At 32.1% G+C, this 71488-nt stretch overlaps 8 protein-coding genes across 8 annotated transcripts in view; 5 read left to right on the top strand and 3 right to left on the bottom strand.

Annotated features, from left to right (window-relative positions):
* The first annotated feature begins 5373 nt into the window (after positions 1–5373).
* LOC125849830 (uncharacterized) lies at positions 5374–8309 on the top strand. Its single transcript, XM_049529798.1, has 2 exons — positions 5374–5665; positions 7681–8309. Exons 1-2 carry the CDS (start codon positions 5426–5428, stop codon positions 8092–8094), a joined length of 654 nt encoding a protein of 217 aa, XP_049385755.1. The 5' UTR covers positions 5374–5425; the 3' UTR covers positions 8095–8309.
* Positions 8310–8473: 164 nt separating this feature from the next.
* LOC125849823 (WAT1-related protein At1g68170-like) lies at positions 8474–10488 on the bottom strand. The gene is made up of 7 exons (XM_049529791.1): positions 10285–10488; positions 9908–9970; positions 9667–9783; positions 9307–9559; positions 9062–9217; positions 8805–8956; positions 8474–8727 (listed from the first exon to the last, which is right to left on the bottom strand). Exons 1-7 carry the CDS (start codon positions 10455–10457, stop codon positions 8502–8504), a joined length of 1140 nt encoding a protein of 379 aa, XP_049385748.1. The 5' UTR covers positions 10458–10488; the 3' UTR covers positions 8474–8501.
* A 7105-nt stretch (positions 10489–17593) lies between these two features.
* On the top strand, positions 17594–25531 carry LOC125849829 (uncharacterized). Its single transcript, XM_049529797.1, has 7 exons — positions 17594–17925; positions 20759–20788; positions 20989–21084; positions 23131–23245; positions 23890–24202; positions 24280–24334; positions 25093–25531. Exons 1-7 carry the CDS (start codon positions 17767–17769, stop codon positions 25165–25167), a joined length of 843 nt encoding a protein of 280 aa, XP_049385754.1. The 5' UTR covers positions 17594–17766; the 3' UTR covers positions 25168–25531.
* A 3663-nt stretch (positions 25532–29194) lies between these two features.
* Positions 29195–29881, bottom strand: LOC125849821 (uncharacterized). Its single transcript, XM_049529790.1, has one exon. The coding sequence runs from the start codon at positions 29844–29846 to the stop codon at positions 29280–29282; it is 567 nt and encodes a 188-aa protein (XP_049385747.1). The 5' UTR covers positions 29847–29881; the 3' UTR covers positions 29195–29279.
* Positions 29882–35642: 5761 nt separating this feature from the next.
* On the bottom strand, positions 35643–37971 carry LOC125849817 (trihelix transcription factor DF1-like). The gene is made up of 2 exons (XM_049529786.1): positions 37525–37971; positions 35643–37347 (listed from the first exon to the last, which is right to left on the bottom strand). The coding sequence occupies exons 1-2, from the start codon at positions 37773–37775 to the stop codon at positions 36108–36110; spliced, it is 1491 nt and encodes a 496-aa protein (XP_049385743.1). The 5' UTR covers positions 37776–37971; the 3' UTR covers positions 35643–36107.
* A 6287-nt stretch (positions 37972–44258) lies between these two features.
* On the top strand, positions 44259–50335 carry LOC125849819 (sm-like protein LSM3A). The gene is made up of 3 exons (XM_049529788.1): positions 44259–44454; positions 46949–47044; positions 50030–50335. Exons 1-3 carry the CDS (start codon positions 44338–44340, stop codon positions 50108–50110), a joined length of 294 nt encoding a protein of 97 aa, XP_049385745.1. The 5' UTR covers positions 44259–44337; the 3' UTR covers positions 50111–50335.
* Positions 50336–51898: 1563 nt separating this feature from the next.
* On the top strand, positions 51899–60071 carry LOC125849828 (protein BOLA2). Its single transcript, XM_049529796.1, has 3 exons — positions 51899–52057; positions 59547–59569; positions 59646–60071. The coding sequence occupies exons 1-3, from the start codon at positions 51995–51997 to the stop codon at positions 59839–59841; spliced, it is 282 nt and encodes a 93-aa protein (XP_049385753.1). The 5' UTR covers positions 51899–51994; the 3' UTR covers positions 59842–60071.
* A 9808-nt stretch (positions 60072–69879) lies between these two features.
* The window catches only part of LOC125849808 (uncharacterized), a 13859-nt gene continuing 12250 nt past the window's right edge, over positions 69880–71488 (top strand). Inside the window, exons 1-3 of the mRNA XM_049529778.1 lie at positions 69880–70065; positions 70509–70730; positions 70924–71122. Of these exons, the coding sequence (XP_049385735.1) occupies positions 69880–70065; positions 70509–70730; positions 70924–71122 (607 nt within the window). The remainder of the gene's footprint in view (positions 70066–70508; positions 70731–70923; positions 71123–71488) is intronic.

The following is a 71488-nucleotide window of genomic DNA, read 5'->3' as shown; positions in this document are numbered from 1 at the left end:
CAGTTTCATTGGGCGAAATAACAAAAAAAAAAATTAAAAAAAATAATAAATATATATATATATATATATATGACCAACAAGCAAAACGAGTTTTTATTAACAAATAATTAAGTTGTATAATGTATAATTTTGAATATTCTTTTTTTGGTGATTTCAGCATTTTGCTTTTTGTGACGAAAATTATGTTTTTCTTTAGGCGGTATATTATTGAATTACGTTGAAAGTGTTTTCAGAATCTAAAAGTCTTAATAGTAATCTCCAAGTAGAAGCTTAATTTTCCAATTACTTCTAGAAAGTATGACTAATTAAATGGCTAATTAATTATCTAGGATCACTCTTACGTCGTGTATGGTACGTATTATAACAATAATTTCTATTATATTGACTTAGTATTTTCAATACTAAAATTTTTACCTACAAAAATACGAACTTTCATATTCTTGGACTGATTCTATTAATTGAAGTTATATTAATTAGTCCCTTAATCCATCCAATCCTTTGCTAATTGATTTTTACCTAAACTCGATTTCACTTTTCATAGTAACTAGATAACATGATATTTAATTTAATCGAAAGAAGAATCTATATGGTGCTCGATCGATTTGTAGAATATAATTATTAAAATTGATAAATGTTAGAAAATCAAGTAGTGCTTCGACGGTATGATTAGGTACGGAGTATTGCATATTGAAATATAGGTTAAAAACCTAAAAATTGAAATAAAATAACTTGAAAGGATATTCCCTTTTGGTGAAAATGATTTTTATTGAAAATCTTTTCTACAACCAAATAGTAGGAAGGGACTTATTATTCAATAAATATTTTATGTCGTACCCCTTTTTTTCGGAGAGAAGCAAATATTTCAGTACAAAATCTTAGTAGCTTAGCTGGTTGGTTCTAGTGGCGGAATCAAGATTTTTATGAAAGGAATTCAAAATATGAAGTAACATATGAACTAGTCGAAGGGGTGCATCTTCTATTATATATACATAAAAATAATTTTAACCATATATAATTAGTACAATTTTCCGCCGAAGAGAATAACCTCCTAGTTGACTACATGAATTTTCAGCCTGGTGGTAACGGTCTGATTTTCACTCTTAAAAAGTAAAACGTTACAAGTTAAAGAAAATAAAAAAATAATTAATTCTATTTTGATTTTATAATGACAATTAATAAATTAAAATAAATATTGTAGTAACCTTGACAACTAATATAAAACCAAAGATGTATAAAATAAAGTTATAAATAATTTATGAGTAGCTGGCTAGCTAAGAAAAAAAAAACTTTATGATGGACCTACTTTCACCTTAATTTTTTTTAGGAAGAGATTATTTAAGAAATAAAAAAAAAAACAAGAATAAATACAATATTTTCTTTATTTAGGAGGTTGGTGCCCTGATATAAAATGGTGTTTAAAACTTTTGGCAGGCATTTTAGATAGACAATTTCTACGCTACGATTCTAATTATTTTTTTAATGCACCACTTAATGCACTTTTATAAAATCATTGTAACTTTTTCAATATTTTTCTATTGATGCATATGTACTTTAATTATCATAAGGTCCACATCAATAAACCTATTGGTTTTAACTCAATTATGCTTATATAAAAAGAAGTTAAAAAAAAAAAAACATGAGAAATTGTTCCTTTCCTTTTTTCTTATCCCTCGGAGCTTCCACCTTTTCGCTCCATTGGTGACTTGAACTGATAACCTTCGAGTAGGAAGTGAGGGGTGCTTTCCGTCCGAGCAACTCCCTCTCGTCCATGAAAAATTGTTTAATTTTGAAAATGTTTTCTTAAGTCGCATCGTGGGAATAATATATAAAGTGATTAGTCGTACGTGAGTCGTAAAACTAGTACTCCCTCTGTCCGCTCAAAGTTAAATTAGACTACATTAATTTGATATTTTAAACAAAAAATTGATATATTCAAAAACTACACGAAAAGTACTATAAATTCCAATTTTTTGTATATCAATATGATGAAAAAATACAAAAATGTTAGTCAAAGTTATTATCGTTTGATTCTAAAAAAAGAAATTATGAAAATTAAAAGTGGACGGAGGTAGTAGTTTACTTGGGTTTTTTTAACAAACTTGGCATTTTTTGGTACTTTTTTTTAATCCTTGATATATAGGCATAGTTGAGTCAATTTTTTCCTACAAGATTTAATTAATTTTTATTTTCGACTTTGGTGTTAAAAATTACAAGTAGGAGATTATCAACTCTATATGAGTTTTAAAGAAGGGGTTGGTTGAGTTGGCACACATGAAATGTAGATGTAAATTAAAGTTGCATGGCTCACATTATTATTTGAAACCAATTAATATGTGCATAACATTTCAATCACTAAAAAAAAAATTAAAAAAATCCTAATCATGCATAATGATTTAATTAAAGAGAGCATATTATAAAGACGTGATCCCAATAAATATAAACGTGGCTAGCACATAATTACATGATCTTTGCTCATTTGATTTTATGGAAAACCATAAAATCTTATTGCAAATTCAGCCAATCAACAAAAAGATTGAAAGAAGAAATGATGATAGAATATGAAAGAATTTTTTTTTAAAAAAAAATGATGAATAGTTGTCGAGCACTTTATGTTTTCAATTTTTTTTAATAAATAATATCATCATGTGTAATAGCTCGCAAATTACACATAAAATGTGAATCGTACAAAATAAGTCTTATACAACAAACTCAACTGAGAAGGATATAGGTGCAAGAGAACCTTAGACATCTCTAAAAAACCCGATGCGAGAGAACCTCAGACATCCCTAAAAAACTCGGTGCGATACGATCCCAAATCTCCTTTATGCAATAGTCTCAATAACGTATGCAAAATTTTCCGCAAGCAATATCACATATATAAATAAATGAATACTCCCTCCGTCCCTTTTTAGTTGTCCACTTTAGAAATGACACACAGATTAAGACAACAATGATTAGCACAGTGAAGTTACAATTTTACCCTTATGACAACTTTCACTTCAAAATTACAACCACTTATTTGAATTAAAGTGAAATAAATTGGAGGGAAACAACATACACTTTTACAATTTTCAAGAAGTGTAAATAAGGGTATAACAGGAAAAAATTTGTTGTCCTTTCTTGATTTGTCAAAATGGACAACTAAATAGGGACAACTAAAAAAGAAAATATGGACAAGTAAATAGGGACGGAGGGAGTACGTAAGTGAATCAATGTAACAAGATTAGCATTTGCGTAATAAATAATAAAGGGGGAAAAAGAGAATAATATTAATTAGATGTAATTAAGGAATTAAATATTTTTATGTTATTTGGAAGAAAATTGGTCCCTTTTACTGACGGCCAAAATACGAATCTCCGCAATTTCAGGGAGATATTCTATGGCAATAATTGGTCTCTTTATTATTTTTCCTTTTTAGTCTCGTATTTATATATATCAACATAAAAATAAAAAGTAATTATATGAGAAATGTTATAATATTTTGGCCTATACTTTTCAAGAATTAATAAAAATTTAAATAAGTAATTCTTTTCGACTATTGGCTTAGGACAGTATGCTTCTTGGTACATTAATATAAAGTTAATTGTTTAGATTTTATTTTATTTTATTTCCTTTTTAACTCTTGGTAAGTTGAGCAGCCTCCTTTAATACTCTTTTGCTTATTTGACCACCGTGATTTGAAAAATATACAATTTGTACAAAATTGTTAATTACTATTTTCTCCAAATTATTTTTATAAAAATTAAGGAGTCGTAAAATATATGGAAAAGGAAAATATATTTTAAAATTTATGAAAACTCTAAAATATATGGTACGAGAGAAATATATGGTGAGAAGTATTAGGAAAATTAATAATAAAGGAGTAATAAAATATATAGTAAAAAGAAAATATATTTTAAACAAGATGCATCACAAAAGATAGAAAGCAAAATAAAAATTATGCTAGGAAAAATTAGAAATATTACCATCATAACTTGCCTAAAAATGGCATTAAAAGCCCCATATTTTATTTTATTTTTGGTATCAAATACTCAAATACATTTTTAGAAATTTTATGATGACAATATAATGTGGAAACAAAATAAAAGGATTTAAAATATTCAAAAAAAAAAGAGGTTTACATTTTTAAAATAACCTTCTAACATTCATATATGAAATTCTTATTATTTAAATAAATATAACATTTATATTAACGGCAATTATTATTTTTAAATTTTATCTTATTTTTCTTATATATAATTTCATTTAAAATATGAATAAAGTCTACATATATTTTACTCTCATACTTCCACTTGTGGAATTTAATAAGGTATACAAATGTCTGTTTGTTATTACTTTCTCTATTCCATATTAACTTATTTGTGAGATAATACACATTTATTAAGAAAAATATTTAAGGATATAATTAAGTTATATTTTCCACTATTGTGCTTTGTGAAATCATAAGTATAACTTTGCATGTAGTGCAATTTATATTCAAGAAAACATCAAACTTCATCAAAGGAAATGATAAATATGGAACACAAATTCAAACATACATCTTGTACTTTGAACATTTCAATTATTTTGAACAATAAAAAAAGTCTCAAACAATCAAATCAATTAATATGAAATAGAAAGAGTACAATTTTTGGTGTAACATTAGAGAACTATCCCTATGTTCATTTGTTTTAAATCATGTTTTACTTCAAAAAAATCAATTTGATTAATTTTTGAAGTTAAATTAAATTAATCTTTTAAATATAAAATTTAGACACTCAAAATTACATAAAAAAAATTATAGAGAGAAGTATCAAAGACACCTTTAAATTTGACACAAATTATTAGTTTCATCCCTGAACTATCGACAGCCTTAAAAACACCTCTTTACTTGATTAATTGAAGCTAAATACACCCCAATCTCGCAACATAAGTGAAATACAACCCTAAATTCTCATCAACTTTAGGGGTGTTTTCGACACTTTTCTTGTTTTTTATTAAGAACTTCATGCTGCTGCAAGAGTTTGAGATCACTTGTTATGTCATGTTGCATATCGGGAGTGTATCTAAGTTTCATTAGTCAAGTAGATGAGTTTTTTAAGGCAGTTAATAATTTATGGATTAAACTAATAATTCACTCCAATTTTAGATGTGATTTTGATACTTGTCTTTTTTTATAAATTATAATTTCTTTTATGTATATAATTAACAAAATACCTTATATAGTTTGACTCTGAAAAAAACGAATTAAAGTAATGAGAAAATAGTAGGGTATTATATTTGTTTCCTTTTGAAATAAAATGGTAATCAAATATAAAAAGGAAATAAAATCCCACTTTCCTTCCCGCCATCTATATAAAATCTCTCTCTTCCTATTCATTCCTCATTCTCTCTACTCTCTTCCTCTCCAAAAATAAAAAACCCTTGAAAAAAAAAAGGGGAAAAAATGGGAGCTTGTGCAACGAAGCCAAAGGATTTGAAAGGAGATGCACCGGAAACCGCACCGGAAAATGTTCCGGCGACGGAAATCGCCACCAAAGATGCGGCGGAAGTAGCCGTCGCCGCCAAGGATGTGGTGGTTGTGGCGGAGGAAGAAGTGAAGAAGGAAATAGAGGGCGATGCTGCTGCTGCTGCTGATGATGACGATGCTGAAAAACGCCGATCTCTATCTAACTTGTTCAAGGAGGTAAATTTATTTTTTCAAATTTTTTATTTTATATTTATTTTTCTGGACTAATATTATTTATTTGTAGTAGAAATTTTAATGTGTTTTTTTGTCTGTTCTCCCTATTTATTCTGTTAAAAAAATTATTTTGCTTTGAAGCTGTTGTATATTCTTACGATTAGCTTTACATTTTGGGATGAGAGATGGAGAGGATTACAAAACAGAGAATATTAAAGTCACCTACGAAGAAACGAGGAATAAAAAAAAAATTGAATTTGGTTCAAATACTCAATCAACTAACTATTCGCAGTTGAAACATAAAAATTTCCTTGAATAATATAGTTCATTCTCTTCCTATTTTTTATATAGGAAATAAACAATTTTTTTAAAAAAAAAAGAATCTTTATGATAGTTTACGAATTATGTCAAGGTAAAAGAAATTGAACATATTTTTTTCTTTAAAAAATGTATTTTTGCTTCTAAGTTTATCTTCTTTTTATGTGTACTACTTGATAATGTTATTTGATTGTTGATAATTCATCTTATTGACTATAAGAAAGCAATAAAAGTCAGATTAATATTTTTTATTATTGATTGTTGATAATAATGGATTATGTTATTGTGGAAGGTATATGTAATTAAGAAAGTCATAAACGTCACTTCTAAACCTAATGAATGTTATTAAATTATACCAACATGTAATTATTTTTGGGACATGAAGTTGTACTATCATCATAATTATATATGGTCCATCTCTTTATTGTTTAAATTACTATTTTTGTTGGTATCCTTTTATCTTTCCTTAAAGATACCCTTAATCCTGAAATCAAAACATCACTTTTTTTATGGTGGAGTGGTATGTATATCGTCATCGTTTATTAAAGGTCTTATCTTTGAATCACTTTAGTTGTGCAATTGCCTTTGTTAGGAAACACCTTACTCCTCAATGACTTCCTGATGCGAATTTGGATTTAATTGGACTTTAATATGGATATTGAACACCGAGTGAGAAAACAAAAAAAAATTGTTGTTAAATTTGTTTATTCTTTGATTTGCCTAGCTGGAACTGAGATAATGTAGTGGAAGTATAGACTAATTGCTATATTTGTGGTCTAAAAGAATCTTGGTAATGATGTTTTGTTTGGATTGTGAGTTGTTGACAACCAAACATGGTCTTGCTTTCTTGGTAATGAATGGACCACTAATTTGTTTTCTTCTCCTTTGTTTTATCTACTCATGTTCTTATAGTCTTGTCTGCCTTTTTGTTTCATTGGTTTTCATGTAGTACTAGGTTAACTCTTTTTTCCCTTTTCCCTTTTTTGCGACTCTTTAATTTCAGATTTTCCGCTTAACATGTTTAAGATCATAATATTCAAAAGTTTTCTTTATTTGTATAAATTTTGTGTCGAGTCAAAATCATACAAACAAATTAAAACAAGGGAGTACTAATATAGCTTCAAGAACTACAAAAAGGAAGAGAAAAGTTACTATAGATTCTCCTGCTCCTGTTTGTATTTTTTCCTTTTGAAGGGGAAAGAAAATAAAAGTGGGAAATCTTCATCTTGATAGAAAACAAAGAAAATATTTCATTTTCCCTCTGCATACTAGCGTTTGATCGTAGATTTTGAACATTTATCTTCAAAGGCGATGAAATTTGACTCAAAATTTGATCTTTTAATATTTTCGCTTGCTCAAACCAGTTTTTGGGACTTCCTCTCACAAAACTTCAAGCTTTTTATCCTAGTAAAATACATCTCCAAACATAACTTCAGGTTCCAAAAACCATAACTTTGAAAACTCAAATTTTTTAAGTTTCAAGTTTCAACTTCAAAATCTATGGCCAGAACGGGAGTTAAAGTAACTGCCAAATATGGTACCATGGCAACATGGAAAGAATGTAGTCATGTTTTTAGTTCACAATAGGTACCATTTTAAGTATGGTAGTTTTGCTACAAAGAACAACAAGGGTTGCATTGAATTGATATACCTTGTTAGTGTTTGAGTAGCTTATGATATGTTCCATCTATTTGTTGCAGAACGAAGAATGTAAGGGATTGGAGCAAGTAAACGAGGAGGCATCCCAGATCACACCATCAGAAGCTAAGCCAGAAGAAGTTGAGAAGGTTGTTGATGCTCCTGTTACATCGGAGATAGTAAAAGCACTAGAAGTGGCCTCAATTACTGCTGAGGCTCCCAAGGTGGAGCCTTCCGAGGAGAAGAAGATAGATGAAGTGAAATCAGAACCTAAGACTCCTGCTGAGAAGAATGTAGAGGAAGTAAAATCAGCAGCAGAGACTCCTGCTGTAGAGGAAGTAAAACCGGCAGTAGAGACTCCTGCAGAGAAGAAGATAGAAGAGGCTCCAGCTGCAACAGTTGCTCCAACTCACGTGGAGACGAAAGCAGAAGATGCTCCAAAGGTAACTGTAGTAGAAGAAAAGAAGTCGAGCTAGTCTTGGTAGTGATAATTTGAACCATAATGTGAAAGATTTTGAAGAACGAAACTATGCTTCCTTAGTAGTTGCTTGAAGATTGCATGGTGAAAAACGCGTGGAAATGATTTTTTTTGTTGATTGGGAAAGTTGTGATGAGAAAAGATTTAATCTTTTATTTGTTTATTGTCATATACTCGTCGTTGTTTTGAGTTCTATTACACTCATTATATTTTCATCTTGTTCATTATTGGCATGTTTAAACATACTATTATCATTAGCTTCTTGCAATACAAGTTAATATGGTTTCCACAACTTGTCTTGTTCTTTATTCACTGATTTACAAGTTCTTAAGTTCTATTTGAATTAAATCAGTAAAAGTGGAACTAAAATAAACATTTATCGATATATGAGTTGGTTTCTTCTGCTTATGGTTCTTGATGAGCTGCAGTCGATGTTGGACTAATTATATCATCAGTTTTGAATTCTGGGACTACTGCAGCAGTAGCCTGATTTATACCAGTATATGAGATGATCTCAATGACTCCATTGTCGTTACGTTTCAAGGCTTCAGCTGCAGCTACTGTCTTCTCTTTGGCTGTCCCCCATAACATAATGTATAAGCCAATAACGATGAATACTGATCCTATTAAGCTGTCATCATAAGAAGACATTGTTAGTTCTTGATCGAAATTTAACTGAAATTGAACAGTCATGAGGTAGATTCTAACCTTCCAAGGTGCAACTCCTCGGGAAGGACAATCGTACCAACTATGGCTACAAAGATAAGTGCTAACGGATAGAATGATGAGACATAGAGAGGCCCTTTTTGTTTTGTGCACCATGCTACTACGGTCACTCCTAATCCCGAAGAAACAATGCCCTGAAACAATGCTTATATAAGAATCAACTATAGTGGTAAGAGTTCAACACATGATGCTCGGATTTTGCATCCCCTAGCCTCTGGAAATTGGATAGAGGGACGTACAGAATAAGCAGGAGTGAAAAGTCTGATGTTCCAGCCAAGTTTCCAGGGAGATGAGTCCCTTTCTCTAATAAAAGCATATATCCCTGCTTGGATAGCCCCACAAAAACACATTAAGGCAGTGTTTGAGTACATAGGGTACCTCTGCCTCATCCTCCCCTGTTGTCAAGAATATAGTACATTGTTATCAACAAATTTCAGAGAAATAACTTCTCCGTCATACCACGCGCACACACACACACACCTACCTGAAAGATCAACCATGATGCATAAGAAGCACAACTCAAAAATGCAAGTATTGAGCCCCAAATATCATTGTAAGTTGCTTGTTGTGCTGTTGTTGCTGTGGCATTACTAGTATGAAGCAAATGGATATTCATAGATGGTAATGGGATCTTCATTCCTTTATAAAGATTCAGTATCAATGCTCCTCCAATGCCTAATAAAGTTCCAAACAACTTTGCTTGTCCTGCTAATCTATGTATGTCCAATCTTTCCATCCTGTCAATATCGTGTCCAAAAATAATTGTTTGATCACATCATCAAATCATATTTGACGTAACAGAAACTCGAACTCACAATCTTAGAATTAAAAGTAGATTACTGACCCTACAAGTACAGCCATAATCAATGTAACTGCAGGAGTGAGGTTAGACATAGCTGATGAAAATGTTGCTGTTGTGAAAATTAAACTCTCTGCATATAAGTTGCTTCCAAGTGCTGCCCTGTAAAATAAATATTGTGTTTTTTTTAGAAGTACTTGGAATTTATTTGCTTATATTTGAATATTTTTTTACTATATAGTAACATAATTGAAAATGATTTCATTATTTTAGCTGTGATTCTCACCCCAATAATCCATTAATGACACCTTGTAACAGTATTGTCCAAGTTAATCTTGGTCTTTTTTTTCTGCGTGCAAAAAAAAAAAATATAAACAAGCTAATATTGATTAAACTAATAATAAATTCCTACTTATATATAGGATTACTGTGAATTATGACATTATATATAGTCATGATATGTACTATGTATCAAACAACTTTATCTGATCAAGGGCCGAGGCACAAGGGTCCTGATACTATTCAGGTGCAAAGAACCTTAGAGAAGTAAACACTCGAACGTGAAAACAAGAGTTCTTGCACTTAACATTGTTACATGTCAAATGAGTCAAATGTAACAATTAACAAATTCTAAAAATTAACACAAAAAATTATAAAATTAACCTTTCCATAATGAAAGCAAGAGGAACCATGAAAGCAGTAGCAAAAACCAATCTGTAAAAGACCATAATTTGTACTTTCATTCCATCAGCAACAGCAACTTTGTAGAAAATATTAACACTTCCAGATGCAATTTGACTTAGCACCATTAAAATAATTGTTTTCATAATTGCCATAATATAATTTTATCTTCAATAAGAGAGAATGAAAGTATAATTAAAAAAACACAAACTTTTTTTGTGCTTATAATTCTTCCTTTCACTCTCTCTTTATTGGTTTAATTAAAATCAATTAACATGCTCATGTATTTATACTACATAATATTATATATATTCACCATACTTTTTATGTTGGTAGAAAAAAGGTAATCACATGTCCCACCTATATATAGTTCACTTATCTTGTTAAAATATCAAATGAACAAGGGGTCACTTTCATTAAGTTTGGCCCTAACCTTAATTTAGGTAACTCAACAAAGGTTAAATATTACTGCCCCATTTCTTTTTAGTTGTCATAGTTTCCTTTTTAAGACTAGTCAAACGATATGAATTTAACTAACATTTTTAAGATGTATTTTCTCATCTTATTGATATGAAAAAGGTTAGCAATTTATAGTACTTTCTGTATAGTTTTTGAATATCTAAAATTTTGTTTTAAAATATAAAATTAATGTAATCTAATTTAACTTTAAAAAATAGTCAAGTTGATTCTCAAAAAGTGCAACATAAGAAACGAAGGGATATAGTTTTGGACCAAACAAAGAGTTTTATGTCTCGAATCACTAATCAATTTAGTTCTTACAATTGCATGTGTTAAGTTATAACACATTTGTACGTGCATGATCTTTTGTCTTTATGCATCGGAGATCACTAGTCTAACTAATTCGAATTGGTAGAGTGTAAAGCTTATTAAAAGAAAAAGTGTTTGTTCTTATGGCTCGAATTCAAGATTTTTATTGATTAAAGATTGTTTAGTCTAATAATATTAGTTTAATTATAAGGTTGATCATTCAGGTTATTTAATTAGAATGAGATTGATCACATGCAACATAATTAATTTAAGACTATATATGTGAATATAACGAAAGTGACGTAATTATAAGAATAACAAGAGATTACATTATATAGTATATAATTGAGTAAATACACGAACTTTTAACGACTATAGTTAATATTGTGTCAATGTGCCATGCTATAAGGGCACAAAGAGTTTAATTACTTTAGTATTGCAAGCTTGAGGCAATAACTCACTTTTTAAGTTTTTATAGAAAGAAGATAACGAGATATGAGGAAAAGAACCAACTATATATGGTTACGATGAAGTTGTAAATATTCGTTTATTTTTAATTAGAGATTTCGGATTTGAGCTCTGTTGGATATGAGGACAAAAACCAACCAAGGTCATGATGAAGTCGTTAATATTTCTTCATTCTTAATTAGATATCTTTAATTTGGGCTTTGTTGGATATGAAGACAAGAACCAACCGATGTAAATATTCCTTCATGTTTAATTAGAGATTTTGAATTGATGAACCATGTTGTATATATGAGAACAAGAACTAAACAGGGTTATAATGAAGTCATAAATATTCCATTTATAATTAGAGATGTCGAATTTGACCTCTGTTGGATATGAAAACAAGAATCAACTAGGGTTACGATTGAGTCGTAAATAGTTATTCATTCTTAATTAATTAGAGATCTTGAATTCGAGCTTTGTTGGATAAAAGGACAAGAACTAATAAGGATTACATGAAGTCATAAATATCCTTTCATTCTTAATTAGAGATCTTAAATTTGAACTAGGTTGGATATGAGGACAAGAACCAATCAGGGTTATGATGAAGTCGTAAATATTCCTTCATTCGTAATTAGAGATCTCGCTAATTTAAATTTTACTGGACATGAGGACAAGAATCAATTAGGGTTATGATGAAGTCATAAATATTCTTTCATTCTTAATTAGAGATCTCGAATTCGAGCTCTACTGAATATAATTTTTTTAGAAAACATCTTACCCCTAAAACAAAACTTACAAAACTTTCTGAGCGAATCTGAATCTAATCAGACCCTAATATAAGTATCGGCTATCCCTCCCAAAATAAAGTAGACAAGAAAGAGTTAGCGTGACATCTATCTCTAAGCATGTATGATGGTAGGTATATATGGAGTCCATTAATTGTTGGAAGAAATAACCTTTATATAGAATTGTTAAGTTGTAAAAATTTGCAAATTTTTTAATTGTAGATTACTTTATGGTTATATATTTGTTTTGTTGGGTCAATATCAATTTATTGTTATGATAATAATACATAAAATACAAGTAAGTTCCACTCATAGAACAAGTTCATGTGATCACTCAATTTGTTGGTTTTAATTAGTGATAAGTTGTTTAAGTTTGTTGACCTTAAAATGTCGAGTTATTTTTTGATGACGAATTTTTTTTTACTATTCTAAGGAATTGTATTTTCTGAGATATTAACGTATCGTTCAATGATGTAAAATATAATTTTGTGACTTTCTTAATATGGACATAGTTTGCCAAAAATAAAAGAAGGGGATTCATGTTCAGACGGAAGAGATTATTTGTACCATATGAAAGAATTATATTAAAGAATAAATAGTTACTATTATTGTTGACTAATGAATTTTTTTTAAATTCTGTGTATTTGAATATTTGTAATAGCAATTTATAAAAGGTAATGGAAATATGTGATTATTAATGCAGCGCTTAAGATATTTCTATATCTTTTTGATGAACTGTGATTTGTTTATATGGTAAGATAGTATATAAAATAAAAAATATTTTGTTACTTTTCACAACTTGTATAATTTTCATGTTTATGAAAAAATAAAATACAACTTAAAAAATTTAAATTTTATGTTCAAATAAAACTTTTAACTTTATATCAATCTAATATTATATCATGTGTCCAAACTTCCCCTAATTATGGTTCTTTGATTAGTTCAATTTGACTTGTTTGGATTGTGAGCAACTTATAGTTGTTGTTTTTTTACTATTATAGAAAGATGAAGAAGTAAAAATATTATTATCATGATAAGTTGGCTTTTATTACAACTTTAAATAAAGTAGTTGTAACATGTGGAGTTGTTAGCATATTTTTCCTTTGTTTGACAAAACAATAAAGTCATATTTTATTTATTCCACATTTGTCGTACATAGAGATGTATGATTTTACTAAACTTGTGGTATGATTGATCAAAGTTTGATAAATGACATGTAGAAATCGGAGTCTCAATCGATAGACATCGCTTTTACTCAAAAAAAAAATCCTCAAAAAAGAAAGCAATAAGTCAGTCTACACAAGGACTAACAAAATTGAAACAACAAAATTTTTGAGTCATCTTAATGGATTCAGAAATCAGTGATCTGGTCTTAATCGAAGTCAATTGACTCACATAGAAAATGAAATTCGTTTTTATCATTTGTGAATTAAAGCGCGGATTAGTGCATGTTCGCTTGATTCGGTCATAGTCTCATCTGATACGCAGTCAAAGCCTATATTTATTAGATAAAACAAAAAGGGTATGGTAATAACCTTACTCCACAAATTGCACACTTTATTCATTCACAGTGGAGTCTGACTAAATTTGAATTTGCATCGAAAAAGTCTCACATTAAACTCAAGACCTCTGATTAAAAAAAAAAATTAACTACTTACTACTCTGCCATAATTCTTGTTGATAATGTATCTTTATTAAATATTGACATAGAAGAACAATTAGACGATAAAAAATTGTCTATAACAGTATATTGCTCTATTAAATTGTATGAATTTACGATGATCTTCAAGTACTACTGCAACAACAATAACATTAGATTTTGTCAAATCTTTTATCATAATTAGAATTATCTTTTTGGGTAAAAAAAATATCTCGTCATAAATTTCTATATTTGGTTAGGTGTGTCAAAAATGAACCCAAATATAGGTAATTCATTCAATCCGTTCAAAATTTGAAGGATTGAACTCAAGATAATTTGAATTAAGTTCAATCTCAACTCATTCAAACCTTAACTCATTTTAAGAGAATAGTCAATTGAGCCCATGATTAGGATTTTTAAATTTTTCAAAACAGTGTTCTCTTTTTTTTTACAAAATAAATGTTTTTGACCTTCTAACAACAAAAATTTTCACAATTCAAAAGCTGAGGTCATGATAACACACCGATATCCCCCAAAATAGTGTGTAAGCCGAAAAAAAAATCGATCCAAATCTAAAATTAAATTAACCGATTAAATAAAACAATGTTTTTTAAAAAAAATGATTTGATTTTAAATTTCAAAAAAATAGATAATATTTCATTATATATATATGTGCAATATATCATTTTTTATAAACATTTTGTATAATCTTTAATCAACATTTATTTTTGGTATTTACTTATATCTAATGACTTTAGGCCTTAAGCTCATTTCTTAAAATTGAGACATGAAGCAAAATCAATTTATGTAAAAAAAAAAAAATTTAAAGAAATGAGACTTTTATCTGAACTTATTTTTATGAAAAAAAATTCTAATAAACTTTATTCACCTAATTATAACTTATAGAGGGGCTTTTAAAATATAACAAGTCATGTTCCCAAATTTTAGAATTGATAAGCAACTAGGGATACTAATTCTGATTATGCATTTTACTTTAATCAGTTATATTTTTGTTAATTAAGCTACCACTTTCTCCTCATTGTTAACTATACTCACATTAATCCCTCTTATTCTTGGTTAGCTTATATTAATATATAACAAGATAATTAGGAAATAGACCTAACTCAATCAATGTAAATGGAGAGATTAGGTTTTATGTTCACCTTTTTCATTTGTTCACTTTTTGAATTTTAATCATATATAATCAAAGTTTACACCTATATGCAGAAACAAATTTCAGATAATAATATTTGAAGTGTCAAACTTTCAAACTAAACTTCAGGAAAAAAAAAAGACTCAGGTTTGATGGTTGGACCACGACAAACCTACTTCAAACTTTAGACACACATTTTTTAGGAGAAATGGTCTGGTGAACCCTTATACTTGTATCAGTTTGTATTCTAAATCCTTCTACTTGCACCTTTGTCATCTGAACCCTTAAACTCAATTAAAATGAGACTTTTAAGCCCCTCCAACCATGTGTGTAGCTCACTCTCCTTTATTTAATTGACATGTCATATCCACGTCAGATATATTAATGCCACATCATAATTATTTCATAACTATTTTTTAAAATTATTAACCAAAATTATTTAATAAAATGTAAAATAATAACATTTTAATTTATTATTGGCATTTCTAATTCTCCCTATTTCACGACCAAACATCGCCGGCGTCGTCGCCATTTTTGCCGGCGAAATCACATATACTTTCTCCCTCACCCATCTTAATCTCCGCCGCACACCATCACTATTTTTCTTTTCTCCTCCAACCTCCACAGTAACAACAACCTAAACCACCGCAAAACCAGATCTGGCCACCGCACAACCAGATCTGGCCAAGCTTTTCGTAATCCTCACACCCCAAATTGCTTACAAATACAATTTCACACCAACCTATGCCGTGAAACTCGTTGAAATCTACCCATTATAGTTTCTCCCCTTCCTATTGTTTCATGGCCCAAACCATCGCCGCCGCCGTCATTGTTGCCGGCGAAACCACTCATATTCCTTCCTTTACCTGCCTTCATCTCCACCACACGTCACGACCATTTTCCTTTCCTTCTCCAACCTCACAAAACCAACAGCCAACACACCAGATCTAGCCGAAAAATAGATTTTGGAAAAAAAGAAAAAAAGGGTTGGGCAAGGAATGAATATAGCTGAAAATGAGGTGTAATGGGTGAAGAAGAAGGAGTGTTTTAATTAATGGTTTAAAAAAAATATTTTTTATAATTTTAAATATTTTTAAAGTAAAAATGCTCCTCACTCGCCTTAATAGGCGTGTAGTTACACACTTTTGCCAACTCAGACATCTTACTGCCACATAAGCCTGGTCAACGGTCAAAGGGGTTTGTTAAATTGTGTTTTATTGAGTTTAAGGGTCCAGATGACAAAGGTGTAAGTAGAAGGGTTCAAAATACAAACTGATACAAGTATAAGGGTCCACCAGACCATTTCGCCTATTTTTTATATTCAATGTTTTTTTTTTCATTTGTGTATCACAAAAAGTTAATACAAACGATATTTGTGTATTTATTTTAGAAGTGATATAATGTGTATTTGTGTATCTATGTTTTATTTCAAACATAATATGTGTATATATGTGCAAGATTGGGAGAAAGAGGAGAGAATCGAGTGAGATTTGAAGGAGAGATGAGATTGTATGTAAGTATATCTGTGTATCTCAATTTTAGTTGAGATACATGTTATACCGGAGATACCATGCTCGTCTCTCTCCTCTATCTCTCTTGATCTCGTTCATCTCTCTCCTCTCTAAACTAAGCTATGGACTACAATTAGGCAAACTATAGTTATTATTCATAAGTATGGTCCAAATTATAGTTATTTGAGAAAATTCCTCTAAAAACTTAGGAAAAATTACATAAATACATATCTTATTTTACCATAATCTCTAAAATTATCTACCATTTAAAAAAAATTACAAAAATCTCCTTTCAGATACATCCATGTCCCCTCTTGACTACATCCCTATTTCTTTCAGATACATTCCTCCCCTTTCTGATACATTCATCCCCCTCCTGGATACATCTGTATCCCCTTTCAGATACATCCCTCTCATTAAGTAATGCATTATTTGCAATACATGAGCTATGTATCCGAGATCCTATAATTTTAAGGGATTTTGTAATTTGTAAAAGAGTAGGAATAAAATGTAGTAGTAATTTTTTGAAAAAATTACAGAAATCTCACCTTTTAATTTACTTATTACCATTATCCCCTATAAGTTTTACAAATCTCCAAAATCCCTCATTTTCGCGCATCAAATTAGTGTATCTCGCGTATCAGATTAGTGTATCATGTATAAAATGTACATTAGATTAGTGTATCATGTATAAAATATAATGTATCTTACTTAACGATTTAATGTATCAGTGCTTATATTATTGTATCTGTTTGAGGGATTTCTGTAATTATAAACTTTTTAAGGGATATATTATAATTTTGCCTTAAAAGTATGTGATTTCTGTAATTTGCCCTAATTATTTGTGCACTTGGCCCTACAAGAAATGTACTTAAGGCCCATACTTCACATGCCCATAACTCAAAAGCCCAATATATAAAGTCTAAAAGCCCAAATATAACGCCCAAAGAAATGTATAAGGTCAAGCGTCAAACATGGTCCGATGTTGTGTATACTACGTTGTTTTCCCCCAAAACAGCTCCTTCCTTCCTTCCCCACTTGAAAGCAACTAAAAAACACCATTGATGATTCATTCTTTGTACAAAATATCGAGAAAAAAAGTTCATTTTTTTACCTTTTATATTTCACTTTTTGGGTCGTTTTCAAAATTTCAAGAAAATGCAAGTAATACCCAAATGGCGTAATGTTTTGATCTTGAAGAACTCACTTATTCAATCCACAAGAATAGTATCTTCTACACAATCACCAAATACCCATTTGAGTTCTTTCCATTCTACCTCAATTTGCTCTGAGAAATGGAAAAATAAGTGGAATTCTGTGAGTTTTCTTGCCTTTCCCTTTTCTTGTTTTTGCAGAAAACAATGAAATTGAGGTTTTTTTTTTTTTTTTTGTTTAGTTTGTTGGCTATATCGTAGGTTTTAGGTTATGTAATTGTTGTTTGATTTAGATGCGAGACATTAATGGATAAAGTTTTGATCTTTGATTGTTGTAGACTAGTAGCTGCAAAATAAAGATTTGATCATTGATTGTTATAGGCTAGTAGCTGCAAAATAACTTTCTTGTTTGTTTAATAACTGTGGTGTTCGAGCCAGCTTTCGTGCTCCCACGAGATATCTGACACCTCCCACCAACAATAGGTACTAGGTAACTTTGTTGACAAGGCTAGGCATATGGGAAGAAATCACCTAGTGTTTTTGTTTGCTGGGAGCAAAATAAACTTTCTTGTTGTTGTAATAGTTGCACAAGTATTTGGTTAGTTGAATTGTTTTAGCTTCATAAATATATCTAAACTAGCCTATTGATTGAAGTTGCTATGATTGGACTATAATGTGAGGGAAGAATTACAGTGTTGGTCAAAGTATTTACTAATTGAGGAAAGAAAGAAGATATACACGTTTCAAATAGTGAGAAGGTATTAATATTTGTTGGTTTCTTAATTTGTTTGGTTGGAAGCTATTTTCTTTTTTATTAGCTCAATGATTCATGAATTACTAAATCGAAGACAATTAATTTGCAGTTCCTTCGGTCGTTTCTATCTTGTCCTTGTCCCTTGATTGGAAGAAGGAATAACTGGTCGTACAAATTTGTGCAATTTTCTATGGGGTTCTATAGTATGTACATTTTGCTATTTTTTTCATATGGAAGTGTGATGATCATTCTCAAGAGGTGCTTTAGGTCATTTAGTTTAGCTGCTCCGCCATTTTAAGCTTATCCTAAAATTATGTGACAAAGTGCGATTTCAAGGGGAGTGATTTCCTTCTTTCAGCACTTTTGCAGGCAGTGTCATTCATGCTTATAAATTTCCATTTGCAAAAAGACAGTAACTATTTCAGTTTGTGTGTCCAGCACGTGTACAATACTTTTCCCCATTTTAATTTAGATTACCTATATTCAGAAGTTTTGGAGAGCAGATAAGCTTTTACCTCTTAACAGGTTTAGAGCTAGGAAATGAGCAATTAAACAGTTTTATTTCATGCGAAAGTATCTTACAATGACTTGAGATTTAATAGTGTGTGGTGGAAGCAGTTAACTAAGTTTTTCTAGTCTTTAAAGTGTTCTTTTGGAATGACTTCAGTAGGATCTGAAACCTTTGTCTGTAGAAGTAGTTAAATAAATTTGAAATAGTTCAGTATTTGACGTGCTGCATATGCCTTTCTTTCTCCAAGATTTGAATTTTATGGACACTGGATTGTAGGACAATGAAGGCAAGTGCTAAGTAGTTCTGAATTTAGTTCTTGTACATATTTACTGAATTTCTAGGAACATATATAGTGTTTACACCAAAGTTACTGGTTCAGTCGAACACATATCATAAAGCCTACATCCACCCCTGCACTTAGCCATTAAATCTCCACCAAGTTATCTGTAGTTGATTTTCTTATTGATAAAATAATTGTTTGATTCTATTCCTTGCACCAACACTTAAGCCCTCTACGTGAGAGCAAAGATATGGAGGTCTAAGCATCTGCATAAAATGTATCTCCTCCACAATTTAGAAATAAGTAAGAGGCTTCGGGGATGGTCTCTGAATCTGCCTATGTGTCTTCTCTTAAGTCAACAAGGCTAACCAAAAGCAAGGCTTATGCTGGCAATTTATCATGGTGTAGACAATCTGGTCCTTTTGGCTAGTAGCAACTTTTCACCCCCTGAATTGGTGAAAAAAGGGTCCTTTATAAATTATAAGCACATTGAAGCTTGCTCATAATGTTCTTTCAATTTCTTCCAGTATTGATCAATTTCTGGAGGACACAGAATGATGTTATCTCACCTTAGTCACTAGAATTGCTCAGGCAATAATGCATAGCAGAAATATACTCAGCACCTCTTATTGGTTCCAATGAGACGATCTGAAATGGAGAATGTCTGGCTGCCACTTAAGTTGACTAATCTGTTTTAGACTGTTTACCCATTTCCAGGGGCCAGTTCATTATTTGAAAGCAGGAATTGGTTAATAAATCAAAGGTTTTTGTCATATTCTTTTCCCAGTTTCAGGCTGGCGACACGTAGTATGAGTATTAGAAAACAGAGACATGCATCAAGCCAATCACTCTTTAAGGCGATTAATTGCTGCCAAAACCTCAGTCTCTAAAGTTACCTTCTTCAAAAAAGAAAAAAAAAAAGCTCACAGCCTCTAGTTTGAACATGGTTAAATCTTGGCGCCAGTTCCCCGTGCTCTTAGTGAAATAAATGGGCTAAATGATTTTGATTAGGAAATAAGATAAGGATTGGAGTTCGTTTGTCCAATTTTAAAATGTCACCTTGGTAGGCGTAGTGGTTTTAGAAAAAACTGCTTAAAATTACACCAAGAATAGAGTATACTTCTTCCTCCTCTATGTGCTATGTTTCAATTCTCTATTCTAGTATTAAGTGAAAAGGTTTTTCCTTGAGTGAGAGGGGAGGGAGGTGGTTTGTTCTATGTTTGCTTGTATATGTAGTGTCAGTATGCTCCCTTATCCACCCCCATCCCCCAAAGAAAGGGTTCCGATACTCCCATTTGAGACTGGTAGATATAAGGAAATTATTGTGTTTCTGCACTCAGTTTTAGCATTCTCTACTCATTCACAATGTATTTTCATGCTTGTTACCTTTAAGTTCAAGCAGTATCTTTCTTCAGTTTGCATATGTGACCTTTCATAAATTATTCCTGCAGGATTTTGGAGGAAGTCAGCAGCCAACTAAGGTAAATATCTTTACCAGCTATAGTGTGTGATATTGACTAGGATTAGAGATATCTTACGAGTTTTTTCGCTTGCTTTTCTCTGGTCAGTTATGTATTCTTTTTCCTAACATTTCTTTTTCTTTCCATGTAATACATCTGTTAACTTCTCTTGTCCTCCTCGTTTTCTGATTTATCATCCAGCTTTTCCTTTATTTTTTCAGAATTATATCAGATATGAAACCCGTCAAAAGCGTGCTGACTCAAAAAAAGCTTTGAAAAATCTTCTCTTTTATGGGGCATCTGGAAACTCTTTTGAGGTAAATATTTAATCTACTTTCATTTCATAGATATGGTAAATCTTAGTCTTAGTTATAATGATCAACTATTGCCGTCTTTGGTGAGGGATTTCTTTCTCTTTATGGAGTGACATAAAATGTTTTTCATTTAAAATGGTTTCTTTGGATTAGTTTGTTTCCTGAATTATTTTCCGGTGTTTGGTTGGACATAAGGTAAGTGACCTGAGGCAACAATAGAAGTGGTACGAGGTGTCATTCCGGTAATCATTTTGAGTATTGAAGGTTGATAGTAGTATTTACTTGGTAGTTGAAGACTTGAAGTGATATGAAGTACAAGTTGGAATACTTGCAAATGGGACGATTTACACACTCAGTTTTCCTTTTAGGATATGTTATTTTTTGTTGAAAAACATTTTTAGCATGTGAAAATAACCAAACGCTACATTTATCAAGGGAATCATCTTCCAAAACGACATGAATACATCCTAGATTGCTATTGCTGACCTCGATCATTGAACGTGAGGTCATTTTTGTATCTTGGAAAACTGAAAATCAGTTCTGCTATTTTTTCTGTTTCCAGTCCTTCCCCAATAGGAGTTCCTATCTTTTCCATCTTTTACCAAAAGAAGGCTAATAGATAGTATTTTATTGATAGATAAAATTTGTGATATCATTAGCTTATCACCAATGTTGCATTCACATATGTGTCGGTGTCCAAAAGAAACAATTACTATTTACCACCTACAGTGGAATGCGAGGAACCAGTTCCTCCAAATAGTGGACTAAAGCAAAACAACTGTGATAATCAACTAAAGAAATTTCTTCCAAGAAGATAATGTCATCATCATATAAGGAAGAAATATCTTTGCAACAAACAAAGTGTTGTCAGATCGACTATATGAATCCTGATTATCCATTTCTTACCATTTGGATCGATTTCTTTCCAATACTCAATAACTTAGAGGTTCACCAACACTAAAGCTCTAAACTGGACTAAAAAGACTCATAGCCAACACTGAACCTAATGTAGGCACACCATAATGACTAAGCCTAAATCTCTTGGTATGCCCTAATTCTTTCCATTAAATACTCCAAACATGGGCAAAAAACAACTTGTAGAAAAGGTTTCCTCTTCCTTTGCGACATCGGCTCCAGCTAGCAAACAGCCGGTCGCTTGTAACAGGTGTCAGCGGTGAGATTCCGCAACTGTCAAAAGAAAGCTCCAGCAAGAAGCAGCTTAACCCCGTCACATTCTCTTTACAATAATTTCCATGAAAATACTAACGTAGTTTCCAAAGAACTGAGGGAGAAGTTCGAGACCTTATGAGTTATTTTTATTTTTGCTCTTTTCTTCCTAGAACATACCCGCTTCCTCACCCCACCCCCAACCAAAGGAAAAACTGTTTTATATCTGCTTCCGAATGTGACACTTTGATCTGTTCATGTAACCTGAAAACCTGTCCTAATCAACCACAGAACTTCAGTCTTTTCAACGAACCTCACCTGTCCTCTGTCTGCTTTTGAAGTGAATGAGTAATCTCTTAGGAGGATAAAAGGAGGATCTATGAGGGAACAGCTCATTTTTGCAATTGTAGCATTAACTCACATAATGATCAAAGTTATCAAGGTCTAATGAGGATAGACCAAGTTCAGTGTAGTAAGACGAATCACCTCGTAGATAGAAGGAAAGATGGAGTCACATAAGCAGTGATGAAATTTTCACTTATACCTCATCCCATGTATAGTTCGTCTTTGTTCTTTACTGCTTTGCCTTTCTCCCCCGTCGCATCTTGACTCTGTTCGTGGGTTTCTGCTTTCTAAGGAAGTTATGGTCTACTGTAGTGTACTGGCTTAACTTCCTCTGTGGTCCGCAAGGCATGAATGCCATCCTTTCTGGTTTAAAGTCCGCATAGTTATAATGTGTTCAGTTTCTGAACTTTAGTATCTGATCAATTGCATGCAAGTACTCTTTTTGTATTAAATTCTCTTCTCATTTCACTATTTTTTACCTCAAAATTTATTCTACTCATGGAGAATATGCTATTTTCTTGTTGAATAATTTACTAGAATGAATCTTCAACAATAAATGATAGATGGGATATGGATCGGGATGATCGTTCAGAGAAGAAAAGTGAATATAAGTCCGGTGCTCGTCTTAGAGATCGCTCAAGGAGAAGGATGCGTAAGTTTGTACTCTCATTTCACAATTGGGTCTCTGCTTTTAATGAAAATTCTTATATCACACTTGAAAAATATCGGTGTGTTTCAACCTTTGGCCCCTTTCTTGAGATTCTTAAATTCCAGATGTAACTGAAACATATATTGCTATTGAAATTTGGTGCTTTGACCTAATTGGTTTGGTACTTTTTTGGAGCTGGGATAGTTTCGAAAGCTCCTTTACTGCCCACCTGCTAGCTGGACTAGTGGGGTACCTATCAGGAAACATACTGAAAACAATGCCTTCTCAGATTGAACGCAATGCTCGTCTTCCAAATAAAAAAAGGCTTATTGGCCGTGAGTTGGCTGCTATCATTCTTAAGTAAAATAGGATGAACTTGCCTTGCTTTGCATTTTTATAATCTAGGAGTTGTATTGCAAGGATTTGAGCTGCTCAAAGTAACACTTGAATTAATGCGTCTTTAAAGAATGGAAATTGGACTTGTTATGTCTGTCACAAAGTTATGTATGTCACAACTCTAGATAACCTTCTGTTATGCTTTTTGATTGCTAATCTCTAATATCTTTACATGGCTGATGGCGACACAATACTGAGCTTATTGAAGGATGCAGGTAGCCTTCATTGACCCGTTAATTATTCGTTTTTAGGAAAAATGAAGAAACGGAGATTATGTGAAGAATTCGATGACTATCCTGAATCAGTATTCGAAGCAACTGTTGGTAATAAGTGGTACACTTGGTCTTTTAGGCCTGGTAAATCATCTAGTTTTGAAGATCTGTTCTCCCGAAGACAAGAAACAGACTGGTCAGAACAAAGGCATTACAGATGGGATAATGAAACTGAAAACGAGACACATACAGAATCCAAATATGAATTGTGTAATATAGGGTCTTACTCTGAAAGAACAATTCTCGGTTTACCCCCAAGAGGTCCTCTGAAGATTGAGGATGTCAAGAATGCGTAAGTTTTAGTAGTTTTGTGCTCTCCATACTCTATTATATTGAAGAGTAATGTAGACACTATTATTGTTCTTGCAGTTTCCGTTTATCAGCATTAAAGTGGCATCCTGATAAACATCAAGGCCCTTCACAGGTTAGCTCATAATTATAAAATTCCTTATTTTGCCCTCGTATGTGATGAACTTATTCTTGTAAGCACCAGTTAAAGGCTTTTTAGCATTTTTCAAGTGAGAAACCTTTCTTAGGAGGTCAATAGGAAGTATATTTTGAAAATGTATAAAATGGTCATTAAAATCATCTTGTTGTTCATGGTTCTGGCTTGTAAAATAAATGAAGATAAGTGTGAGCAATAGAGTACATTGTTGTTGTCTTTTAGTTTCAAGCAACCCATCATATGTTAGTCGGGTTCATTGATACAGAAACATGTCATGAGGTTATAGACAATCCGGAAGGATTGTTTGCTTGTTGTTCTTTGGTCTTAATTGTGGTGCGAGTGAGCTATGTAGCTCATTCCGATGTCTTTTTAAGCTTCAAGGAAGAACCAGGTTTGACATGTGAACAGAGACATTATAAGTATTGGCACGTTCAACATATTTGCGAGTGGAAGCCAGAGGTAGGGAGGAAGTAGGACACCGTTGATTTAGGATGTGATTTAATTTGTATGAAAATTTATCTTCTATTGTTTCTTATACCTACCTCTGAGGTTGAGGTAGGGGTAAGGTCTGCCTACACTCTACCTTCCCTAGACCCCATTTTGTGGGATTACACTGGGTATGTTGTTGTTGTTGTTACAGCGCGTTACAATAGCCTATCCCACTTTATTCTGGAATTTAGCTACTCATTCGTATTCTTGGAGTCCTCCTCACGAGATGAGTCTTTGAATTTGTGCAGGCAGCAGCAGAAGAGAAATTCAAAACTTGTGTTACTGCATACAAGTCATTGTGCAACGCGTTCTCCCCAGCTTAACCTTATCTGACGTATCTATGGCTTCTTTTCTTTGAGTTTCAGAAGCCAAAATCACCATTCATAGTATAATAATAGCTAGCTAAGTCTTATGTATTCTAATTTAGTTCTGTATGATTACTTCCATCACTCTTGCAATAAGGGGGGGACTCTTTCATTCCCAGCAGAGTCATGAAAATGTACTTAATAAAATTTTGAAATCTTGTATACAACCAAAGATCCATGCAAACATAAACCAGTTACTTGGTTTCTGAAAATAGGATGTGATCATACCAATACTATCGCATTGGATTCCCTCAGAACTTTGAAGTTAAACGTGCTTCGATGAGAGTAGTACTAGAATGGGTGGCTCTTGCTTGGTTGCTTTGCATTCTTTTATAATATTGTAATTTTTTGGTATCTCAACATTTTTAGTCTATCGGCTAAAAGAAATTTCACCAGCCTAGTTGTAACTATTGTTGGCGTATACTCGATGTATAATGTATATAGAAATTATACATTGACTATACATAGTATACTTGCTAAAGTTTTTTAAAAAATGAAATATCTTTCTTTGGTTTTAAAATCCTTGGGTTCTCTCGAGAGGTGGGAAAGAGATTTTACTTTAATAATTGTGAAGCTCATAGATTGGCTTGGCAGTAATAATGATTTGTGCCTTTTTATGACAGCAATTTCAAAACTATTATTACATGACTTTTGTAACACGAGAATTCAAATTTAGTCAAACTCTCGTATGAATATAGAACAAAAAAATTAGAAAAAATTCAAAATTATAAATAACTCAAACTTTTGAATCAAATTTAATTACATGATAATATCTATTAGATGCTATTAGAATTTAGTCTTTTGTTAGTAATACCTTGGTTTTGAACCTATTGTTTTTATACAAGGATTTCATGTTTTCATAGATTTATATACATGTCAACAAAAGTATAGAGAAATTTTATTATTATTAACATTTTCTTTTGTATTTTGTACATCGGTAATATGAGTCGAGTTTAAATGGTAAAATATAATCCGTTAAGAAGATATTCCCTTTATCCAACAATATTTGTCTACTATTGACTAATACACACTTCTTAAGAAACTATAAGGCAAAATGGTCTGGTAGACCCTTGTACTTGTATATGTAAACCCTTCTACTTACTCATTTGTCATCTGGACCCTTAAACTCAATAAAACACAATTTATTGAACCCCTCTGACCATTGACCACGCTTACGTGTCTTTAAGATGGCTGAGTTGGCGAAAGTGTGTGACTTCACACTCCTTAAGGCGAGTGAGTACTATATTTCAGTTTTAAAAATATTAATAAAAGAATAAAATAATACAAAAATTAAAAATTAATTAAAAAGTCTCCATCTTCTTCACCCACTCCACCTTCATTTGCAGCCATCTACATGCCCCGACTCTTTTTTTTTCTCATACTATTGTCATCGTCTTTAAGAGATCTTGGCATTGAAGCCTCCTTGAGTCCATTGAATCACTGCTAGTGGGAGAGGTCGATGGTGGTAGTGCTCGTCGGAGAAAACTAGTTCGCAGTAGAGTGAGAGAGACGGTGCTAGTCAGTGGAGAATGAGGCGGGTGAGGGTTGGAGGATTTAGTTACGACAGCGAAGAGATTTTCGACTAGATTTGTCGCCGCGGCGATTTAGGCTGGTAGTTATGTGATGGTTGAAGGAGGAGGAAAGAAAAATAGTAGATTTTGTATGTTTTAAGATGGGGATGGGGACTCACCCTCCAAGGAAGAAACGCACCAACAGCTTGATCTCCTCCATAGAAGCGCCACCATTGTCAAAGTTCAGAAGAAGTTGAAGAGCTTATTGCCTAATCTATTTTGGAAATATGTTGGGTTTCTTTTTTAGCTTAAGGAATAAATTTAAATTTTATTGTTTTACTTTTTATTAAATAAAACACAATTGATTTTTAAAAAATAAATAAATAATAAATGATGTGTAATTTTAAATCTGACGTGGATGATGATGTGTCATTTTTGTTGAGAGTTTGAAGTACATGCAGAGCCAATAGGGTTTAAAATGCTAAGTTACATTGAATTTAAGGGTTCAATTGACAAATAGTTAAGTAGAATGGTCCAGAATATAAATACATACAATTACAAGGATCCATCAGACCATTTCACCAAATTATAAATAGAAGAGTAATTTTACTATATTATCCTATGAATATAATAAATACAACATCTTGAAATATGCAATAAGAAAAATGATTATAATTAATGATAAGGGACTAAGGGTAAATGAGAAACCAAGAATAAAATTATTCATTGATTTCGTAAAGTGGACATGAATTATTGAACACCCCAAAATAATATAGTGGACAACTATTATTAGACATAGGGGATAGTTGACATCCTTTCACACTAGAGTAGTCGTAGTATTTCTCTGATAGTTTTTTCTTCTTGGATACATGCTACTAATATATAATATATTGTTTCTTATACTTCGATTATAACACTATTTTATTACAATTAATATTTTTTATAATATTTAATCATAATTTATTCGAAGGCATTTAATAGGTTTAACAATATGGTAGAAAAGTGTCAATCCGTCATGTGGCAGCTGTCTCATTATTAGTGAGCTACTTATTATAAAGTGTTAAATTCATTTCATTTTCGTTTTGCGTGACATAGTTTTCGCATTTAACTCTATTAAAACATACCTAAAAAGAATATACACATTTATTAAACATTCAAAACCACTAAAACAATAATAATAATAACAATAATAATAATAATAGTAAACATTTCAATAAACACTCATATTTAAAATAAATAAAGTTTATTTTATAAAGTACAATTTTAACTAATTTTAAAAAAATCAAACACGTCAAATGTCAACCCGAGTCCAATAATATAAAACGAAGAAAGTACGCACTATTTAAATTAGGAATAAGGGTCTGAAAAATACTCAACTTTTGTCAGATTTGATGTTGCGATACTAAACTTTCATGAGGACCTATTACCTTCCTAGACTATTTAATACCGTATTTTAAACATATATATTTGCCCACGTAGATATAAAAAATAATGTAAAATTATAAATAATAATGTGTCCACGTGGACGCATCTATACCTTTAAAATACACTATTAAATAATTCAGAGATAAAAAATACGGTATTAAATAGTCTAGGGAGATAATAAATCCTTATGAAAATTTAATATCGCAACAGCAAATTCGACTAAAATTAAAATATTTTTCAAACCATTATTCATTTAAATTACTACTCCATATTTAATTGAAGTATCGCGTAAAAAAGCAACCAAATACACATATACCAAAAATCCCACTTTCTCCATTCTACCTTTCCTTTCTCCCTTCTTATATTGGAATTTAAATTTCCAAACTATTCAAAAAGATCATACTAATATAATAATACTTCATTTGTTTGTTTTTTAGTTCGTTCAAAAAATAATATCATTTTTTTATAATTAAAAATAATTAAATTTTAAAATTCTCATTCTATCTTGAATGGAATAATTTATAACCAATCAAACAAGTTGTGAAATATATTATAGATCATAAATTTCAAATCTTCTTTCTTTATAAATTATATGTCAAGTCAGACAAGACAATATCACATCGATACGAGAGTAAAAAACACACAAATCTCTTTCCTAATACTCTGTTTGTCCCAATTTATGTGGCACTATTCATTTTTCAACAGTCAAACAGTTTAAGTTTGATCGATAATTTGCGCATAAAAATTTTAATTTTTTTGAAATAAAATTTATATATTTGTAAACTATATAAAAAAAACTATAAGTCATAATAATTGATAATTTAAAATGTTTAAAATATCTATGAAAAACTTACAATAAAAAAATAGATTTATTTGATTCTCGAAATTCAAAAAGTGACATATAAATTGAACGGAGGGAGTATGATATTTTAAAAAGAAAATCTAGAAGCACTAACCTACAAAACAAAAATGTACACATCCATAATTTTAAATAAACAAACTACCAAAAACAAAAAAATCACAACCCATAATTCATCCAATTTTTTAAAATTACAATAAATATTTTCCATCAAAATTCCCAAAATTGCCCCTCCCCACCCAAAACCCTAACCAAAGTTCATTCTTTTGAAGATCTCAAAAACAGAGTATTACAACAGATGAAGAAACCATAAATCCATAAATAAAAATCAAGAACCCAAAATGCAATGCCCAATTCCTCTTAAACTTACCAAAATAACTCTCTGGTGGTTCTTGATAATGTATTTCAAATTCATCCCCAATTTCTTCAACCCCACCATTGTTAATCCTCATCTTCAGTTGCCTTAACCTTTCTGTAGCTAACCCTAATGTCAATTTATGACATCTCCGTTGATACTTAAACCCATTTATGCATCTCAATGTTTGTGCTACAGATACGTAGAAAATCAGATGGGATAACGAGAGAAGCCCAATGGGTATCCAACAATGTCGGCATTGAAGCTTCGGAGAAAGAGCTTGACCCAAGAAGATTAGAGATAAGAAGACGAAGAAATGTTGAAACATCTTCCATAGTTCCTTTTTTTGTAAATCGATTGCTCGTTTTTTCTCGAGGGTTTTCTCGAAATGGAGCTGGATTATTGTGTTGATTGCTTGTAGAGCGGTTTCTTTCTGGATCAGATTGTTTGGGTGGTGATGGGTTGGGGCGGCATCGTAATCCGCCATTGGAGAAAGCTTGAAAAAAAAAACAGAGAGAAATTGGGGGGGGGGGGGTTTTGGAGTTTAATGGTGACAGTGTGACTGTCAACATGTGGGGGATGATAGTTGGAAGGTTATAATATCAAGGTGAGAGTAGAGTTTAATAACCGCCGTTTATTTTTACTTGTCATGTTTTGTTTTACACGTAAAAATAGAGCATTGATATTTCTGTTTCTTTTTTTGGTTTTCCATCCGACCACACTGGAGTCCTGACTAAATTTGGATAGACTGCGGGACTCATTCGAAGATAGCGCTCCCAACAAAAAAAAATTGTATCCAAGCTCGAATCCGAAAGGTTAAAATATCAACGTGAGAGTAGAGTTTGATAATCGCGGTTTATTTTACTTGTCATGTTTTGTTTTACACAACAATAGTTAGTAAAATTATTATATTTTTTATTATTTTTATTTGTTTTGGCTTTTCACTCAGTGTTCAAAGTCCATACTGAAGTCCCGACTAACTGCAGGGTTCATTCGAAGGTGGCGTTATTAACATGATTTTTTTCATAAAGATTCAAATTCGAATATCTGATTAAGGGTGAAACAGTCTTATTACTACACCACAATCCATATTAATATATTTCTGCTTATTAACGCAACGGCATGGAAACGTGATGGGGTGGGGTCCATGTTGGATAGTATATGGATTAGTATGAGATTAATTAGTTATACTCCTCTCTTGTCTTAAAATGCTTGTGGGGTTTTTAATATTGTCTTAAGATATTATGTAATAATTTCTTTATTTAATTATTTTATTTATGTGTTATAATTATGATATTTGAAATGACAAGTATTTCAAAAACAAGATTATTATAACAAGGACCATAAGTATTTTGAAGCAGAAGAAATATCAGCTAAAAATTAGTTTAAAGATATTGCATGGACAAGCTAATAGGCACCTTAATTATTTTATTACTAATTTTCTTTGATCAAAGTAGGAAAAAAATGGATTTTGAAAAGATTAACCTAAAGTTCTTTTAACTCTCTTAGACAACTTATAAGAAACGAAAAATACTAGTATATGATTTCATGAGAATGGGAACATTATATTACAAATTATATACATTAAAATTTTCGAAAATATTACAGTTCGATCAGAGTGTGTAGTCTGGTTTTCATTTTCTAACAAAGTTCTCCACAAAAAAATAATCTCAATCTTTATTTTGCATATTCTAGTCAATATGCAATGTGTATATCTAATATATACATGTATATATTAAATCATGCATAAGTAATATCACGTTTGGTAGTTAGTTAGGAGGTAAGTTATTGATGTATAAAATTAATAAGTAATGAGAGAATGTATGTATTATTTTATGCAGCATAGAAGATAGAAGGTGGAATAATTAATCTTTGCATACTACTAATACCTGCATAAAAAAAAATACATTCTCTCGTAACTAGTAATATCCGAATAACTCTAACCAACTACTAAACGGCCCTGAGTATATGCCAATAATCCTGTATACACTGATTGTACATTGGATTTGATGTAACAATTGGTCGTTTGTTAAAGTGTTTGTTGGGTTAGTCTTTGAGTTTTGGGTCTCACGATGTGTTTCATGTACCCACTTTAATATGGTTGAGCCCAATGTGGCCCAACTATTATTATTGTTCCCAACTATTTCATTTGATCGATTTACAATTTTAGTATAAATTAAATGGACATATGAAAATGAGAGATGGATAATTGTATATATGTATAGATAATTATAATTGTATCAGTGAATATAATTGAATCGATGTTGTATCAAATTTGACTGTATTAACAAAACATAATTTGTATCATAATTGCATCAATGTTGTATTTTTGTAACTAACAAACTCATTTATATTCATTTGTATTTGTATGCATTTGCTATTTGTATTTGTATTTATTGCACTGTATGTTTATATTTTGTATTGTTGACATGTGTATTTATATTTATATTTGTTACCTTGCGTGTTTGCATTTGTATCCATCTGCTACTATGTGTATTTGTATTATTGCATTGTGTAGTTGTATTTTGTATTACTGAAATAGAGCATTTAGCTGTTGACATGTGTATTTATATTTATATTTGTTGTCTTGTGTGTTAGTATCTGAATTCATTTAATTTGCTATAATGTGTATTTGTATTATGTATTATTGAATAAGATTTGTATAGTTGATAGTTATCATTTGTATTTGTATCATTGACTGTTAATTAGCATTTGTATTTGTATCACTAACTATTATCATTTGTGTTTGTATTGAGAAAGAAGGGAGGAGGCGAGAGAGAAGGGCAGAGAAAGGAGAGAGGCGAGTGAGGGTGCATAAAAAAAGGAGAGATGTGGGGAAGAGAGAAAATTGTTATTCAATCCTAACAATAGCTACAAATTATATTTATTTCAAACTATAATCGTGTATAGCAAATACACATCGCATGTTTGTCTTACTACGTAATCTTTTCTTATTTCTATACTCTATTTGACATTATGTTACATGTAAGTAATAAATGAAAAATCATGATATTCGCAGTATAAGAGTTTTTAATGTATGCATTAGCATGGTCAAAGATAAAATTGTCCTTCAAATAAATCTTTTCCACATCTTTTTCACTTTATTTGTGGGGATATTTTCGAAATTAAATTTAAAAAATTTTATGCGATGCATGCTATTTCTAATACCAAATCAAATAATTATGTAAGGAATAATCTCAGCATAACTAATACCATCATTATTAGTGTTAGCATTATTAATACTCAATATTCAACATTTTTCTTATATATATCCCCTATCAAATGATTCCTTAATAATTAAAATTCAAACCTACAAAATAAACTTATTGATACTCTATATTCAACATTTTTCTTATATATATCCCTTATATCAAATGTTTCCTTAGTAATTAAGATTCAAACCTACAAAATAAACAGCCTTATATAACTAAAATCTGAATATCAAAATTAAAATCTTCATTAGTAAAAAACAAATAAAACCTTCATTATCTCCTGTTAGATTTAAGTGACTTGTAAGTAGAAGATCTTGTCCAAAGGAAAAAAGAAACAATTTTTTCCTAAACTTTATTAATTGTTTAAATTCACCGTTTAGTTGCTGGCTTGTTGCTGGAAAAACTTAAAACTAATTTTTTTTATTAATAATAAAGCAAGAGTAGAAAATGAGACGACTTTCTTGACATGGTTGTGGTGTAATGGTGGGACTGCTTCATCCTTAATTATAGATCATGAATTTAAACTCTGAGAAGTTCATCTAAATTCTTGTTGACAAATTAACTTATATATAAAATTAATTATTCTTTTATATATTTATTTCTTTAGAATTCAGGAGAGTTTGGAGATTGACAATGATATCACACATCATATTGATGCAGTATGGATGAAGTGGAGCCTCGCATCTGGGGTCTTGTCTGATAAGAAGGTATCACCGAAACTCAAAAGGTAAATTCTATAGAGTGGTCACTAGACCGACTTTGTTATATGGCGCGAAGTGTTGGCAAATAAAAAACTTTCATATTCAGTAGATGTATGTTGCGGAGATGAAAATGTTGAGGGGGGTGTGTGGTCATACTCCTTGATAATGTTAGAAATGAGGATATTCGTAATAAGATAAGAATGACCTCCGTTATGAATAAAATAAAGGTAGTAAGATTGAGATGGTTTAGACATGTGAAGAGAAGATGTATAGATGCACTACTGATGAGGTGCAAAAGTTTGGTTATAAAGTGTACAACGAGAGAAAAAAATATTCCGAAGAAGTATCAGGGAGAGGTGATAAGACAAAATATGACCCAAATTGAGGTTACCAAGGACCCAAGTAGTAGGAAAAATATGGAGGACACGTATTAGGGTAGAAAATTAGTAGGTAGTGTAGTGTTGTTTTACCTAGAGGGGTTAATATTTGTCATTGTCGTTATAATAGTATTATTGTAGTGTTTGTGCTGATCTTTAATTATTGCACTATTTTGTTGTTATATGCTATGTTTTGGGCAATTGTCTTGGTCTTCCGTGTATTGTTACTTGATATTTATTGCAATTGAGTCAATGACCTTTCAAAAATAACATTTCTATCTCTACAAGATAATCATAAAATTTACGTACATTCTATCTTAATCATTAATCTTGCTTATAAAATTCTTTGACGGAGGCACGCTTACTTCCAAAGAAAAAAAAACGAGAAACGCATGGGATGGACGGTAGGGAGTGAGGGGACGGCAGCATGGGGTCCAACAGTCCCTAAAATATTTTTCTTCCTTTTTTTTTCAAAAAAAAAATCTCAGAAGTTTTTTTCTTGATTAATAATTTTATAATTTGTAGAAAAAAATCATGTTATGTCATCACGTGAAAGAATTATATTGAAAACAGTAAATTATTTATTATTATCAACTAGTAATTTTTTATAAAATTAGTGCTAAGGGTAGTAAAACGAACTCTAAGATTGGGACTATATCCATATCCAGAACTTCAAAAATCTCTGTAAATATTGACATATCTGATAATAAAGCTTACAGTTACCAAAATTATTTTTTTTAAAAAAAAATTATGTGTCATTGAATATTGTCATAATAATAATTTATTTACAACTTAAAAAATGGAAAAAACCTTGAATTACGTATACAAACAAATTTTAACTTCGAATCAGAATTTTAAATCATATCCAAATACAAACTAAATATAGTCAAAGTTTGGCCTCTCTCTTATTGATTGATTAAAAATTTGCTACATTACTGCGTTTAAAGTCTACGTTTTCATTTTGTTTTTTTCCGATTAGTCATAAAAAAAAAATTAATATAATTTTTTCAGCTGAATATGAATCTGTTTTCGTAAATTTCAAAATAATGGTTCTTTACTTTACAAAATGTAAATTTATGAATAATCTTTTATATTTTTAAAAAAGGAAACAATGAATTTGAAATCATAATCACGAATTACATGTCCAAATGTTCATGTGAAATTTAACTTCAGATTGCATATTCAAATGTGAGGTTAGTAAAATATTAAAATAATTAAGAGATAACATCTCAAATGGTCACTCAACTATCGATTTTTTTTCAGAAAGTCACTCAATTATGATTTCTTTTCTCAAAAAGTCATTAAACTTTGTAAGTAAAGCACTCATAGTTGAGTAACTTTCTGAGAAAAAATCTATAATTAAGTAACTTTGTAAAAAAAGAATTCATAGTTGAGTGACTTTTGAGTAAAAAATCAAAATTGAATAACTTTCTGAAAAAATAATTGAATGACCATCTGAAATATTAACTCAAATAACATTCAAGCTATAATAGAAATGTTTAAATGAGTGCTCATGACAAGTTTTAAAAATATTTCTAAATTTGCCGTGAATTATTAGTTTCATTCCTGAATTATTATCAATTTTAAAAATATTTGCCAACTTGAGTATCTAAACTTAAACAAATCCTCAATCTTGCAACATAATTGACATACACCCTTAAATCCTCACCAAGTTTAGAAGTGTTTTCAACACTTCTTTTGATTTTTTATTAAAGATATCATGCTCCTACAATAATTTGAGACCTCTTGTTATGTCAAGTAGCTAATCAGAGATATATCTAAGTATAATTAATCAAATAAAAAAGTATCTTTAAAACTATTACTAATAATTAGTGTTAAATTCAAAGGTGTTTTCAATATTTCTGTCGAAACAATAATAAGGACCCTTTTGAAAATCATTTAATCAAAGTATACTTCTACAACAACTTTTTCACTCTTACCCATAAATCCCTTCAACAACAACAAAAATAAAAATCCTTCTATGACAAACATGTAAAAGTATATTCTCAATTCATACAAACACAATCAACTATTTTGAACTAGTACACACATGGACTCATGGAGGATGGTTGAGAAACCAAAGCCTCAAAAGAAGAAAATGTATACTATATGCTATATATATAGTCTTAAAAGAAATATCAAAATCACACCAAAGCTAAAACTATTCCCTCTGACACTATTTAACTACTAACAGCAAATGATTAAATATACATAACTAGAAAAAAAGAAAATATGCCACTTTCTTTGTGTGTGCATTTTTAGTAAAAATAACTTTGTGAATGAAAAGTTCCTCCCTCACACTTAATTGAATCTTGAACCCACATTTCCAAGGCACATTATTAACTCCAATGATTTTGTCCCACTTCCTAAAAAATGGTACACTAACCACAAAAGTAAAAAAGAAAAACCTTCTTGTCCTTCATCAAACTATTACTTCCATTATTGTATTGCCTTTTGTTCAACATTCTGTTCTTTCTGATGCTTGTTGTTGCTGTTGTTGTTGTTGTTGCTGGTTTATTATTTGCATTAGTATCTCTCCGGCCTTCATATTGGAACCCGGAGTTTCTATAATGGGCAATTGTTTCTTGGACTTGTTTTGATAGATTGAATCCAATTGATGAAAATAAGGACATGTTTTTGAATCTTCTGGCCTTTTCTTTTGGCTTTCTTTAACTCTTCTATAGTACTTGTTTATGTTCTCCCATTTCTCTTTACATCTCTTCGCGTTTCTATCGTATCCATGCTTCTTCATACCACATGAGATGTCTTCCCATAGAGGTCCTTTTGATGATCCATTGTCTTGGTATTGCAAGTCGACGTTTGTTCTTAGCTTGATCAAGGCTTCCACTTCTGCTTTAGGCCATCGAGAAGATGAATTCGTTTGAAACGAGTTTGAATTCTCACCAGCACTATCAATCTCTTGTTTGTCAATGTTTTCCTTGTCGTTGTCTTGTTGCATAACATTCTCTTGATTTACGATAGTTTTCATTGATTCACTCTCTCGTTCCTCGGTATGCCTATGGGATACTTGGGGTAAATCCATTGGTAACTGTAGTTGAATGGGTTGCTCTGAGATTTTCTGCAAAAAAGCAATCACTGCTGCGTCTTTCGCAGCAGAAATTGCTCTTTCGTGGGCTAATGCTTCTTGTTCTTTCTTTAATCTCGCGATTTCCTTCATCTTCCAAGCCTCGTCCCTCGCTATCCTATCCTTCTCACATTTTTCCATTGCCTCTAGAAACTTGTTTTGCAAGACCTCTTGCTTGTCCAGCACTTCCTTCATCAACCTCTCAAAATAACTAGCCAATTTCCTTTTCTTCTTCACACTACCATCGGATTCTTTCCCCGAGGACGAGGTCGTGGACGTGGATGTTGACATGAACTCCGGATTAAAACCCCGAACTCGACTAAGATCCATTCTAAAATCCTGACATCCATTAGCAGCTGGTTTTATCATTGTCATCGGCATAGGCATTGGCACTGGCATTGTTTCCATTCTATTGATTTGGCTATGGTTTAACGGAGGCGATGAAAACAAGGATTGACTATCTAAAAGCTCTAATTGCTCGAAAAATCGATAGTTTTTCCCAGTTTGTCTACCAGATCTACCATCTTTCGTTCTCTTATGATACTTATAAATGTTCTCAAACTTCTCCCTGCATTTCTTCGCATTTCTATTATACCCAAGCTCAGCCATCTTCCTGTCATAATTGACACAAAAAAAATCTAATTCTCCTTCTACTTCAAAAACCTCAATTTTTTCTCAAAATCAACAGTAGAAAATACAAAAATAGTTAATAAATCAGCTTAAAGTTTGACTAATTGGTGTGAAATTGAAAATTGCATGCCCAGACAAAATTAGTGCAAAAAAATTTTACCTAGAAATTTCATCCCAAAGAGGGCTTTTGAGATTGGAATCACGAAATGCAACATCCATTTCCGATCTTATTTTGAGTAAAGCCAAAGTTTCTTCATGTGGCCAACGATTTCCACCTGAAAAATTCTTATCTTCTTCCTCTGAACCACCACCGCCAACACCGCCGCCGTCATTCTTCAGCTCCGCCGCTTCACCATCGGCGCCGGCGACACCAGTAGCTGTATTCTCCAACAAAACAGAACTTTCCAGCATTTTTTTTTTCTTCTTACAAAGAAACTTCTCAAAGTGAAAATTTCTCTTTGGACTTTATTAGTAGTAAAATAATTGAGGAGAAGGCACTTATTATCCCCTCTCTCTTTTTTTTTTTCTTTGAAAAACTGGATATTTTTAAATTCAACCCCCAACTATTTTTTTTTTATTTGGTTTAAGGGGTCAAGAAATATTGAATGGTGAAGTGAATTAATTTTAATTTTTTCAACCACTTTTTAAATAGGCAAAGGGATTTTAAAGAATTGAATTGAAGTGGGACATGTTAATAAATTTTACAAGTTGTCAAAAGGTTTATATGGTAAAAACATGTGTAATTTGAATTTATTTTGATTTTTTGACTTTTTTCTATTCATTTTATTGTGTTTGAACTAAAATAAAATAAGGGATAAAATAAAAGAAATAGAGTAGTCAACTTTGCTAGGGTGGAGTCCAAAATTACAGCTTGGATACACCATGAATATCATGTTTGGAATAATGTGAAAAGATTGGGGTCAACAATGGATGGTAAAGAGAACAATCAAGATTTTTAATTGCTTCAATTTATGAAAAAATAAATAAAATTGATCCATCTTTTAAGTGTTTCATTTTAAAAGAATTTATTTGATGTCTGATATTTCATTTTATGATTAATTTAAATTTAAAATAAAATATTCTTTATAAAAAAAATTCATTTCAAGACTCGAACTGTAATCACCATCTCTTTTAATTTATATACTACTAGAAACTAGAAATAAAATCTAAATTTTTTTATACTTAATGTATTTTATTTTATGTGATATGTAGTATCTTTCTAAAAAAAAAATCTTAAAAAATACTTTTTTATATCTTAGAATAAACTTTTTTAATGAAATAACATTTGTAATAAAAAAATGTTAAATATATTGAGACTAGGGGTGTTCATGGTTTGGATAAAAACCGATCCAAACCGAAAAACCAAATCAAATCGATAAAATAAAACCGATTTTATTTGAGTTTGGTTTGGTTTGGTTTTAGATTTTTGAAAACCGATAGTATTTGGTTTGGTTATGATTTTATTCGCAAAAAATCGAAGAAATAACCGAACCGAACCGATGAATTATATACATATATTTTATTAATATACATACTTAATATATTATTTTTTACAAACAATTTTAAAGATCTTATACATATTTTCATTAAAATTTCTTTATAATTTACTTATTGAAAGCAAAAATGTCCAAGATGAAACATTTATCTTATTGATTTCATGTATATGAGTGTCTATGTCAATTCTTTGTGGGACTGAAAATGTTATTGTCTCTTCCTTCTAGGCCAATATAGTGAATTTTAAAGCTTTATTGATAGTAAATTTAGTGATTGAAAGTTTAGTAATTTAAGTTATTCTAACTATTTTTCGTTTTGAATGGATTGTTGTCACTTTTTTCACATTTTAAATGAATTGTTTCTTTTATTTTTGTGTATGATTAATAACCGAATAACCGAACCAAACCAAACCAAAACCGATAATCACCAAACCGATAAATGTATATTATATTTGGTTTGGTTTGGTTTTGATAATTTTAAAACCGATTAAGTTGGTTTGGTTTTAATTTTGACCAATAACCGATCCAAACCAACCCGTGAACACCCCTAATTGAGACCATGAAACTTTTCTAATAATAATATAATAAAAATGTCAAATATATGAAATAACATTTGTATTATAATTGATGATAAGAATAAATTAGAAATTACGTGTAAAATTCTTCATTAATTTCATAAAATGTACCAATATTATTAGATATTTCAAAATAATATAGTAAACAATTGTCGTTCAACGGAATAAGTAATTAAAAAAAAAGAAAAAGTAAGAGATGAGTCATGGTTATCAATTTGGCCATTTGAGGAGATAGCAACAAGTGGAAGATAAAGATGAAGTAAAATTTAAATAGTAACCTCTAAAAATATCTTCAATTTCCAACTTGGGATATTTTGTAAGTTTGTGCCTTAAAATCTACTGCTAAAATTTATTTATTTATTTTTTAAAAAGTCGGCCATACATATAGCCCACATTTTGGCTTTTCAACCTTTTCTTCTTTTCTTTTCTTTTCATACCAAAGTTTTAGAGTTTATATATCAGATGGTCATTCAACTTCAAGTTGTTCACTTAGAAAGTCACTTAATTTTAAGTTGATCAGTTAAAAAGTCATTTAGCTTTGTTTTATAACTCAATAGTCATTCAAGTGTTAGTGTTTTATTTAGAAAGTCACACAACTATTGATATTTCACTTAGAAAGTCACCCAATCAATTTAAATAATAATAATAATAATAAATTAACGTATATATTGTTGGTTCAATTAGTTTATTAATATAATTCAATATATTAATAGGTATATTTTATAAATTAGATAATTGGACTGCTTCAATGGCGTAGTTATAGTCAATTCAAAGTGTCAAATTGGATACCATTGATCGAAAAATTACTTTGTATATATATATGTCAAATTTTACGTATAGAGAATATACATTTAAAATTGGACAATCTTAACAAAAACTATGTCTTTGGCACGGTGAAATGGGTGTCCATTTGAATTAAGGAGTTTTTTTGATTTTATTTTAACAGTCACACACCATTATCATTGGACACCCTTAATAAATTTCTGACTTCGTCACTGGACGCCTTGATCTTACAATTATCTATTTTTTATAATGCGGTGCCCATAATTACGAAGAGAAAAATATAGGTATAATTTGTGAATATGCTCTTTAACTTGATTTGAGCTGATATTTTTGCCCTTCAATTTTGAGTGTGTGCAAGTAAACACTTAAATTTGTATAAAATTGAATCAGTAGACACACACGTTATATGTGACATATTACACATAAAACGTCATGTAGGATGTGAATTGTCACATAGGACGTAATGTAGGATGCATGCGTCTACTTGGTCAATTTTATATAAGTTTGAATACCTATTTGTGCATACCCAAAATAAAAGGGCGTAAATATTAATTAAAGCTAAGTTAAATGACATATTTATGTATTATGCTAAAAATATAAGTAGGTTGCATTTGGTTATTGATTAAGTTTAAGTGTCTAACTTACCAAATGTGTCAAGTTTAAGAGTTATTTAGATATTTAGCAACAAATAAAACAACTAAGTTGTTGTTAAGTAAAAACTACTTTGTTTGATATAGAAAATCAGATGTTTAAAAAGATATTTTTCCTTAAATAATAAATTGGTATGTAAACAAGAAAATATATGGATAGGAGTTAAAGTGAGTGGAGAAAATAGGGAAATAATGAACGAATACGTAGATATTATAATTGATTTTGACCCTTTTTGGCAATTGTTTCTGTATAGCTTGGATTAAACTTCCTTCAACTAAAAAAAAAAAAAATTAAAAAAAATTAAAAATAATAATAATATTGTCAACGTTCATATAGTTAAGTTTAGGAAACACGAAAAAGTATTTGAATACTTTGAAAAGCAAATGTAATTTTTAGACTCTCCTCAATATTCCATACTCGTTTTATAAGTTGGTTGATTCAATTTCACGCTAAAAATCTCATTTTAAGAATAAAATGTTCTCTATTATCTATAAACATAATTCATGCTTCATATTCATTGTTTTCTTCTATAATTTATAATAATCTTAACTTAACACAAATATTCTCAATGATTAATAGACAGTGGCGTAGGCACATGTATGCAAGGGTGTCCAATTGGACACCCTTCATCGAAAAAAAATACAGCATATACAAGTAAAATGACACACAAAGTGATTAAAGAACATATTTTGGACACCCTTGACATAATAGGTTGTTATAGCCTAGTGGTTTAAGATGTCTTGAATGTGTGTTTAGACATCTTTAATGAGTCAGTGCTCGTATGTTCAAATTTCACTTGGAACAATTTTTTTCCCTTTTAAAAAAGAGCTTTTGTTGTTTAATTTTTGGACCCTCTTCGTGAAATTTCTGGCTCCGCCACTGTTAATAGACCCTATTTATCTTTCCTTTTAACTTTTTTTTTAATCTTTTGCAATATTGATACTTTTCAGGACGTGGCTATTAATTACACATTACTAACTACTAATCGCATATAGTTTTCTTCTAAAGCAAAGTATTCAAACTTGAAATTTCTTTTCAACCTTTCTTTAGTTAAAAATAAAGCTTTATCAAGTTACTTTAACTTCAAATTTTCTCCTAAATTCTTTGTAACTTTGAATTTTTCTCTTTTTTTTTTTAGGTCACTACGACGCGGAACGCTAAAGTTAATCAATCAAAATATATAAATTATATGGTGTAAACGATAATAAATAAACTTTTTATATCAGTTAATTCACTTACTCACTTACAAAGAAAAATAGCAAATCTATTAACAAAAGTGATTGACCGTGATTCAATTGGCACCTTAAAGTTAAGACTAAGGGGAAGGAATGTTGATAAGTTTGAATTACTAAATTTAAATCTCGCATTACATGAGTCCATTTAGAAATATCGCTTTCAACACAATTCTCTTAATATCCAAAATTTAAACTTCAAATTTCTAATTAAGAATAATAATATAATTTCACTATTATACCATGACAGGACTAAATAAAAGTAAAGTTGATGGAAGTAACATAAAGTTGGCCTTTGGGAAAAGGAAAGAGACAACTAATCATAGAGATAATCAATATACTTTTCATGGAATTCATTTACGTAATCTCGACGCCAGGTCACTTTCCTATAATTAATAATACATAAAATTTTAAAATATGGACAGTAAAAAATTATTATTATTTTATTCATTTTTTAAAAAAGGAATCTAAAGTATGTGTGTCATTTTCAAACTTGCCAAAGAGTGAAGTAATTATCTTTGAACCAATTATCAACCACTTGGAGTGAATCTGTGGTTGTAACTTGCATACTGTCCCACACGCTTTACTTTTAAACGTATCAAATACAATTCTTAACACACTTTCCGTTTCATATTACTTGTTCACTTTTTTATTTACGTGCTCTTTAAAATATTATGAATAAAAATGATTATCTAAACACAATTTAATTATGTGTCTTATTTATCAATATTAAAACTAACAAGGAAGGAACTTTCGTAAAACTTTATTTATTTATAATTTCATAAAGAATTAATTTAAGAAAAATGAAATTTTTAATTAACTTTATTTTGATTTTGTAAATTGAAAAATAATTTTAGTCATATGAACAAATAAATATGAAATTGAGGGAGTAATTGACTATACAAGTAAAACATATCTTGGGTTGGTCGTTCCATTATATTAACTCTCGTTTTGATAAAGTGGTGTAAGTTAGTTACTCTTCATATTTAATTAGAAGTTTTTTGGTGCAAATTCTATGTATATAGTTTATTTTAATAAAGGGCATTTCATTCCCCAATGATCAAAGTAGAACATTTTATGTGAGTTTAGACTAGTTGAATCTCTAAATCATGTATCAAAAATCCAATGAAAAAGATAACTCTCATCATGTTTTCAAGTAATTTAATATGATTTGAAACTAGGCTAATTTGAAATTGAAATTTTATTTAGTCACACAATTTAAATTTCTTAATTCTTTTTCTTCATAAACATGAAAACTTCACAATTTGTGAGCGTTATCAAAATTTGCACAAACTCTAATACAATCTTACCAAGTGAGATGCATATTATAGTTCATACATAATATATCAGGATATCCTAATTAAAGACGAGTCAGTAAATCACATATCTCTATGTTTTGTTTATAAATAAATTAAATACTTATGATGGCATGTTATTACAAACTTTCGAATTCACATAATTTTACAAAGATATACTAATCCAATAAATACCAATAGCAACAATTGGCACACATATCTAAATTGTTGAGAAGGGCTGCACAATTTAAAGGGATATCATGTTTGTTGGGTTTAATTGGATTTACCTTGTTCAACGATCAACCTTATGACAACAAGAAAAGACAATCTTATACTATATTCATGTGATTTCTTTAATTTCCTATTAAAACATGTGAATTTTTATCGTGTCCCATATCACATTGAGTGAATCGAAACAGTAAGCCTACCCATATGTTAGTTTCTCTCGAAGATTGATGCAATTTAATATAGCATCTAAGCACAATTCAGACGCATTGATCAATCAAAAGGATTGTCGTCATTCCAACAACTTATCTATCGTATCATACATTTCTTGCATTTTGTTAATTATCAAAACATATACTATGTATATATAAATTCAAACAAGAATATAATCATCTCCGAACATAAATAACAAAAATAAATAAATTGAAACAAGAAACCCAAGAACCATAATTTTCCATCTTAACATCAAATGATATGATGTATTAGATGACTGAGTCTGCTCCTTCATTAATCAGAAGTCTCGATTTCTATTTAAATTGGGCTGACCATTGAACTTAGATGGGCTTATACTCACTATAACTTTGGTAGGGCCTGTAAACGACCAGCCACCCTAACCCGGCCCACTTCATTATACTTTTATAATTAGGGAAAAGAGCCCTAAAATATACAATCAAATAATCGCATTTGAAATTTACACAGAAAGAGAGAGAGAAAGCGCCATGGGAAGTGAAGAGGAGAGCACAGTGAAGGAGCCATTGGATCTCATAAGGCTTAGTCTTGACGAGAGAATCTACGTTAAGCTCCGCTCCGACAGAGAACTCCGTGGCAAACTTCATGTATGTTAACTGTTTCCCCCAATTTCTATTGGCCGTTGTTTGTTCTATCCTTTTGTTGATAATTTATCTGTTTGAATAGTAGAATTGAGCCTTACATTGATGCACGTTGGTAGTTTTTTAAGTTTTGATCGTGGTAAGTTGTGTTGTACCTGTTACCCCTTTTGCTTCGTATTCTAGGGTTTATGATTTTTCTTTGTTTTCAATTTTCTTTCATGTTCAGGTTTCCGTTTCAATTTGTTTGACTGGTTTTAGCTTGGTACAGAGTTTAAGAAAATGAAAATATAATCTTGCTGTATTGAACTAAAATATGTTGAATATACCAAAATACTGGTCTTAAACATGCATGTGAAGAATTAAAATTAAGGAGTTACCAAAACAAGGAGTATTTTTTTTTTAATACTGACTAAAAAGTGAAGTAAGACGAATAAATTGAAGTCGACTGAGTAGCAGTTGACGGAGCACAATTATATGTGTAGGGCAGAAGCCAATGCATAAAGAAATACTGTTTAACCTTGTGGTCTTAAACATTATGTGGAAAATTAAAATTAAGGAGTTAGCAAATAAAGAAAGAGCTATTCTTTTTTAAAACTGAATAAAAAGTAAAGTCAGGAAACAAATTGAAATGGAAGGATTAGGAATTGACGGAGCACAAGTATATGAGTTGGGCAGAAGCCAATGAATTGATGGGATATGATTTCAAGCATTGGCCCATCAACCACTAGGCTGGCAGAGCTACGTTATGCTGAGGGTGGTCAGGTGGACCCCCTTCGCCTATAAATGCTACCTAATATGGTTATATATTAAAGTTTGCATACCCTTGCACTAACTTTATTGGTAGCTCAATGGTTGAAGGCGTTCCTGAATGGCCTAGTTACGCAAGTTTGATTCCTAGTAGCTGTAGCAGTCTTATTTTTGTTTAAAAGCAACAAACAACCAAACTCACACCTTAATATAATGGTAATTGATTATTTTCTACATCTATTAATTAAGCAGTTATAATAGTTAATAAATCTGCTATTAATGTGTCTTTGACTTTCTTTTACTTTTATAAAATATTTAAATAAAAGTAATAAAACCTTAAAATTTATTTCTTTTTAGATAGATCCCTCCTCTCTTTTTCTCCTTTTTCTTTTTGCTATGTCCATTCACTCTTTCTATTATCTGTTTTGCATTTCTTGCGAAGTGTTATTACGGTAGGAAATTGAGGATGACTCGAAGTGTATGCCAATATCGTACTATGTGTTCTAAAGGTTTGATTTTTCATGTTATATATGAAGTTCTCAAGAATATAGACATACCAAATATTCTTTCGGAAACAATATATTAAAGAATATGATAATAGGTAGGTGCTAATTGATGAAGAATAGGAAAGAGGGTGTATAAAGATATTAATGCACTGTCATTATTCAATCAAGTAATATAAACATGGGGAGATCTCGGGTTTCAACTATTGTGCATGACCAAGTTATGTAATGTATTGGTATGCTGTTAATACATAAAACACATGTAGATTATATGCAGTCTACAGGAACTGAGGACTATCTTTAAGCGGCTGGAGGTGAAGGGAGATATGGACAATTGTATTCTATTTTTTCTATAAAATCTCTTTTTGCATGATAGGATGTGATTTTCTGTAGTGTTAGCATTTCAGTAGAAAACAAGGGAGGCATTCTTTCTTTTTACTCGGATGGGGTTATGAGTCACTAAATGTTTACATGGAATGAAAATAGTAGAAGGAAAACAGCACGATCACTCTCATGTGGGTGTAAGAAATAATTTGGTAAGGCAGAATGCCTATTTTGCTGATAAGAAAGCCTTTGAGTACTTCCATTTGTCATTATCTCTTGAATAATAAAATGTCTGCAAAATAGGAATATAAGGAAATAAGTAGACGCAGGAAAGGAGACCTTATCTGTGAAAGGAAGCAACTAACAGATAAAGTAAAACTAGACTATCATCAGAGCAAATATGTAAAAGCATCTTTACCCAGTGTCAACATTGTAGATGGATGGGCGTGAAAGCTTTGACAAATAATGGTGAGAGGGGAATAAGCAGTGACTTGTTTCGATCATCAACGAACCCTACTTGCAGGCGGAAAGGCATTAGATTAAATACCATAAACCTGCATGTTAAGTGAAGATTGTGTTTCTTGTTTGCCTGTTTCTTCAAATATCTGTTTTGCCTGGTCACTTAGGCCTGAGAAAAAAATATAAGACTATTGTCAAGTTGTTGCAATACCAAAGAATGCTGAAGAACAATTACATGATGTTGCTGGAAATTACTGAACTATGTTATGGTCTTAGGGGATTATCTTGCTATTGCTCTGCTTTAAGGATACTATAATTTGTTTTTGTTTTCTGATTCTTGTTAATTTCACACGCATCATAAGTTCCAAAAACTCAATTTGATTTACAAGCATACATGAATAATTTTTTACTTTTGAAAAAAAAATCTTGTGTGGTGACACTAAGCTGTCATGTGGTTTCCTTTTCAGGCTTATGATCAGCATCTTAATATGATTCTAGGTGATGTTGAAGAAATTGTGACCACAGTTGAGATTGATGATGAAACATATGAAGAGATAGTTCGGGTATGCTTTATTTCTCTTACCTTCTCTTTCTCTTTTTTTTTTTTTGGTTTGAAATTAAGATATATTTCTTCTCCCCTTTTCTGGTCATTGCAATACATCGTTCCAATTAGCATCAGACCCTGGGTTGTAATATGTTGGAAAGTGGACTATACTTAGTGCTCTGTACAATAAGCTGGCTTTGACGGCCACCTATTCTGTTGTATTTTGTTTCATTTCTCCCTCAATAGTATTCAGTAGTGATGCTCCACCATTTCTTTCATACCAAGGGACATTTGCTTAAACTTGTCTAATCCCCCCTTGGAAATTAGTGAATGATTGGTGTACACAAGATTTATCAGGCAGTTTATGTACTTGGAAACATCTACGGGGAAAGATGTATCACGGAAATTCCTTTTTCCAACTTAAGCTGCTAAAAGGTTTTTTCACTAGGTGATGTTTGGGTCTTGAAAAATGTAATCGTAGTTCCTAAGCTGGGAGTTACTGAACGGTTCTAATGTGATGCTGCAGGGGTACTTGAGAAAGAGTGAAACAATTTATTGTCTCTGTTGTATTTTTCTTCATTTCTCCCTCAATAGTATTCAGTAGTGATGCACAATGATTTCTTTCATACCAAGGGACATTTGCTTTAACTTGTCTGACCCCCCCTTGGAAACCAGTGAATGATTGGTGTACACAAGATTTATGAGGCAGTTTATGTACTTGGAAACATCTACGGCGAAAGATGTATCACGGAAATTCCTTTTTCCAACTTAAGCTGCTAAAAGGTATTTTCACTAGGAGATGTTTGGGTCTTGAAAAATGTAATAGTAGTTCCTAAGCTGGGAGTTACTGAGCGGTTCTAATGTGATGCTGCAGGGGTACTTGAGAAAGAGGAAAGAAAGAGTGTGTGAGAAATATATGGGGAAGATATTATTGAATTGTGTATTTAAATTGTTACATTGAGACCCTATTTATAGACAATACATTGAAATCCTTTTCTAACTAGGATTCCTATTCCTATTCTTCTTCCTATTCTAAGTAGGAGTATATGTACATATTTCTATTCTAACACTCCCCCTCAAGCTGGTGCATACAAATCATATGTACCTAGCTTGTTACAGATGTAATTAATACGAGGACTTGTGAGGGACTTGGTGAAGATATCTGCAAGCTGATCATTTGACTTCACAAATTTCGTAACAATATCTCCTGAGAGTATCTTTTCTCCGACAAAGTGACAGTCAATCTCAATGTGCTTAGTCCTTTCATGANTGATGCACAATGATTTCTTTCATACCAAGGGACATTTGCTTTAACTTGTCTGACCCCCCCTTGGAAACCAGTGAATGATTGGTGTACACAAGATTTATGAGGCAGTTTATGTACTTGGAAACATCTACGGCGAAAGATGTATCACGGAAATTCCTTTTTCCAACTTAAGCTGCTAAAAGGTATTTTCACTAGGAGATGTTTGGGTCTTGAAAAATGTAATAGTAGTTCCTAAGCTGGGAGTTACTGCGCGGTTCTAATGTGATGCTGCAGGGGTACTTGAGAAAGAGGAAAGAAAGAGTGAAACAATTTATTGTCTCCGCGTAGATAGAGCATTGTTTAGCACCCAAGGAGGTGGCCTAGAGGTCAATGAAGTAGGTGAAAACCTTAGAGATTAGGGTTCAAATCCCATCAGAGATCACCCCCGGGATTAGTCGGGGCTCAAAGAGACTCGGACACCCGGTGCAAATCAAAAAAAAAAAAAAAAAATCCCATCAGAGAAAAAACATTAGGACATTAGGCGATTTCTTTCCATTTGCCTAAGCCTTGGTGGATAGAGTTGTCCTGTACCTATGCTGGTGGGAGATTGCAAGTACTTTGAATAGTCAAGGTGCGCACGAATTAGCCTTGGACACCACCATTGTTAAAAAACATTGTTTAAGTAGTAGCTAGCTATTTAATAGAAAGGCAATTTTGAAACTCTTTCTGGGTCTATTCTTTGTATACCTCATGAAGTAGAAACCTAATTTAGAAGTGGAGGGCGGAGCCCATTAGTCAAGACTCAAGTAAAATAGAACGTTTTACGAAGCATTGCTTCCTTCACGTGGCTAGTGTAAATTAATGAGTTATATGGCTAGATGGAAACAATATGTTCTCCTCGTATGTTACATGAATTGTCTAAAATAAGAATGGATCATGCTAGAGAAGGCCAGAGAACACATGTATGTGCCAATACCTGATTCAGATCTCATCCACAGCATATCAGGTCATCACAGACCTGGGTGTGCCAGGTGAACAAAAGAGTCAGCCTGATTTACTTTTTGAGAGAAAGAGGACATTGTTCTCTCCTGTTTTTGTTTTCCTTTTGTACGGTAGAGTGAGATGTACTGAGAGGAATTGGGTTATTGTAGAAATAGCCAGAAGTTTTGAATGGTCGATTCAGATTAATGGTTAGGATGGAAGTTAATGAGGAAGACATGTGGAGAGCTATGCGGTGCAGGAAATTTGGTACATGTATGTGCNCCCCCCAAAGAAAAAAGGAAGAGTAGAAACAGTTGTCTCGGTGATTGGTTTGTGTGCAAAAGATAAGGAGCCAAGTCCATTGCTGTAAACTCTGCAAGTGTTTATGGCTTCAGATGTTGAAATGAACTTTAGTTCTTAGAAGATAGGTGCTCCTTTTCCATCTGAAGTTTCGAGAAGGTTATGTGTGTGCATGCACCTCATGAATTTCAGCTATTCTTTAAACTAGGGTCCTAAAGTACTTGTGCACTTTGGCAATAAGAATCAAAAGGTTGAAGCCATCAAATTTAAATCCTTATTCGCTATTCATCGTAGTGCACCCATCTTGTTGAAATCCTAGATCTGCCGCCATTAGTAGAATGTATTTATTTTGGATTGCCTTTTGCAAGAGTAGTTGTGTGTATGTTTATGTTAGTTGGGGAAGCATGATTTTCTACTCTTTCTGCACACTAAGGATTACAAAATCAGCTGACATTGATTCTCTTGATTGAGTTTTAGGCAACGAGACGGACCATCCCGTTCCTATTTGTTCGTGGAGATGGTGTCATTCTGGTGTCTCCTCCACTCCGGACAACTTGATAAGGAGAGGCATAGTCGTGTATGAAATCTGCAAGCACGCTACATTTGGTTGACTCGACTATTGTGTGGGGGGAAGGGTGGTCTGTGATTTTGTGTAGTACATTTGTTTTTCAAAGCACACATGATTACAACGTTGAAATCCTTGTGTCCTTTCTGGCCTTCGATATTTGTAAACTGTGCTTTATATGTTTACCTAATTGAATAGGGCCTCTGATGAAACAACTTTCATATTTCTATGTACAACTGCATCTGCTTATCAAAATAGGGATTGGTCGCAAAGTTGATTTTCAGTCCTCTGTCAATTGATTTGACAACATGCTCTAACTCGAATCTGTCTCTTTTTGTGTGTACGCGCGTTGATCACCGTGTACTGCTGTGCCTCTAGTGTGTACAACTTTAAAATGAGAAAATTCTCCATCCTAGTTGACCTGTGCTTTTTAAGTGATCTCACTCACTGGTAAATTCTTTCATGTTTGTATTATTCCTTGTTTCAAGGCCAAGTAGATTCCATGGGTTTTGCAAAAACTAGGAAAATGAATTAAGCAGACGGACTCTATTCATTCTGTGTCACTAATTCATAGGTTAATTATTTACTGATTGTATTTAGGGAAAATTAAAAAAAATAACTTCTCCTCCATTGTTCTCTCCTTTCCTCATTGTGATAGCTTATCTTATTCGAATTGGATTTCTTGGGACATATGCTATTTTTTTTTTGTCGTCAAAGATCCCCATTCTTTTCATTAATGGACCATTAACCTTGCTATGTTTCGCCCATATAAAATTGTTCGTAAAATGGGCTGCTTTTGAAAGATTCTTGGTTCAAGTGTAATAAATTTAGATATAAAGGAGGCAATAAAGAGAATATGACAAACAAGGAAAAGTCTACAAGAGAGGAATCAAAACAACAATAAAATAATGTGATAATCAAAACACAATAAACAAATATACAAGGATAAATTATTAAAAACAATAATAAATAATGATAAAAACAAGAACTACAATAATAGAACTAGTATCATTGCAAACATCAGTCACCCTAAGCAGCACAACATTGCACTATCTACTTTCTCTCCTAATAACGTGCCTTCAACACCTTCTCCCGGCTTCACTTGTAAAATTTCATTGAGCATGTAATTGTTCTTGTTATTGTTATAAAATTGTTTGTTTTATCGTGGGTAATTTCCACTATTCATTATGGAAAACTGTTTGAACATAAATTGATGTAATTTTTTTGAATTTCAACATTTGAAATTCAAAATTGTTTTCACACTTTTCACTTCATATCACTCTTAAAGACTACCGTTCTAATTTATGTATGTTCATGTTCAAATACAATTTTAATTTTCAAATATTATTTCCAACTTGAAAATAAAAATAAAAATATTTTTTTAATTTCACAATTTTTATATTCGAAAGTCCACTTCATTTCAACAATTTCTTATCACATTAACCTCTAAAATTTATTAAATATTTTATTAAGATAAAATACTCACCTTTAAATTTTTTATCGAGACGAAAAATACTCCCTTTTAAGTTTTAATCATCTTAAAGGCTTAAGGGTTGTTTGACATGAATGATGGGATATATTAAGTTATATTTTCTAAAATTAGTTATTTCGTCATATTATATATATAAATATAAATACATGTAAAATAATTCAACTCAATATTATAATACAAATATAGTGATAAATAAGTCCCCCACAAACTAATATCCCTAAACAAACCTAAAGTAAAGTAACTCTACATATTATTATGTCGAGATTATTATCCTTATAGGAGAATAAAAGTATAAAAGAGAATATTTCGGCTATTTTGCTCCAAAATCCTTCTGTAATACAAAGTACTAGTAACAAAGAAGGGCGGTGCAAGGGTTAGAGAGATCATGGGGGTGACGAAGGAGCAAGTAGAATCTTCATTGACGGCAAAGCTCAACCCTTCTCATCTGGTAAATTCTTCCCTATATATGTGTGTGTGTTCGTTTAATTTGTTGAGTGCATACTAGTTTTGATAGGAAATCTCAACTAAACAGGAACTTGGGTTTATCATGATTTGGGAGTTCCGTGTAGAAATTTTGGTTGTGAAAAGTTGAAAGAAGATTATGGATAAATAGGTCAAAAAATACATCTTTTTCAGTTTTAGATTTTAATTTAAATTCTAACTTTTCATCTGCCTTGATTGGGGGTTTGTACTATGAAGTTGATATTTGTTGGATTTGGTACTTTTCCAAACCTAGAAATAGAGAAGTCTCAGCTGAATGGTTGATGTGGAAGCTTGAGACTAAGATGTTTTAGGCTAAATATCTGTCAAACATGTACACTAGTATTCTCTTCTCTGGTATGTGCTTAAAGGTGTCAATTTCAATCAGTTGGTATTTGTTGGATTTTCGAAGAGTTTTATTGCTTAAAAACCAGGGAAGCAAAAGCACAACAGATGACAATCTTCAAGGGAAGTGTGTAAGAGTGAGGTGAGGAATTAGGCATGGAGTTGGATTTCAAAAAGTTGAATTATGTAAAACAACTCTGAGGTCGTTTAGCTGAGTTTGTTTTCTGGTTAGCATAAGTAGTAACTACTATGTGCAAAGGACATAGCACGCCATATAAAATGGCTATGGGAAGTGTGGGGGCATATAAGACCCCTCATTCCACACACTCTCCACACCCTACCCAACCGAACTGACAAAATCGAGAGGCACTAAGAGATTGTCACAATTTTTACACTCTTGGTTTTGCATCTGAGTTGGAGTATAAATGTTAGTCTAACACATTTTATATGTCTCATTGTTTACTCATTGCTTCACAAATTTGTTTAACTATGGTTTTGACCAGGTATCTTGCTAACTATATGAACCAATAGTTCTTATTGTATGTTAGAGAATTTGTTAGTTACATTTCGATCTCCGTAATTTGCTGTTCAGTATGGTTTTGTGCCAATAGGCCATGCGGGTGCCTAATTATTCATGAGAGCTCTAGAGACTTGGCCAAAATCTCATAAGAGCTGCCCCACTCCACTTCTCATATAGGTGAATTCATCAATTGTATACTGCCTTAAATACACCATTCTTAAGGACTATGAATTCATTACAAGTTTATAAACTCATCCTCACAATTAGTATCAATTCAACACTCTCTTTTAGTGCGTAGAGTCAATATTGACTTGTTGTTACCATATGAATCTACTACATGGAATCTCCAATCACATAGGTTGGTTTGCTATCTTTATTGACAATCATATCAGCCTTAACTCGAACTCTTTTGAGGTTTGTAGAATTAATTTTCTTCCCACAAGTTTAGTCAGAGAATCGGTCAAATTCACTTCTGACTTCACATAAACAATTAAAATTATTTCGTCTCTCAAGCTGCTTAACGACATCATGTCTCAATTTCATGTGTCTACTCTTACAATTATAAAATTTATTCTTTACCGTAGCAATTTCGGTTGAACAATTATTATGAATAGACACAAGAGACAACATGTCCTTTATTAAAAGGATATTAACTAGCAAATTTCTTAGCCACTCAGCTTCAGAACCAACTAACTGCAGAGCTACAAACTTTGATTCCATAGTCAATCTAGCAATGATTGCTTGCTTAGTTGATTTCTAGAACAACAGAAGTGACAACACTAGCAAGAGAGGATGCGTCTATAGTAATAGGCATGTTTCCTTGTGGGCATGTAATGACTAGTGAGCAACATGATCTTTTTATCAAGTTCATAAAGTTGAAACCCCCATTTTACATGGGTACTGAATATGAAGATGTTTATGATTTCTTTGTTGATTGTCATGAGCTACTTCATAAGATGAATATAGTGGGGAGAGGTTTGGTGTTGAGTTTGTGACATACCAATTTCAGGGAGAAGCCAAAATGTGGTGGCGGTCTCATGCTGAGTGCCGACCAATAAAGGCGCTACATATGATTTGGGCAACATTTCTAGCTTCTTCATGGAGAGTATATATCCCGAACTTTGAGGGACCATTGTGTCTAGTTCTACCATTCTTAAGGGTTATCTACAATCACAACTACTAATCTAGCATTTCGATAATGTTGTTAGAGGTTTTGTATACTCGGGTGTATCGCTCGATGGGTGGTCACCTGATCATTTCCTTCTTTGGGTTAAATAAGTCTGATTCTCCCTTGATGAATACCTGATGTCTAAAGATCAATTTTTTATAACTTAAGCTCGTGGAAAGTTTATGTTGTGAGAATGGAAATATTGATAAGATCTATGATGGTTTATGTATTATGAGTGTGTGGTGGTTGGTTCAGGTTCACTTCTGATTGTAGCCAGTATGATTTAGGATTTTATCATGGTTATGTGAGAAAAAATTTGTCCTGATGATTGTGTCAAGGTCTTTGAGAACATGTTGTAGACGTGTGTACGATTTGGGGTGGCTATTAGGAATAGTTTTTGTTGTTAGTTGAGTTTACATACTACAATAGATATCATTCGAGTATTGAGATGGCCCCATTTGAGGCATTGTATGGGAGGATGTGTAGGTCTTCAATTGGTTGGTTTGATGCATTTGAGGTGAGACCTTGGGGTACTGATCTTTTGAGGGAATCATTAGAAGGTAAAATTCATTCAACTCAGAGCAGGCAGAAGGAGTATACAGACCGGAAGGTCAGGGACATGGAATTTATGGAGGGAGAGCAAGAGTTGGTGAAGGTTTCATCCATGAAAGGTGTGGTAAGTGAGGTAAGCTCAGTCCGAGGTACATTGGGCCGTTTGAACTGCTTAAGCGTATGGGAGAGATGGCTTATGAATTGGCTTTGCCTCCAGGGGTTGTCAAAAGTACACCCGATATTTCATGTGTCTATATTGAAGAAATATCATGGTGATGGAACTACATTATTCGCTGGGATTCGTTCCTTCTTGATGAGAATCTATCTTATGAGGAAGAGCCTATAGCTATTCTAGATATAGAGGTCCGCAAGTTGAGGTCAAGGGAGATTGCCTCTGTGAAGGTCTAGTGGGAAAATCGTCCGGTTGAGGAGTCCATTTGGGAGACTGAGGCTGCTATGCAGAAAAGATATCCATTTTTTAATCGAGTCGGGTGCCCCTTCTTACCCTAACCTTTCTTTTGACCGTTCGGGGACGAATGGTGGGTAAATTGGTATCTCTGATGTAACGACCTGCTAGGTCATTTTGAGTACTTGAGCTTCCTATTTCATAAATGACTCTTCCGATTGATTCTAAATGGGTATTTTGGACTATTTGTTAACTATAGTTATTCAATTGATGGCTAATATTAAATAATTAATATTTTGTTGATAATTAATGGCTCAAGTCTGAAATTTATTTAATATCTTATATCACTTGCCCCATGTTTATTAAAATAAGTTAATGGGGTTTGTTACTTTTTAGTTGGTTGAGCTACTTGCTTAGACGTCCTACTTGGTTGAGCTACTTGCTTAGACGTCCTAGTTACTTGAGCTACTCACTTGACATCCTACTTGCTAAACAAGGGCGAGCCACGTGTTTAAGGAAAATTAATGACCTACTAGTCTAAGTGACTAGTAGGTGCATCACCTCTTAAGAACAAAGAGGCCAAAATTTAAAGTAGTCAAGTAGATGCATCACCTACTTAAGAATAAAGGGCAATAGGTTTATCACTTACTTAAAAGCTTATGGACCAACGATATGGGACTAGATGTGGGCTGTCTAGGGTTAACCCAAGACCCATCTGCCCCAGCCCATTAAAGGCTATATAAACGTACAAGCAACTCTATGGTTTCATTTACATTACACAACCAGCTCTCATATCTCTCTCAAGTAAGACAACCGCCCTAATTCCCTGTAGGGTTCTTGAATTCTTTCTTCAATTCCAGAAAATCAGTCCACTAAATCACCTTCTATCCTCCTTGACTTCAAGTATATTGGAAAGTTTTTCAAAGGGAATAAGTGAAGGAAGTTATAGGACTTGGGCAGCCAAGCAGCCGCCTCTCATGGAGAGTGTGGATAGTGTGGTCTTAAATGCCCCCACACTTCCCATAGTCATTCTCCACGGCGAGCTTTGTCTTTTGCGCATCCTACTTACACTAACCAGAAAACAAACACAACTAAACAATCTCATAATTGTTGTACATACTAATTCAACTTTTTGAAATCCAACTTAATTTCTTACGTGATTGAGAGGGAGAGAGATGAAAGCTGATTTATTACAAGTGTAAATGACCCATGAAGCTACTTATGCATTTATATAGCCCTTAATGGGCTGGGGTAGATGGGTCTTGCGCTTACCCACGATAACCCACCTCTTGGCCCTTTATCTTTGGGCCCTTCTTAAGTAGGTGATGCAACTACTTGACTTATTTACATTTTGGACCTTTGTTCTTAAGTAGGCACCTACTAGTTACTTGCTTAGACTAGTAGGTCATAAATTTTCCTTAAGCATGTGAGTCTCCCTTGTTTCAAGTAGCTCAAGTAACTAGGATGTCAAATAAGCAACTCAACCAAGTAGGACGTCCAAACAAGTACGTTGTCTAAGCAAGTAGCTCAACCAAGTAGGCCGTTTGCGCAAGAAGGTGAAAATGGTACATTCCATGGTACATCTGTTTGAAGTGAGGGAAAGGCGAGTGAGATATAGTTCATTTTTTAGCATTTCCTGATGGGAAAAGGTCCAAATATACCCAATACTTTTATTTATATTATATCCTTCCTCTATTTACCCTTCCGGTCAAAGGAGCCCCCACCATTATCTTTCGTCTGAAATGTGCCCCTCCACCTTGAAAGAGTTGGTCTAGCCACGTAGGGTATATTTGACCTTATCAATTGTTCAGGGTATATTTGACTTCTTCAATTGTTCAGGGTATATTTGGTTTACCTGGCTGACTGGCTCTATCGTGAAAAATGATAGAGCCATGCTAGACATCCGTTAGAGGGAGGGAAAAATATGGGACGGAATTAGCGATTCGAGGCTTTCATGGACCGGAAAGGGAAGTAAACGCAGGCAAATGTAAGACAAACCGAATATTCAGTGATAAAGTTGAACCTTTTTCCTTGATTTTGATCACTAGCCATAAATTGCCAGTCTTGGAAATGAACAGGGTTAGAACATTTAACATCTAAATGATTTTCTAAAAAAGGAGCTAAACTTGTTGAAGTGTTTTCTAAAAAGGTGCTCTAATAAGTCCTTATCTCAAGAGCATATACCGTCATAGCAAGATTTCAGGTACATCAATGGTTGGGGGAAGGAACTTAGGTGAAATTTAGTTGGGAGTAGTGGAGAAAGTGATCTCCACATCAACTTAGAGGTCGTTTGGTAGTGTATAAGAATAATGCAAAATATAGTGTATTAGTAATGCTTGCATTAGTAATGCTTGTATTAGTTATGCTTACATTAGATATGATGAGATTTTTTTTATGCAATGTTTGGTTTGGTGTACTAAAAATATTATGCATTACATAATTTTTTTATAAAAAATATTTGTTTACAAAAATACCTCCACAAATATAGTGGAGAGGATGTAAAAAAAGTTTTTGAGGGCAATTGTGTCTTTAATAATGTTAATGCATGCATTAGAACCCATTGCATTACTAATGCATAGAAATAGATGGTATTAGTAATACACTCTTCAATACACAATAGAGTGTGTTACTAATACAAGCATTAGTTATGCATAGGTTAGAAAAGTGTACCAAACAAGGTACTAGTAATACATCAAACTAATGCAAGCATTATTTTCTCCAATACACTCTACCAAACGACCCCTTAGTGTTAATATAATGTTTGGTTTCACTCTTCCTTTCCACATAAAATTTAGGATATTTATAGTACAATTTTTGTTTCCACTTCTCTTGTCGCATAACTGATTTCCTCATAAGTTGCGGGTATCTATATATTATTTTCTGCAAGATAAAATGTGCAATAAGAATGTGGGATTAGTATAACATGGAGTAAAATTATAAGATGACAAAAATAACAATTCATGTGGTATCCAATATTTATTTTGTCAAAAGAATAAAAAAAATATTTTTAAATATGCACTTTAGTATAACAAATCAAACATCCATTGAATAAATAATCCTTCCACTACAGTTGTTGTATTATAACCTTAACCTTGCATTTCAATCCCTACATTACAATATCTACATTGCCATCCATGCATTTCTAATTCCCGTATAAATTGCTTCTAAACCAAATGACCCCTTAAAGCATTGTGGTACCTGAGATAGTTGCTCTTTTCCTGGAATATATATATATGAGCTACCTATTATTTATGTCAATAAGAGATGCCATACTAAGATTTCAGGTACATTAAGGGCTAGGTGGAAGAACCTTAAAGCATTGAGGGACCTTAGAGCTTTTCTTTTCCTGGAATACATATATGAACTACCTTTATTTTGTGTCAATAAGAGAGACGCCTGTCATGTAGGTTGTAGATCTTCTTTTTGTATCTAATTAAGTGTATGTCAATCTCTAAACATAAAGGTGCTATATAAATAAAAGCTTCAAGCATTACTCAATTTGAGGCATTATCTTTTAACGACACTTTCTCAAGTGGAAAAGAATAACGAGAAGGAAAGCAAAGAACCAGTATTTATGTCAGGTTTAAGAGAGGTATGACCGTAGGAGTTTGCGGGGAGCATAACTAAGAAATAAGCACTGAATGTGGGCTAATGAGGCAAAACATCGTTGAAGTTGATATCCTGTTTCACATAACCAGCAGACACTGATCATATGTATATTGGAGCACAGGATCTTCATATGGGATAAATAATATGTAAACTTTGATGTATAAAAGCCGCAAATTTGTTTCGTCACCTCAGCAGTTTGTGGGCATGCTATAGTTATTTGTCTATTATCCTTCTCTATGATAGTTATTTATTAACCGAATAGGAATGCTTTTCATCATTTGCTTATATATTTTTATCTGCACGTTTTGGCTCGCATAGTTGATGTTCTTGGTTGTACCTCCTATTCTTGAGGGTTGAGATACTTGGAGTTCTATGATAATCCTGGAAAGCCAGTGAAGTTTCCTAGTCAATGTTTAATTGAAGATAACGTTGGATGTGGTAGTTCCTGGGTTTGATTTAGGTGTGCACACTTTTTTTTTGGGATAAGGGTAGATTTGTGCACTCATAAAAAACAACACACATCTGAGGTGGGCTTAAATTATGCACATTGGAAGGCAAAGTTGCTTCTAACCCAACTTATGCATTTCAAGGCCATCACTTGGAACAAAAATGTCACCAGCATTAGTGCTTTGCTTTTAAAATTCCACAGGTCAAATGAGTGTGTTGATTAATTCCTCTTTGATCATTTCATGCACCATCTTGGCGATCATTGGAGAGTCAAAAGCACTACTCCATTACTTATTATGTTCTAATTTTTCTACCAAACACTGAAAAACCTTCATATTTTATTTATTCCATTATGTTTGCATAGTAAAAGTACCTAACAATTTCTTTTGATCCTTTTTTTTTTTTAACAGGAAGTGATTGATATGTCTGGGGGGTAAGTTCTTATGCATGGAGTTGAAGTTCCATTCTTTTAGGATCTCTTTTCTTACGTTGGACTTGTTCTTTCTCAGATGTGGTGCAAAATTCTCGATAGTCATCGTGACAGAACAATTTGAAGGCAAAAGATTGCTTGAGAGGCACAGAATGGTTAATGGTGCACTGGCCGAGGAGATGAAGGAAATCCACGCTCTCTCTATTACAAAAGCGCTCACTCCAGAGCAGTGGAAACAACAGCAGGAATCTGAAATGCCTCAAGCAGCTGCTTAAATTAATCATAATCTAATCATCTTTATCGACGAAATGCTTGATGACTCAACCATATGGCAAATACTCCCCTATATCTAATGAGGGGCTAACTGTGTTATAGGTTAAGAAAACTGTCTGTCTATCATGTTTTGATTGAACTTGCTGGATTTGAGACTGTATGATAACTTTTAACTATTGAATAATGCAATAGCTCTGGGATTCAATCAATGGTTATTGCTTAGTTGACAAGTTTGTAACTATACGAGCCCGTTCAGCTTGTTATGAGCTCAGAACTTTGCTGCTCGTGTGTTTGCCTATAGTTTTTGAGCTTAGCCATTAAGTTCTTACGAGCCTCATACAAAGCAGCGCTCCATAAGTGTGATGAGAAGTAGGGAAATCGGTCTCTTTTCAGTATCAATCCTTATTTACTACGTACATCGTTTCGTTTGTAAATAGCTCAGTTGATAGAGCATTGAGCTATTAACCTAAGGTTCACGAGTTTTGATTGTTCTTGCCAGAAACATCCAGTGCGATCAAATTTCAGCACAACGAAAATAATATGTGATTTTTTCATATTCATCCAAAAGATGTAAGGAGGGAATTTCTGAACCATTTCTAATACGTAAAGGGCATTTTTGAATCTTTTTCCATTTTTATATTATATGAAGACAATAGTAGATAAGTTAATGCATGTATTAGTAAGAATCGAAGTGGATTAGAGTCGCCTTTGGTAGAAAAATTCTTTACTCTCCCAAAGTGGAGTTTCTCAGCATTAATTTGAATTAGTAGAGAGTGTCAAAGCAGGTATCGAATGCCACTTCAAATATAAGTTTGGCAAAAAAAAAAATTAGGTGACTACTATTGAAGAATCATGTTCCTTAGAATTTCAAGAACAAAAACTTACTATCAACAAGACATTTAATCTTTGAATAAAATTCCTTTTCTTCCCTTTTTTTTGGTAGATTTGACAACAAATTCTACAAATTAACACACAAATTTCTCCTCCAAAGAAGTGATGCTTGTATTATCATGTATAAGTCATTTTCATAATGCTTTTTGGCTCACTATTATTTTTTCAAACCTATTTATGTTTCAGAAAGGAAAAAAAAAGGAAAAGAGGAATCATAAGAAACTGTTTATGTTACCTAAAATAGTGTAATCACAATATAGCCACAAATAATACTTTTAACTTTGATAGAATATAACACTATTTCAAAATCTTTGTTGAAAATAAGATTCATGGGGTTTTGGATTAGACAATTGGAGAGGTAATTATCACTTTTAATTATGTTTTTTTGTTGGATTAATCTATTGGATTAGTCTGGTAAATCAATATTAAATTTTCTTTTCTTTCCTAGTAATTAAAACTCATATAACTTGGATCGAGTTTACTATGAAATCTCAAATAAACATGACATAGACACAGTTGATAACATCTTCACCATCTAGAGTAACGATGAGTTGAAGAGCACCACATATTGATAAGTGTTGAGACTTGAGGCCCCGTATTGACTATCAATTTAGATAAATTATGACTCCATCATAAAAAATAAAAAAAAAAACTGCACGAGCTCTCTCTCTCTATACGACTCAAGTGGTGAAGGCACTTTCCTTCGCGCATGATTAAGTGCTCTTCTTGATCAAGATATAGGTGTAATTGGGTAATAAGGTGCTTGCTCAATATTTTTTTATTTTTCTTGGTTGCTAATAAGAAATACAAACTGTTAATTTACTTAAAATTTTAACACATAATTTAACATTCAACCAGTAAATGTTAACTTTTTAGAACTCCTTAAACTTAATTTGCGAGGGTTGATTTATCTGAACTCAGTATTTTTGACGCGAAATATGAATTTATGTGTACAAATTATTAATATTGCAATAATGGTAGGTCCGAACTTGTAATTTTAAAACGAATTCAATGCTAATAACTTTAAAAATTGATCGAATCAATCTAGATTTGCCTTTACTAATTTGGTGGAAATTATCTTTGCCCAAAACTTTCAAAGACTTCAAAACTTTTCTTCAATGTACAAAATAAGGACAAGACTGATCATATTAGTCTAATCAAAAATCATATTCTTATATACACTCAAATGTCATTGAATATAAACCTAAATTTATCCTCAAAATGAATTTGAGAAAATCTGTCTATCTATAAAGAGAGAGAAAAAAGTTTTCTTCTGGTTCCGGTTCATGGTCTAAATATTCTTGGTTCGTTTTGTCACTTAATTGTTATATGATATGTTGATATAGTTTGGTTCAAACATTGAATACGAATAAATATTTTCCTTGCTTGCAGTCTTGTTAACTCGCAGTTAGGAAGAATTTAATAATTGGACAAAGGGGATTAATATTCTACAAGGTAATCACACTTCTTAATTAATTAAATTAAGTTACACATCTAAATTATTATTGGGATGGTAATATATAATAATACGAGTGATTAAGTAACATCCTATGAAAATCCTTATAAATTTGAAGTAATTATAATTAGAAACATCTACTTATTTTTACCTTCTAGGTCTAATTTGTTTTTCTTAATCTAACACATATCAACCCTGCCAATTCACACTGAAAATCTCATAGCTCCTCTAGTCCCGAGCTTGGTAAATAAGGCTGTGGTAAATTCTTTTCTTCCGGCCTTGTTGTGATAGGGGGGAGTCACTCTTGCATTCTCTCTCTTGGGTAGGTCAGTCTTGCAAGTCCAATTACAAAGAAAAGAGAAGGTCGGCCCCGTCCCACGGGTTAGGTGCTTAGCTGAAGGTGGAAGTCCAAAGCTTAATAAGGCAGCTTTGCTGGCGAAGCCGAGGCAAGAGCAAGGGTTAGGTCTAATTTGTTTTTCTTAATCTAACACATATCAACCATGCCAATTCACACTGAAAATCTCATAAGATCATCTCCAACCCACCTCTATTTTACTCTCCATTCTCTATATTTGGAGAGTAAAGTAGAGAATGGACATTCCAACCCAACTCTATATCACTCTCTGTTCTTCATATTTAGAGAGGTGAATAGTAGTTCTCCAAATTTGGAGAACTACTATTCACACTCTCCATTTCACTTTTTGAATATTTAATTATTATTTCTATTACTTTCTAATTAAAATATTATTTTACATATAATATCATTAATTAAATATCTAATATTCATAATTCTTTTTAAATGTAATATAATATTTTAAAAAATATATTATTTAATATATACACTACTTTCATTCCAAATTAATAGTATTTTAGTTTTTTCTATTTTTCGTCAATAATATAATTTGATTTTATTATTAATTTTCACTATAAAGAATACACAAAATTAAAATGATAAGATTAAAATTTTTATTTAGAAAATACAATACATAATATGATAAATACAAGATAACAATACAATACGTAACATAATAATTCAAATACAAGATAAAATACAATACATAACATAATAATTAATTCTGGATGAAACAAGAATCATGTTGAAAAGATGTTGAACGTGCATTCGTCGTTTTGCAATTATGCAGGACCGTCACATTTTTGGAGAAAGGAAGTGCTACATGATATAATGACTACATGTATTATACTGTACAACATGATAATTGAGGATGAACGTGACCTTAATGCACCAGTTCAAGATGTCGTAGAGGCTCCAACACCAACGATAGAAATTGTGGTAAATGAAAATCTCCAATTTGAACAATTTTTAGCTAGACATTAAAAAATTAAGGACAAAAATGTTCATTTTGAACTCCGTAATGCATTTATAGAGCATTTATGGGAGCAACGTAATAATTTCAAATTGAGTGTTTATGTAATGTTTATGTACTGTATTTCACTTTTATTTGAATTTATCCATTAATTTGTATATTATATAAGTAATATTTTCTTGCAATTTATGTTATTTAAAAATTTAGAATAAAATATAATTTTATATTAGATAAAAATATTGAAAAAATAAAATTTTATATCACTTGAAAATTATAAAAAGTAATTATTGGAAAAAAGAAAAAAGAATTTATATTATGAAATAAGAAGATAAGAATGAAATAGAAATAATAATATAATATTGAGGAGAGAGAAAAAGATTCTTTTTTAGAGAGTAAAATAGAAAATTGGATTGGAGTTGGTTATCTGAAAAAACAGAAAACTCTATATTTGGAGAGTAAAATAGAGTGTAGGGTTGGAGATGCAATTTGGGGCTCAAGCCCAAATCGAATCTCTGAATAAGGATGAAACTAAGTTTATCGAATGCTATTTGTGAAATTTCATAAATAATTATATATAAATTTGTTATGATTAAACTTTCATCACATTTATTTCTTTGTTCATCTAATATTGGTACATAATATATTTAACGGTTCAAGTACTTTTGTGGAACTCTTCAATGCATAACGCATATATGGGGATATGGACATGATTGACCATATTAGTCTAATCAAAAAACATTTTTTGAAGGAGATCATCATATTCGTATAAGATAAACCTAAATTGATGGAGCACGATAAATTGAAAGGAGAACTCAAAAAAGACCGTCTATTCATGAAGTGAAAGAAAGTTTTCTTCGAATTCCACATGCTCTACAAAATCATAAAAAGACTTGTCAAGACTCGTATTATTTTTATATGATGAGACATTGTTGGTTCATGTTCATTGGCTTCAAATATTTTTATTCTTTGTATATAAAGGAGATGGACAAATTGAAAATGCACCATATATTTACTTGCATTGTGTAGTTAACTCAATCGATAGAATTACTTTTGTACAAGAAGAATCAAATTCTAATGAACTTCTCTATACATCAACCATTTATTCAACAGACTCATTAGCATTAAGGTTCTCTTCATTTTTACACGATATAATAATATACTCAGTATAATTTTATAAGTGTAATCTAAAGTGTGCACATATTTTACTACTATCTTGGAAGATAAAGAAGTTATCCATTAGATCCCCGACTAAAAAACATAATTAAACAAATCAAAAATGAAAAAATTATGACAAAATTCTATAAAAAACATTATACTATACGATGATAACTTTAATTGTAACAAGTTACAAGTTATGCTTTCAAGTTACGTGACCCCAAAATATCTAGTCAAAGAATCCTTTCCCTTTAATTTACTGTAGTATAGGCTTATAGGTAAAGAGAATTTCTTGTTTAGGTCCAAAAAGCCTGTCATATCCAATATACGACTTATTAGAATTTTCATTATGGATAGAGATATTTGACATAGGCAGGGGCGGAGCTATACAGATATCTTTCGTTAAAAATTTACGATGTATATATAAGTTAAATTTTATATTTAAAGATTATATATTTAAAGTTGGATACCTTTCATAAATATTATGTCTTTGACACAATAATAATAAGTGTCCATTTGAATCTATAATTTTTGGGTTCAAACCCTAGATAATACAATGTTTTTTTGTTTTGTTTATTCATCAAGCTAAATCGGATTGATGTAAGAATATTCATTATGGATAGAGATATTTGGCATAGGCGTGACTTAAGATAACACAGTCTTTAAAAATACATACCATTTGAATTAATTACAAAAAAATTCTTTTTCCTTCACATCCGGATACATCATTCCATCTCTATCAAATACATTATTACTTTATTTGTATACAATGTATTTGGTGCAAATGTTATTGTTGATAATAACCCCAATTGTTTCACATCTAAATAAGTATGAATATGATTTATAGCTATGTATCTAATGCATCACTGATATATATTTTGCCATGCATCGGGCGAAAAAAACAATGTATCCGCGAGTTCTGAAAATTCAGAATTATTGTAATTTGAGAAACTTTCAGAAATTGATGTAATTAGCGCCCATATTGTTGAGATTTCTGTATTTTATATAAAAAGAAATCCAACAACTCTTGATTTGATTTGATATTACTAGAAGGGAAAAAATAACGTCAGACTGAACCCAAACCAAATCGAAATAATTTGATACAAATCCAATTTTTGAGGGGCTATTAAGGTAACTTCACATGCTTTGTAAGGGCCGATGAGTAGTTGACTATTTTTCATATATCTAAAATATCTTTCATCATTTTAACCCAAAAATTTCAAAATTTTCATTCTCTATCCCCTAAGGTAATTATTATGTTTCATTCCCACAACACAGATATACACTCTAACCTACAAATTATTTTATTTGCCAACAAATTCATATGCACGTTTATTCCTTAGTTTATATCCTCCATGAAACTATTACTAATATATTTTTTTAAATCTCCTTTTGATCAACCTTTTTCTATAGTAATTTTTTATTTTTTTGGTTTGGTTATAATATATAAAATAAAATATTAGTAATTATATGTAATGATGTTATTTTACATTTATTATTTTCACTATGTCCAAATCATGAATGATTAAATTAATGGGTAAATAACATAAATTTCACTAATTTAGGAGCTAATTACCTCCCTTTCCATTAGTTTGTAAGTCGTATCTTGATTTGTTCGTTATTGTGTTCATAGATGACATTCTTACCACAATTTGCATCTCGGCTACATGTTAACCATATACATATAATTAACTGTATGTAAATTAGGAATGTACATAAATTACGGAGGAAGTCATGCGTATAACAACTTTGGAATACCTGCAGTATCACAAAATTCAAAAAAATTAAAAAAATCCAAATCCTTCCAAAAAAATTTAGTATGAGCAAACTTTACACTTCTTCTCCAGAATGTGAATTTTCGTGTATCTAATGTGTTTATTTTGTGTATCTGGTCTTTTATGTACATCATATGTACTTAATGATTAGATGTATCTAATCTATTTATTTTGTGTTTGTTTATGAATTTGATATAGTTTTTTTTTTTTTTAAAAAATATGTGATATGTACTTAAATGATTAAATGTATTTGATATGTTCATTAAATATATCTGAATTTTCTTTTATGTATCTAATGTAATTTATTTTATGTATCTGATAAAATTCACCTCAAAGCTAGCGAACTCGAAAAAGGAACAATGCTTGAAGGAGAAAATAAATAGATTTAATTAGATCCATTAAAATACGATAGAATTTTTGGTGAAAACTTGCAACTTGTGAAGGTACGTACAAGATCATTTTTCTATTTCTTATCAATCTTTGTGTCTGGTGGAGATTTGTCAATTACTTTGTGTTTTACTGCGTAGTAAATGGTTCCCCAATCCAAATTATTGTTGATGGAACCCTAATCGTATGCAAAATTAATTTATTTTATGTATAAAACTGACGTCAAAGAAGGAGAAATATAAACAGATTTCTCTAAGTATTACTAATAAATTAATTTAGCTTTTCTGGCCGATGAAATCAAAACTATGACCGTTAGAAGCTTTGAAGGTATAGTAATGGAGGTGGATTTTATAACATCTCGCAATTTGAAATAGCTAGGAAGAAGCTAAGAACTGGAAATAGTAATTTTTGGAAATAATGAAAAATCTGGAAATTTGTTTAAGTTAGGAAAAGTGAGTTTTTGGTCAACTTCAAACGGCCATAACTCCTAACTCAGAATGAGTTAGGTGTACTTATAGATATGGTTGGAAATATCTTGGAATAATCTTTCCAACGCTGCTGAGTTTGCGCAATTCCAAGTTCGTATGAGTGAGTTATGCCCTTTGGAAGTTGGGCTGTTTAAATAAGGAAATGTCCAATCCGAATTTTTGAAGGGTATTTCAGTCCTTTCCCTATCCAATTAATTTAATTCGTTTTAGTGAATTAATTAAGGGTCAAATCAGAATGAGATCAGTTTAGTCAATTGGAAATTCACGCTAGGGCTTGGAGAAAAGAGAAAAGAGAAAAGAGAAAAGAGAAAAGAGGAGAATAAAAGCACAAATTTCACTAAGATTGTGCGATTTGGTGGTGGATTTCGCCAAGAAATTAATCTTACAAGGTATGTGAGTCTTTCATAGCGTTGGGTTCATTCACCCACGCGCCAAACATGTTTAGTTCAGCGAAATTCGTCCTAAAAGAGTTTGAAAGTTGATGTTCTTGACATGTATTCTTGAATTTGGATGTTGTTCTTGAATTGGGATGAATTGAGGAGTTTCTGAGATCTTTGAGTCGAATTATAGAGTTGTTTTGAGTTGAGTCCATATACTGGGTATCAGAATCTAAAATGAATTTGAGATCAATAGTCGAGTTTAGGTGAATTGGGGCTGTAAAACGGAGAAGGAAAAGGTTGAGCGTGATCTGGCATGCAAGTCCACGTCGCGGACTTGCTCCCCCAGTGACCAAAAATTTTCTCTGCGTCGCGGTTAAGATGCCGACTCCTCTGTCTCAAAATTTAATTTCGCGAGTAATTATTTAAAAAACCTCCGCGTCGCGGACTTGTTCCAAGACGATGATTTCGTGACTTTTCTCATGTTTAGCTATTTAAGATCATTCCTAAACATCATGTGATCCTTCCTATCACAAATCAAAATCCTTGAATCCATAATTCAATTCAAGGACTAGTTAAGAGTCAAGTCAAGAGCAGTTAAGATCAAAGTCTAGAGAAGTTCTTAAAGTTTCCAAAAGTCTTTTGCAAACGTTTTAACTTTGTTTTAAGATTTAAGTTTTGAGTTCAGTAAATAGTAAAGCTTGAAGTTCATTTCTTCAAAAGTATATGAGGACTATGTATTCCCAAAGGGTTTAAAATGTTTTCACATTTAGACAAGAAAGGAAACCTCGATTTCCAAAGAGCCTTCGGGCTAGTTTTCAGAAAAGAGTAATCGCTTTCTAAATGTAGCAAGAGGGGAAACTTTAATTTCCAAGATAGCCTTTGAGCTAAGTTTTTGAGCACTAATCTCAAATCACAGAAGAAGTATGTTTTAAACATAAAGAGTTGGTATCATATTTTACGAGTAGTATTGAACACCGATATGGGGGAGCGTTTAAAGAACCCCCAGCCCCCATAAACCATGTAACCATCATGGGTAGAAAAGGGTCCTACTTTTTAGATGAATCCTTGGTGCTTTTTTAGCATAGACTAGTGGATCCACTTAGTAGTTCAGGTTCTATATCCCCGGCAAGGTATAGAGAAACTCCTATTTGGTTGTCGGTTAGAGAAACTCCCACAACAGTATTTTATATTTTTATATACATAAGAAATATTTGTATTTTCATATACAACCATAGTTCATATTGTATCTTTGCATACATACAGAATTATTATTGTATTTCTAAATACACAGAGTTGACATCATGTTTTAAACAACTTTTCTTTATGTTGCACTTGTTTTTAAACTGCTTTATATTGAAATGAGTTCAGTAAGTTGAGTTAAGTTATTCAGGAGTTGAATAAAGCTAAGGTAAGTATTTCTTTCAGATCTTTTTCAAGCTTAAGTTATGTTTCGCATTCCAACTTGCATACTCGTACATTCAATGTATTAATGTCAGTTCGCCTGCATCTTATTATGATGCAAACGCAGGTAATCAGGATCAACATCTAGCACATCAGTTATCCAATTGAGCTTCAGAGTTGTTGGTGAGCCTTCTTGCATTCCAGAGGATCCCCTTTTTTCATTACTTTATCATTTTAGCTCATTAGGATGTTGTGGGCCTGTCCCGACATCCATCTCAGTTGTTTTAGAGGCTTCATAGATAGTCAGTCAGATGTTAGTTCATTCGTCATCATTTTGCTATTGGCTTATGTTCAGATTTGAGTTGCTATTTTAGCTAAGTTAAATGTTTATTTTTAAAATATTATGAGTTCAGTTTGAGACATGTTGAGTTATCTTGTATTTGGATTCTCTTTCTTATGTCTAAGTCTTCCGTTGAGTAAGTAAGTCAGGCCAAGTGTTCGATTGGGGCCAGCAATGGTTCCCGAGTGCCAGTCCCGCCCAGGGTGTAGGCTCGAGGAGTGACAAACTTGGTATCAGAGCCCAGAGTTCAAGAGTCCTAGGGAGTCTATGAAGCCGTGTCTGTAGAGTCCTAGTTATCGGTGTAAAGCGCACCACATCTATAATTAGGAGGCTGCAATATTTAGGAAAAATTTCTCACTTCCTTCACACTCATTTCGTGCGTTAGAGTTGATCTCTAAAAAGTTTCCTTCTAATTCGTGCTTGCGCGTGTTTTCAGATAATCATGCCTCCTCGAAGAGCAGTAAGAGGTCGTCCTGCTAGGAGAAATGTCGAGGAACAAGGGGTACCTATTGCACTAGAAATGCAATCCCAAAGAGAGGTCACCAATGTTGAATTCTGTGAAGCTTTCTGGATGTTAAGTCAAGTTGTGACCCATCAAGATGGCCAGAGAGATAATCGACAGGAAGTGGTTGATACTTTAAGGATCCGTGAGTTTTTAAAGATGAACCCACCAAGCTTCACAGGTTCAAGTGTCACACAGAGGATCCAGAGAACTTTGTTGAAAAACTTCAGAAATTTTTTGAGATTATGCATGTTGTAGATGTTGAGAGGGTGAAACTAGTTGATACCAAATGAAGGGTGTCGCTAGAGTTTGGTTCGACCATTGGAAAAAGAATAGGGTTGAGGATGCGCCAATAGTGAGTTGGGTTGTGTTTGAGAGTGCTCTCATGAGATGTTTCTTTCGCCGTGAGTTACGAGAGACAGATAAGAGAGTTTCTCACCCTTAATCTGAAGTCTATGAGTGTTCATGAGTATAGTTTGAAGTTCGTACAACTTTCCCGCTATGCCTCGAAGATGGTTGCTGACATGAGGAGCATGATTAGTTTATTTGTTGCTGGGTTGTCTCGTCAGTCAAGCAAGGAAGGCAAGACAACAATGTTGATAGGGGACATAACAAGGCTAATGATCCATGTACAACAAGTTGAGAAGGATAAGCTGAAGGATAGAGAAGAGTTTAAAAATAAGAGGGCTAAGACATTTGGGAACGAGTTCAGACAGCAAAAGAGTATTGCGAACTGGTCTTCCTTCCAACAGAAACAAAAGGGACATGCCCTATCATCTGCTAGTGCACCTGTACTTAAGAACAAAAATGAGTACAATAGTCAAAATTTCCAGAGTTTCAGAGCTAAACCTGTCTATTCTCAAGGCAGTACGACACAAAGGGGTAGTAAGCCTCCTGCATGTGCCTCCTGCATGTGCTAAGTGTGACAGAAACCACTCAGGTATTTGTCGTAAGGGCTTTACTGGTTGTTTCAAGTGTGGTCAGAACGGTCATTTTATGAGGGAGTGTCCTGAGAACATGCAAGGTAATGGTAATAGGGGCAATAGGGCCCAACTTTCTTCAGTTGCTCCACCAGATAGAGCTGCACCTAGAGGGACTACTTCAGGTACTGGCGGGGAAACAAACCGCTTATATGCTATTAATAGTCGCCAAAAGCAAGAGAAGTCGCCAGATGTGGTCACTGGTATGATCTAAGTCTTTGACTTTATTGTTTATGCTTTGCTAGACCCAGGGGCGAGTTTATCCTTTGTAACTCCTTATGTTGCTTTGAATTTTGATGTTATTCCTAAGCAACTTAGTGAACCATTCAGTATTTTTACACATGTTGGTGAGCCTATTCTAGTAAAGAGAGTCTATCGTGATTGTCCCGTTTTCGTCAATCACAAGAGTACCATGGCTGATTTAATTGAGTTAGACATGGTAGCTTTCGATGTCATTGTAGGTATGGACTAGCTTCATGCCTGTTATGCATCAATAGATTGTAGAACTCGAGTTGTCAAGTTTCAGTTTCCAAATGAGCCAGTTTTAGAGTTGAAAAACAGTTCAGCAG

This window comes from Solanum stenotomum, unplaced genomic scaffold, assembly GCF_019186545.1.
Source record: "Solanum stenotomum isolate F172 unplaced genomic scaffold, ASM1918654v1 scaffold11069, whole genome shotgun sequence".
NCBI classification, from domain to species: Eukaryota; Viridiplantae; Streptophyta; class Magnoliopsida; order Solanales; family Solanaceae; genus Solanum; species Solanum stenotomum.
The sequence above is the reverse complement of the archived record's forward strand: the minus strand, read 5'-3'. Positions and strand labels throughout refer to the sequence as shown.

What these genes read in the sequence shown, in the direction of transcription:
- LOC125849830 (XM_049529798.1), top strand. Translation starts at nt 5,426, where the DNA reads ATGGGAGCTTGTGCAACGAAGCCAAAGGATTTGAAAGGAGATGCACCG. An exon ending in TATCTAACTTGTTCAAGGAG is followed by an intron (nt 5,666 to 7,680) that starts GTAAATTTATTT and finishes TATTTGTTGCAG; the next exon opens with AACGAAGAATGTAAGGGATT.
- LOC125849828 (XM_049529796.1), top strand. Translation starts at nt 51,995, where the DNA reads ATGGGGGTGACGAAGGAGCAAGTAGAATCTTCATTGACGGCAAAGCTC. An exon ending in AGCTCAACCCTTCTCATCTG is followed by an intron (nt 52,058 to 59,546) that starts GTAAATTCTTCC and finishes TTTTTTTAACAG; the next exon opens with GAAGTGATTGATATGTCTGG. An exon ending in GTGATTGATATGTCTGGGGG is followed by an intron (nt 59,570 to 59,645) that starts GTAAGTTCTTAT and finishes GTTCTTTCTCAG; the next exon opens with ATGTGGTGCAAAATTCTCGA.
- LOC125849819 (XM_049529788.1), top strand. Translation starts at nt 44,338, where the DNA reads ATGGGAAGTGAAGAGGAGAGCACAGTGAAGGAGCCATTGGATCTCATA. An exon ending in AACTCCGTGGCAAACTTCAT is followed by an intron (nt 44,455 to 46,948) that starts GTATGTTAACTG and finishes TTTCCTTTTCAG; the next exon opens with GCTTATGATCAGCATCTTAA. An exon ending in CATATGAAGAGATAGTTCGG is followed by an intron (nt 47,045 to 50,029) that starts GTATGCTTTATT and finishes ATTGAGTTTTAG; the next exon opens with GCAACGAGACGGACCATCCC.
- LOC125849821 (XM_049529790.1), bottom strand. Translation starts at nt 29,846, where the DNA reads ATGGCGGATTACGATGCCGCCCCAACCCATCACCACCCAAACAATCTG.
- LOC125849817 (XM_049529786.1), bottom strand. Translation starts at nt 37,775, where the DNA reads ATGCTGGAAAGTTCTGTTTTGTTGGAGAATACAGCTACTGGTGTCGCC. An exon ending in CTTTGGGATGAAATTTCTAG is followed by an intron (nt 37,348 to 37,524) that starts GTAAAATTTTTT and finishes CAATTATGACAG; the next exon opens with GAAGATGGCTGAGCTTGGGT.
- LOC125849823 (XM_049529791.1), bottom strand. Translation starts at nt 10,457, where the DNA reads ATGGCAATTATGAAAACAATTATTTTAATGGTGCTAAGTCAAATTGCA. An exon ending in ATTATGGCTGTACTTGTAGG is followed by an intron (nt 9,560 to 9,666) that starts GTCAGTAATCTA and finishes CGATATTGACAG; the next exon opens with GATGGAAAGATTGGACATAC. An exon ending in TTTTCACTCCTGCTTATTCT is followed by an intron (nt 8,957 to 9,061) that starts GTACGTCCCTCT and finishes GCATTGTTTCAG; the next exon opens with GGCATTGTTTCTTCGGGATT.
- LOC125849829 (XM_049529797.1), top strand. Translation starts at nt 17,767, where the DNA reads ATGCAAGTAATACCCAAATGGCGTAATGTTTTGATCTTGAAGAACTCA. An exon ending in GGAAAAATAAGTGGAATTCT is followed by an intron (nt 17,926 to 20,758) that starts GTGAGTTTTCTT and finishes TTATTCCTGCAG; the next exon opens with GATTTTGGAGGAAGTCAGCA. An exon ending in AACATCAAGGCCCTTCACAG is followed by an intron (nt 24,335 to 25,092) that starts GTTAGCTCATAA and finishes GAATTTGTGCAG; the next exon opens with GCAGCAGCAGAAGAGAAATT.